This window comes from Salvia splendens, chromosome 8 (genome assembly GCF_004379255.2).
Source record: "Salvia splendens isolate huo1 chromosome 8, SspV2, whole genome shotgun sequence".
In the NCBI taxonomy this organism is placed as follows: Eukaryota; Viridiplantae; Streptophyta; class Magnoliopsida; order Lamiales; family Lamiaceae; genus Salvia; species Salvia splendens.
Window position 1 is genome coordinate 75598 of NC_056039.1, and position 68903 is coordinate 144500.

A 68903-nucleotide genomic window follows, 5' to 3' on the forward strand; every position below is an offset into this window, starting at 1 on the left:
GCTGGCACATATCTGGAGAGAGTGAACCTTGGAGGTTGTTACCCCTCAGCCCCCTGAACCAAAAACCAAAAAGGAAATAAAACAACGAGTCTTCACCCAACCGGGAGCAACCAAAGCCAAATTTGAGAGAAATAAACTCACAGGTATTGAAGAACCTCATTCCAGTACAGCAATCTAGGTATCTCTCCACTCAACCTATTCTGAGCCAAGTCCCTAGAGCATGAAATGAAGCACTTCATCACAAATCTATCAGTATAATAGTAGAAATGAGTCAGGATATAAAATACCCACAAAATTTTCAAATTAGGAATCTGTGAGAGTGTTGAAGGGATTGGACCAATTAGCTGGTTATTTTTTAGAATCCTGTCATGTAAAACACATTATGAAGAAGATAAATTAGATGAAGCAAATCAAATAATTGCAATTCAATTCGACTTACAAAGTCTCAAGTTGCTTCAGCTTTGAAATTGAGAAGGGAATATCACCAAATAGCTCATTGAAGGATAAGTCCCTGACAGTAATGCAATCAAGATCATTCAATACTTCAGATTTTCCACAGCATTTTAGCACATACTATACCTTAAATTACATGGATAAAAATATGAACTTACAAGCTCTGTAGAGCAGAGCAATCCCCAATCTCATCCGGGATTTGACCAGAAAGACGATTCCCCCTCAAGTCACTAGTTTGAGATGCAAAATAATATAATTAGATTGCTAGAAACTTAATTCAAATTGGAAACAAAATACTACTGTAGTAAATTTACATTGAAACTAGGCTCTTTAGCTTCCCTATAGCAGGTGAAATTTCTCCATCAAGGTTCAAGTCTGAAAGATTACTGCAATACATATATAGGATGAGCTCATTAAAGGCGTAATAACAAATCATTACAAGAAATTTCAAGAATGATAAAATTGAAATCTCAAAATACTAGGAGTACTATACAACAACAAATTGCCAAACAATGGGATTTAAATTTGAAAAATAAAAGAGAGAATGTTTAGAAACTCACAGTGCAACCACATTGAAGGTGACATTATCACAGTCAATTCCTCTCCAGACGCAATAGTCTGAAGATGGAGTGTCAGTCCAGTCATACAACACATTATCAACATCTCTGAATGATTTCTTTATCTCCAGCAAAACAATACCTAAATCACAAAATTAAAAAATATTAATTAATTAAGCCACAAAATATCAAAGAGGGTGGGGAAAGAATGACACTGTGTGCTTCAACATTATAAATTTAAAAAAAAAAGTAAAAAAAAGTTCTAAAAAAAAGTGTCACACAGTCGAAGGTTAAATGATGTAACAGGAATTTGTGTAGTCATAAGTTAATAATGACAAAGAAAAACACAAGGTTTAAGGTGAGACTATGACATGATTATAAAATAAGGGTGAACATAACAATAACGAACTTTGTTACATAAAGTTAGACAGTAATAAAATGAATAAAATACTAAACCCCAATGCTCTAAAATAAACCAAAAATGATGACACAAGTTTTCAAACACTCACCGTCAGCATCACACTCCACAGAAGCAAAGCTCAGCAACATCACCACAAATCCGAGAACAAATAGTTTGCAAGAAGTAGCCATAGGGCAGTTCTCATAGATAGAAGAATTAGAGCCTATCTGAACCTCAAAGACAAGATTTTATTTGACAGAAAGTGACAAATGGTATTATTCTTAAACTTAAAGGGATAAGTTAGGAAGAAAGATGAAGTCTTGCATTCACCGACATGAATGAAAGTGAGAGAGTAAAGGAGGAAGATGATGAACAGGATATAATTACTTTGAAAAATGTGCAATGGAAAGAAAGAGCAGGCTCTGGCTTTTGTAATGTTCTATCACATCCTATTGCCAGAGAGCCCTGCAGAGAGAGAGAGTGGGGTGAGAGAGAAAGATAAATAGTGCATGTAAGTAAATGAGGAGAGAGAAAGAGTGAGCGAAAGATGCGAATGGAAAGAGGAATCGTGAATTATTTTCAAGAGAGAAAAGGTCAAAAAACCTTCTGCCAAGTTTCTGGTACTAGACCTGCTGCATCAATTCATTACACCTCTCTCTCACACCCCAATACACACACTCCCATCCATCTCTCTCTCTCCCCTTCACAATACATACAAGCAAGTAGAATCTAAAAGGTACCCACAACTCAGAATTAAATCTTTTTCAAAACACTTCAGCCTCACTCAGCTTTCACTCCACCATAGTAAAATTACATAGACCCTTTTGTATCTCTATAATAAAAAGCGAATCTTTATTTATTTTTAAAATTTTCAAATTCATATCAAGTCCCCATCTATGCAGGGAGGAGAGCTGAAGCTGGCAAAGCTTTCTTCATTGCCTCAGTTGACAATTAACTCTTTTTCTTCTCTTAAAACCATTATTTCTATATGTGTGAAAAGTATATATCAATGCACATATAGCCAGGCAGCTCCTAATAATTTCAGTCCTTTTACTTCTCCATTTTGTCCATTTCCCATTTATATATTTCTTGGTAAAAGTTTTGAATGAGTGAATTTTGTTTGCTTTTCTTGTTATGTTTGTGCAATCTTTTTCACCTCATGCCCATTTTCTCATATTGTAACTGCAGTTTTTTGGTCAATTTGAATAAAACCCCATGCCTTGAATTTGGATATTTCTATCTAATTTAAGTTCTTACTCGTTTCTCCTGAATATATTCTTCAATAATAATTGGTGATTATCGTATGTGCAAGAATAAACTAGTGCTCCTACTATAAAGATAATTTTAAAATTTTCACTATTATGCTACTTGGTTGTAATAAGAATTTATTTCATATGGCCGTGGAATGTAATTAACCATAAAAGAGTTAATTGCTTTGGAAATTTGTGTGTCACATTTTTTTAACCTGAAATTTAAACCAACTGTAGCCCGAATTCAAATTAATCTCGAATGAATTGGTTCTATTTTTGCAAACATGCTTGTTGAGTAAAAACAAATACTCCATCGAATTGATCGCTGTTTTATTGATGGAAAATTTTGGAAATAAGAATTGTAATAGAAGCTTGCCATTGGTAGTCTGAAAAATACTAACAGTGCTTTGGTATCGAAATAAAATAATCTACGCACTGTGCACATATGAGTTTTTACTGATTTGCAGTGCTGTCCCTGATGTTTGATGCATTGGCAATATTTCCACTTTAATTTTAATTCCAACAAAAGTTGCCACTTTAGTTCTAATTTGTACCAACCCCAACCCCATTATACTAGTATTTTTCTACTTGAAAATATAACAGCAAATATTAAGAAAATATGTTGAATATTAGTGATGTATTAATATGACAACATCTTTATTGTAACACTATATTACCATATGACAATCCATTTTAATTAAATTGAAACATAAAAAAACGCTGCAAAGCAAAATCAGTACTCTCTATTTTTAGTTTGTTACCATATTGTAATAGTATTTTGGGTATTTTTAATGCATTTTAATATTGTGAAAATGTTTTTAGTAATTGAAGTATTTAAATTGAATAATAGAATGGTGTGACCCTTGAGCATGCTCTTGCGGAAGAGTATGAATGTTGGTGTTGTGCTCTTAAAAAAACAGAGAGTAAAAAATGAATAAATGTGGATCCAGACCCACATCCATGCTTGTGCGGAAGAGCATGGATGTGGATGCTCTTGTGACCTTATAACGGGAATGTGATTATGTGATAATAATTTATACAACATTGTATATTGAGAGAGAGAGGTTTTATTTGTTATTTTGCATGATCTAGATAAAAATATATGCATCATAACAAATTAAATATATGACATATATGAATTGTACTTTTGTACTCCTGCTTTGTTATATTCTGTGATTAATTCTTACATATTTAAAGATAGTAGTAAGTATAAGAACATGAGTACTGGACATACGGAGTACATAATTTAAGAAAAATATCGTAGTGCAATTAGTTGACTACGCACCGGATATTATATGAAATTTTAAAACTGACCACATATTTGAAAAAACAAAAAATAACAGCATGCAAGTGTAATATTATGAAAGTTTAGTTCAATTTATAACTGGATATTATGAGCCTGAATTTTATGATACTATTTTTTACAACATACTAACAGGTTATTTGAAGCTATTCTATTTCATGGATGAATGATTTTTTTTCATGGACGAATGATATACTCCCTTTATCTCACATTACTTGAGGTGTTTCTTTTTCGCAGTCGTTTTTATTAAATGATAATAAATAATTAGAGTGGAGAAAAAAATTAAAGTGAGAGAGAATAATGTAGAGAGGAGTATTGTCTTTTATTATTCTCTCTCTTACATTATTCCCTATGTTGTGACAATAGAGCAATTGTGTAATCTAGACAAACAGAACATAAAAAGGACACATATTTACGTGGTTCACCAACGTTGTTGGCTACGTCAACAGGCAGAAAACGAAGAAGAGATTTTATTCAGAGTGTTTTCATATTATGGCTACATATTTCAAATTACAGAATTATGTGTTCTACTCCCATATAAATAGGCACACATGAGATCATATTCCAATTAGGAAACATAATCAAATCCTAATTAGGAAACAAATTCAAGGCATACTAACACCCTCTTCACTTTAACTATTTATTATCATTTTTATAAAACGAGTGCACAAAAGTGACCGGGACTCCTAAAGTGGGACGGAAGGAGTAATAATGTTACTTAGAATAAGAAACAAATTCTTAATTAATTCGTTTTTGTAATCCATCAAATATATAGATCAGTGGAAGTATAATCAAAACGACCGCTCAAACTATACATAGAAAATATCGGCAATATGATATTGGATTTGTATGCTAGCATTTTTAATCAATAACAGTAATATTTATATATTATAAAAAACTTATCTTTTAAGAACACAAACAATTGAGACGCAATTACGCGTTGAATTTTTTTAAAAAAAAACAACAATTTAGGACACAAAATAAAGAAAAATTAACTTTATTTTATTTTATTTTATTTTTTAGGAGGTTTCTATTTGTGTCCTCTAATTTTAGTTGAGACACTAATAATAAGTACACTTTTTGGTATTGGTGGTATATTTAAAATAGTTGATGTAGATACAATATGCATCAGATCTATTATCTTTGATATGGCAACTTTAATTATAGCATTGAAAATTATGGACTAGAACGCATGGATGGGATCCTCTGCCTGTGACATTTTGCAAAGTAGAGCATCCCAAACCCTAGATAGGCAAACCTTAAATAGTAGGCATCAAATATGGCATTAATTTGTATGTATAGAAATGTTGCATGGAAAAATGAATATACATAGTCTGAGATTATGGTTTTACAAAATCAACAAAAGAGAGACTTTTGTATTAAATATTGCAACAGTCCAATTATTGTTACATATATACCTACCTTATACAGTACTCAGTATATATTTACAAGCAAACTTAAGAAGAAGATAATATGAAAGTAGTTGTTATGACTTGAAATTAGTTATCTGTACAAATTAATTCCACACTAAATGTAAAGGATTTGATGATGCCATATAGTTATTTTTTGAAACCGTATGTAAGTAGTAATTGAGGACTCGAATTCTTTAATGGAAAATGAATTTTGACATTATGGCATTACCATAATAGGATTTAAGTAGAAGTAGTAGTAGTATTATATTTTAATTTTTTGAAAATAATGTTGTTTCCAATATTCAATTCCGAAACCCACTGCAAATTACTGTAATGCATGCATCGTCCATAAATATACTCCATATATATTAATTACCTGGACAACTAATATCAAGCAGTCAATTATATGGATAAAAATCGTTCTATCATCTTGCCCATTATAAAGTTGTCGGGTCCGGAAAATTGTAGGGAGGATCTCCAAGAATGGAGAAATCTCTCTAAGGCCCCAAAACTTTAATATATTTTCGCCGTCAAACTGAAAGCTACAAATGCATAACTCGGGAAGCCCACCTGTCCATTCATCACATCCCCCATTCAGACACCGTTAATAATTAATCCAAAGTTTGTGGGGCCTTCATCTCTAATAAAGTTTGTCACTACGACTATATATATATATATATTATTTCAATATTTTTTAGCTTAATTGATAATTGAGATTATTTTTAGCCACTATCCACAGCATTTTCAAAATGTCAACGACAAATAGATTATGTTAACTCGGGGTATTATCGTCAATAGCATACACATCAAATGTCAATAGCCTGCACATCAAATGTCAACAACTTATAGTTGACATTATATGTGTATAACTGACATGAATTGTATATGTAGTTGACATCATATGTGAATAGTTGACATGAATTGTATACGTAGTTGACCTAAATTATACACATAGTTAACATTATATGTGTGTAGTTGACATGAATTGTATATGTAGATGACAACAAAAAATTTAAAATTTAAAAAAATTAAATTTTAAAAAAAAAGTATTTATTGAATAAAATGTACCATGAAATTACCATTCTGCCCTTTCATAATTAATTAATCTAAAAATATTTTCATGTGGCAAATCCTAGACCACTTATTTAATAAAAATGAGTAGCTGATAATGCATTTCAATTCTCAATTAGGCTAAAAAATATAAATTGATCACAGCCCACTATATATCCCAAAACTATCTTTTTTTTTCATCTAACAAGCATTTGTTAAGTGGAAGATGACCCCTTCCTACTTGATAGGAGATTTTTATGTATCTTTATTTTGTGTGTTTAAAATAAGAGAAAGGATTAAAGTATAGATAAAAATTATTTTTAATTTTAATAATGAAGCAATTTGATTGGGACTAAACAAAAAGTCAGTGGATCATCTTCAATAGGACGGAGAGTACTACTTTAATATAGAATATATTAGTAATTTATTAGTCTCTACTAACTAGTATTAAATTATACCCCATTCGTCCTTCAAGAATATGCATTATTTCCTTTTTAGTCCGTCCCACAAAAATATGCACTTTCTACTTTTGGAAAGTCTTTTCTCTCTAATGAGGTGTGACTCATTCTCCACTAACAATATTTTATTTACTTTTTCTCTCTACCTCTCTCTTCCTTTACCAATTTTACATTAAAACTCATGTCGACCCCAAAATGCATATTATATGGAGACGGGGGGAGTATTACTAATCGAATTATGTGACTATTTGACATTGATAACCATATTTATTAGGGTGTCCACAATAGGGTGGAGCTCATGCCCAAGCCATAAAAACTTGTCCAAAGCCAAAAAACTTGGTCATGGCCACAAAAAAACTTGTCCACACTGATAGTGGACAAGCCCAAGCCACAAAATAATTATTTTTTAATTATTGATATATTTTAATTTAACTAAAAATTATCGGACTATAATAATTTAAAAAAATGCATAATTTAATCAAAATTATCCCGATTCTCCATAGCCGGGGTAATCAGCATCTCCACCTTGCATTTTGAGACTATAAAAATTGTAGAGAATGAAAATTAGGGTGTAAAATGTGTGGGATGTGAAAATGTGTGGAATGAGGTATTAATAGAAAATTTTCGAAAATATTTTAAAAAATACAAAATCGCAACTTGGGCGGAGCCGCGGCTCTCGGCCACCACAATAGGGTGCCGTGGCTCGCGCCCAAGAGCCTCGGCCAGGGCGCGCCCATGCCGCCGCCCCCCCCCCCTTGCCGCGCCCTTTCCCCAACTATAGGGAGCCGCGACTCCCTTATTGTGGATACTCTTATTCCCTCGTCCATCTCATAATAAGAGTTCTATTTAGTTTAGGTGTGATTTTCAAAAATTCTAAAAAAATAAGTTGAATAAGTTAGCATAATATAAGTCATACTTATATAATATTATTAGTTTTATAATAGAATGTGCGTGACATGGACGAATCCAATTCATAATGAGAAGATGCAAATGTCCAACCTCAATTTGTCACATACATATAGATTTGTATAGCAAATTATATTAATTTATTAATTAAGTACTAAATTGCCCCTCCATATTTTATAATATAAAAAATATAATTGCCCCATTTAATAAGATACCATACAGTCAGAATCCTAGAAAATAGAAAAGATGGAAAAAATGTTTTCCTTTTCCTTAGATAATAGAACATCCAGAAAAAAAAAACTAAGGGTTTATAGCTGTCGACAAACAAAAATTAGAGCTTCTTTAAAGAAAATTTTGAATGTTTATATTTTTGCCCCTTCGACAATAATTTCCTGACTCTGTCCTTGGTGTGTGGCATAAATTGATGAAATATGTAACTTACAATCAAAGTGAAATATGACTCATATATGAACGGCAAATTTTTTTAATAAAAATAGGACTCTTATTATAATTAAAAGTAGTAATTAAAGTGTCAATTAGGTCATCTCCAACCATTTACGTCAAACTCAAACTCATTTTTGAGTATATGTTACACCCAAAAGTAGTTTTACTCCAATCATTTACACCATATTTAAAATTTATACCATTTTTGGGTATTTGTCTCACAAAAATTTTGCAGTAACACCAAATATGATGTTATTCCATTGAAAAACCCAAATATGAGTTTGGGTTTAGTGTATGGTTGGAGAAATTGTCTACACAAAAAATGAGTTTTGGTGTATGATTGGAGATGGTCTTATGAGTGATGACGACCAATTATTTACAAAATACTGTATTCTTTTTATTTAATGCATCATGTATAAACCATTTTAACTCATGACGTTTAAAAAATTGTTTGATTATGTAATAGAAAAACCATTTTAACTCGTAATATTTAAAAAATTATTTGATTTTATACTAAAATATAATGAAATGTAATTTTCATTTTTGATACTCCTTTTATAATAAATTATGAGTAAAAAAGCTAGTAATATTGAGCTTTTTATAATAAAAGTGGAAAAAAAAGTAAATTAGTTTTTAAATGCGGTTTCAAAATAACAAAATGAATTTTTAAATTGTAAATAAAGGGAGTAGTAAATTGTTTATTATGAGTATATTATATTTATAATTTTCCGAGGTATGCTTTTTAGTTTTTACATTTATCTAAATGAGAATATACTAATTTATAGTATATTTTCAATTACTATACGTACACTTAAACTATCCAATGAATGAAAAAGGCAATATATGTAAAAGAATAATAAACTCAATCTTTAATCCAGGCTAACTACCCTTTTTCGATTTGTGTGGAAATAATTATCAGTTATAACTATAAGCTTTTTTAATGTGAAACGTGGGAGTAATGGACATTTCCAGAAAGATGGGCTAGGTTGTCGTTGGTGATATAATTGGCAATATTTTTGGAATCAATTGATAAAGTAAAAAATGCCTGAGAATACTAGATTTGTTGTAATCTTTGCAGAGATCGTCTCTAAATTTGAGTGAATGACGAAATCTAATGTATAAAGTACTCATGTTAGATTTGGTGTGGTTCTTTCAACTACACATCTTAACACAACAAATCAAGATAAAAAGGGAATGAATACAAAAAATCTTGTAAACAACAAACGGAAGTTGTCACTATTATTCATAATCAAGGTCAGTGAGAGATTAAGAACCTAATTAATACTATTTTACTTAATTCATGTAGGTCTAAAAATCATGCATGTTGAAATGAATGTATACATTTTTTGGGATAAGACCACTTGACCCATTTTTTACTTTGTTAGAAAGTAAATTGTCGTTTTGCTTTTTTTTCCAAGAAAATAATTACACCCTACATTTTGCGATAAGAGATTACTATTTAGTTATTACATTATTTTTAAGAAATGTAAAAAAATGGTTGAATAATCTAGTAGAATATGAATCCCATTATATACATCAGTTTCATAATAAAATGTGAGTGAAATAAATTGGTGGAATGTGTGACCTACTTATTATTTATAGTAAAAGTGAAATAAGATTTTTATTGTGGGACAGACCGAAATAACAAAACGAGATTCTTATTGTGGGACAGAGGAAGCAGTGCTTAGTAAATGCTAGTAGAAGCTATTACATGTATAATATCAACTCACTTTAAAAATCAAATACAACTAGGATTATTGATCTCTTATACTTATAAAAAATACAAGTGAAAATACACACTTGTGTGGTGATATTCTTTAAGTTTTTATTACTCCATTTTTTATTATTTTTATATTTTTAATCATCGTAGTAGTTTATATACACATTGGTTTTGTTTTTTATTTCAAATTTATATTTATACACATAGTACTGTAGTTGAATTCTATAATAAATTACGAAGTGTGATATTATAATAGTATAATTCATCAAATATTTTAGTTTTACTATTGAATCATACGGAGTAACAAACAAATATGTTCTGGAGTAATTTAATAATTATGTCATGCAGTACTATAAATTACTCCTATTTGACAATGAATTAGTTCAATTTAATTTGTTTTACTTGAGCAGTTGTAGTAATTTGAATTTTAATCACTAGCACTACTACTAATTAATATCTGGAGTAAGGGTCAAAATTGATCCTGAACATATGTCAATTTTATGATTTTTATCTTATACTTTATCTTTTGAATTTTTTTATCATAAACATTTCAACTCGGATCACAATTGGTCCAAGACTGACAATTCCGTCACTTTTTAAACGGTTTTAACCCGAATGGGACTGTTAAAGCCATCAAAATCGGGTTAAAACCGTTTAAAAATTGACGGAATTGTTAGTGTAGGACCAATTATGATCCGAGTTGAAATGTTCAGGACGCAAAAATTCAAAAGGCAGTATAAAACCAAAATCATAAATGAGCATATGTTTAAGATCAGTTTTGCCATTACTCTAGTATCGGATAATAATTGAAATGTCAAATCGAAGGTCAATTTCAGCCTTGTTCCCTTGCTCCAAGAAACACTCAAAATCTCGAAACACAGCACTTCCTCTTCATTTCAACTTGCTCAGATAAAGTGAGTGGACTTACCAATTATTTCTTCTTATTTTTCATTTTTTATACATTTTACTCCACTTTTTTTTTATTTATATTTTAATTTATATTAGTGAGTAGTAATAGTATTAATGTTTTGATAATTGATATTGAGAAAACGACATTTGTATGATAATGGGCTTGGGTAGAGCCCAATCTACTTAGCCAAATCCGGAAATAGTCCAATTCCTAGAGTGGCCCACCACGTGCCCAACTTTGGCATTATCAATTTTATTTAGCAAATGTGCTTAAATTCTTAATATTAATACATACATATGATAAAAAATCTTGTATCCGACCCATCATTACATACTACTCCTATATGGTATGAATGTGTAGTATTGTGTAAAAATAAATCATAAATTTGGAGCATCCTTCGTCATATGGTTGTCACACGCCTTTCAATTCCATTGCTTGAGAATACAGATTAATGTTAGAGTTGAAGTAGTATACTCCCTCCGTCCTTGAAAATTCATCACATTTCATTTTTTGCATTTATTTTAAAAAATGATAATAAAAAACTAAGTGTAGAGAGAGTAAAGTAAGAGAGAATAATGTCAAACCCTAGTATCTTCTATTCATGGAATATAATAATAATATATCAATTAGTAGGAATTACACAAATTAGGGGTATTACCTTGGGTAGATTGATTTCATTACCAAAAATACATGTATCTCTCTCCTATAAAAGGAGTCATTGTACAACGTTGAAATACACACAAATACTCAGAAATAAGAGAGCTTATAAATTGTTCTCTGCAAATATCTCTCATGTTTAACCCTTTGGCCTTTATCTCTCTCGATTACCATCTTCAAGATGGTATCAGAGCAGGTTATTAGGGTGGGGACTCAGAGAGAGTTCATCACCGTCCCAAACGATCCCTTTCCCGACCTTCTGTCCTTATCCCATAAGCAAACAAGATGTCAGACGATGAGAGTTCAAACTCAGATTCACCAAAAAATAACCCACCAAACTTTACAGCAGAATTCGCGGCACAGTTTGCCGAGTTCATGAGATTCACCCTCAATGCATCAGGGCAGAATTCGAAACCCCCTTCAAACCAGCCGGAGTCCTTGGGCGATGTCACCGTTAAGACAAAGCTTAACGGGGAAAACTACCCTCTTTGGGCGAAATTGATGAGGAAGGCCATCGGTAGTAAGGGTCTCACTTCTCACATAATAGGAGTTTCAGATCCCCCACCGACCGGCGATCCAAATTATCCGAGATGGGAACAGAGAGATCACTCTGTTTTCAATTGGATTATAAATAACATCGAGATCGACCTCGTAAACGAAGTCTCTCAATACGAAACTGCCCATGACCTTTGGGAAGGATTGGCAATTACGTATGGAAGCGGCAGAGACCCGTTTCAAGTATATGACCTGCACAGGCAATGTATGACAATCAAACAAGGCGGAATGACTTTAGAGGCACTATGGAACAAGTTTCAGGATCTATGGATCTCCATAGACGCCCGGGATCCAAGTACAATCGACCACCCTCCATCAATCGAGAAGGATAATCGGAAAACCCAGAGGATGAGAGTATACCAATTTCTTACCGCACTCGATGAAAGATTTGAAACCATCAAGAAAGAAATCATCAACAAAGACCCCTTACCAACCCCTCGCGAGATGTACGCGATGGTGAGACGTGAAGCCGGCAACGAACGCATACTGAAGCCGCCGGAAAACAGAGAGCAGTCAGGCTCTGGAATCGGAGCTGGACTGGTCGTCTTCGACCGAAATAGGGCCAGCCAACCTCCACCTCCGTCCTCGTCCAGATATCCGGCTACCTCCGCCAACCGCAAAGGTGAAGAAGACAAAAATCGATTGGTGTGTAACCACTGTGGAGGAAGAAAACATACCAAAGACAATTGTTTTCTTCTCCACGGCTATCCGGAGTGGTGGGAGGAGATGAAGAAAGCCCGACAACAGAGAGCGGCGAGTCGTGGCGGAGGAAGGGCATCGGCAGCGGCAGCTCTAGGGGACCGAGCCGCCTACACCGGAGGTACGGCGGGTGGCATCGGAACCTCGGCTACTGGAAATCGCAGTAGTGAACGAAGGGAGGAGGAGAAGGCGGCGGTGGCAACAATTTCTGCGGCTAGGGTTCACCAGGAAAGGGAGACGACGAGTTGGAGTGAAGGTAAAGGGGGGGCTTTGCAAAAAGACCCCCCAAGTCCTATTAAACCTCCCACCTTACCCCATTTTTCAAAAAATATTACCAGCCTCCCCAGCAGTTCACAAATTTTTCAAAGTGACCCTGACAGTTCCAAAAATTATCCACAAATCCCCAAAATTTTTGAGATACACCCCACAGTGATTTGTCATAATTCTTTTCGAGCCTTGGCTAATTCCTCTATATCAAAATTTGGGGAAAAGGATTATAATTGGATTTTTGATTGTGGTGCAACAGATACAATGTCCTTTGATATTTCAGATTTTTTGAATATTTCCCCGTCAAGGAAAACCTTTGTGCAAACAGCCAGTGGGGATTTAGCACCAGTTCAAGGGGCGGGCACTATAAATATTTCTTCAACCCTTCGCCTTTCGAATTGTCTATTTGTCCCAACGCTATCTCATAAATTGTTGTCAGTAAGTCATACGACTAAGGAACTCAACTGCAAATTGCTAATGCAACCTCGTTTTTGCTTATTACAGGATACCCAAACGGGGATGACAGTTGGGCGTGGCACTGAACGACACGGACTGTACTATGTGGATGAGGCAGCCCAACAGAGTACTGCGTTGCTGTCTCACGGACTGACTGATAAACAGGCATGGCTTTGGCATCGCCGGTTAGGGCACCCATCTATCGGATACCTTCGCTTACTTTATCCTCAAATAAGTCCATCTTTTTCATTTAATTGTGAGACATTTTTTTTGGCCAAAAGCCACAGAGATTCATTTAAGTTGAATAATACTCGTGTTAAAACTCCTTTCTCATTAATTCATTCCGATGTGTGGGGTCCTGCACCTATTACTGGGGGTTTGGGTCTCCGTTATTTCTTGTTGTTTGTCGATGATTATACACGTATGACTTGGTTTTATTTTTTAAAAGCTAAATCTGAAGTTTTTGATAAGTTTACTCAATTCTATGCCTTAGTACAAACGCAGTACAAACACAATATCCAAATCCTTCGGTCTGATAATGGGGGGGAGTTTGTCAATACCAAAATGCAAACCTTCTTTACTGAAAGGGGCTTAGTCCACCAAACCACATGTCCACACACTCCAGAACAAAATGGGGTGGCCGAACGCAAAATCAGATACATACTTGAGGTTACCCGAGCTTTTCTGATTGAATCCAAAGTCCCACATTCCTTCTGGCCAGAAGCAATCGCTACAGCCGTCTATCTTCTAAACCGCTTACCCACTAAAATCTTAAACTTTAAAACCCCTCTTGATATCTTATCAGAACAAACCACTATTCCATCATCCCTTAACCTTGAACCACGAGTCTTTGGGTGTTCGGTTTTTGTCCATATTCCGAAGCACGATAGATCCAAATTCTCTCCTTGTGCCGTCAAATGTGTTTTTTTGGGATATGGGCGAAACCAGAAAGGTTATAGGTGTTATGACCCTAAAACACGAACCATGTACACTACCATGAATTGTGATTTTGTTGAGGAGGACTTCTTTTATAGCCAACCTAGTGTTCAGGAGGAGAGTCAGTCGGAAACGCCGAGTCGTGAAACACTAAGTTGGCTACTACCCATACCTACTCAGCCTACACCTACACCTACACATCCTTCTCCATCCATACCTACACCTATCTCTATTTCTACCCATCCGAGTCAGAGGGATCCCCAAACACCTGTCTTTGATGTCGGTCCAACAGAGACAGTTAGCGGTACCACCGGGCAGTCAAACTCCAGTATGCAGGACGAAGAGTTAAGTGACATCTCACCGTCTACCTCATTTGGGAATCCTGAGGTAAATATCCCTGATAGACTATTTACAGAAAATGATACTAATCATGTCTTGGAGAATGCAGCTGAGGGGGAGCAATGTGATATTGGAGTAGATGGCGATACTGGACAATACAAGCTGCCAATACGGAGTACAAGAGGTATTCCTCCCCGAAGGTACTCCCCAGAATGGAAGGAACGAAAGTCAAGATATTCTATGACTAATCTGGCACAAGGACAACTTACTGAAATGGCCCGTGCTTTCGAGTTAGCCTTATATGAAGAAGAGGAAATCCCACAATCATTTGCAGAGGCAATGAAGCATAAGCACTGGAGAGAGGCAATGAAGAAGGAGATAGATGCCCTGATCAAGAATGAAACATGGGAAAAATGCAGCTTACCTGAAGGGAAGAAACCAGTGGGGTGTCACTGGGTCTTCACAATCAAAAGACGAGCAGATGGTTCAATCGAGAGATATAAAGCAAGGCTGGTGGCAAAAGGATATACGCAGGTGTATGGAATTGACTACTCAGAAACTTTCTCTCCGGTAGCTAAGTTGAACACTGTAAGAACACTATTATCTGTAGCTGCATGCAAAGACTGGCCACTGCATCAGCTTGATGTCACTAACGCCTTTCTACACGGGGAGCTAGAAAAAGATAAGGAAGTCTACATGGAAGTTCCTCCAGGGTGTATGGATGATTTTGAGAAAGGACAAGTGTGTAGACTAAGGAAGACTTTGTATGGCCTCAAACAGTCTCCTCGGATTTGGTTTGGAAGATTCTGTCTAGCAATGTCTAAGCATGGATATAAACAGAGTCATTCTGACCACACTTTGTTCATCAAGCAAAGAGATGATAAGGTAACATGCTTGATCATCTATGTCGACGATATGATCATTACAGGAGATGACAAGGAAGAAATCAGGAATCTGAAAGAGAACCTGTCAAGGGAGTTTGAAATGAAAGATCTTGGAGTACTTAAATATTTCTTGGGAATTGAGGTGTTGAGATCTAAGCAAGGAATCTTCTTGAGGCAGAAGAAATATGTACTAGATCTATTGGCAGAAACTGGCTTACTAGAGTGCAAACCCTCGGACATTCCTATGATTCCCAACCATGGTTTGAAGATCGATGAAGAAGCAAAGCTGGCAGATCGAGAAAAGTATCAACGCTTGGTGGGAAGGTTGATTTATCTGTCACATACCAGACCAGATATTACTTATGCGGTAGGCATAGTAAGTCAATTTATGCACAGGCCACAAGAGGATCATATGGAAGCTGCCCTAAGAATTGTACGGTATCTGAAGGGGACAGTAGGATATGGGGTACTCTTGGAGAAGAAGGATGATCTTGAAGTTAGTGGATACACTGATGCAGATTGGGCAAGCAATCCAGTCGACCGAAAATCAACTGGTGGATACTTCACGTTTGTAGGAGGAAATCTAGTGACTTGGAGAAGCAAAAAACAAAAGGTAGTGGCCTTATCAAGTGCAGAAGCTGAGTTCCGAGGAATCAGGAGTGGTCTGATGGAGATCATGTGGTTGCGAAGGCTACTCACCGAAATTGGTTTTCCTCCTCAACAGAAGAGTCAGTTATTTTGTGATAACAAGGCAGCCATTAGCATCTCAGAAAATCCAGTGCAACATTACAGGACTAAGCATGTAGAAGTGGACCGTCATTTCATCAAAGAAAAATTGGAAGGGGGAATTATTGAGTTCCCGTTTGTCAAGTCCGAGGATCAACTTGCAGACATCCTGACAAAGGCGGTGAATGCTAAGATGTTCAAAGAAGCTCTGGGCAAGTTGAGCATCGGAGATGCCGTAGCTCAACTTGAGGGGGAGTGTCAAACCCTAGTATCTTCTATTCATGGAATGTAATAATAATATATCAATTAGTAGGAATTACACAAATTAGGGGTATTACCTTGGGTAGATTGATTTCATTACCAAAAATACATGTATCTCTCTCCTATAAAAGGAGTCATTGTACAACGTTGAAATACACACAAATACACAGAAATAAGAGAGCTTATAAATTGTTCTCTGCAAATATCCCTCATGTTTAACCCTTTGGCCTTTATCTCTCTCGATTACCATCTTCAAGAAATAATGTAGATAAGAATCTTCTCTATATTATTCTCTCTCTTACTTTATCATTTTTCCAAAATGAGTGTAGAAAATGAAATGTGACCAATTTTCAGGGACGGGTGAAGTATAATCTAAATATAAAATGTACTTAAAGACTTAGTAAACTCTTATTAACATAAAATTTTGGTCGCTTTATATATCGGGCACCATCTAAATTGTTTATGATAGAATTTGCATATATTAAAAAGTAGGAATGGTTTATTTATTGATGTATTAGTACTATGTATACGATGATGATGATGATGATGATGATGATGATGATTATTGATGTTGTTATATTACTATTTACTACTATTATTCTTTTTATTTGTCATAAATAGGGGAATGTCGATACTCTAGAGAGGTATACGATGGGTCCTATATCACGTGCAAATCATTTTGAAGATGAAAATGGTTCCAACAATGTATGATCATAATCACGTGTTCATTTAATGAATGAATTAAATATATTTCCCCAAATGTGTTTGCATTATTACTTTTTCAATCAATGTATTAAACTGAGATAAATTATTAAAGAATAAACGAACAAGACAAAATATCAATTATGTTCCATAAAACGCCACAAAGTCCATAGCATATAACAACTTGGTGGGAAAGGTAAGTGTAAAGCGACAATCATTCAAGATTTCCAATTTAACTACAAAATACTACGATTTTTTAAATAAAATAGTACTAAAATATAATATAGGATGGAATTGTGAGATTACTTTAGTTATAGTGAGTTAGCTATAACTATTATCCCATGATTATCCATATAAGATTGAGTTGTGGTATTGAATCTTATGAACCAAACAACACTACATATTTAATCACAGGATACAATCTTGCAGACCGAACACCCCTATTAGTACTCACTTTATCACTAGTTACTTGGATCGTTTCTTTTGAGTATTAAAATTACTAATAAATAGTACTACGTGTTTGATGTTTTAAAATGGAGATAGAATAAATTAAAAGGTACAATAAAATAGATAATTTTTTTAAAAAAATTACTAAAAAATAAATAACTCAATTACTTAAATAATAGTAATGTGAGATGTGGGTATAAATACCCATTTATTAGGAGTCACATAGCCCACGTTACAAAGCCACACAAACAAGAATAAAGTTGGGCCAATTTCATGGTTGAAGCATATGATTGTAGCCCAGTTACACGTAATTTATATTCGTAAAATCGAAGAAGTTGAGGGGGTAATATGAAACTAATTTTATATGGAGTAGTCTTAACTTATCCAATTGTAAGCCTCTCCTAAATTGTAAGCCTACGTCAATGGAGGAAGAGCGGAATTTGGGCGCTCCAAATTTGCAGATATTTCCAATTTCTTCAACCCCTTTTGCGCATCGATTTTTGGTGGGAGGTATTCGCGAAATCCAGAAAACATTTGCTTCAAATGTGGAAAATTGCGTGAAAATGGTGGATGGTATGAGGTCCCAAAATGAGATTGTTGATAAAGTGTTATCATTTCCTGCTTATCTTCATAGCTGCTTCCAGCTGCAGGTTCTCTCTAACACTGTAACACACAACACAATTTTACTACAGTACTACTATATATTTGAATTGATTTGTGATTTTGTGGTGCATAGTCGATTATGTCAGATTTGGAGTTTAGGAATTTGAACTTAGTTTTGGAGAGTTAGTTTAGTGATTACTCATTAGTGGGGTTCCTATAGTTGGAATTTCCATGTATGCGTATGTTTTATGTTAGCTGTAGAAGGAGATGGAATATTGTTTCAAGTTATTCCATTGTAATGTGACCAATCTAGTAGGAGTACTTTATATTAATGTGACACAGGTAGTGATTATTCACATATATCTAGTCTTATGGAGTAACTCAACCTAAAACACACATGCATTTGTTTCAAGATTCCCCGCAGGAACTTGTCTTCTCATAACTTTGCAGCCATTTTGCCCGGTGATTCTGTGGCAGGAGTGGTGGTTGCTAGTGGCCTTTCCAATTTCTTGAACATCTACAACACTTTGCTCATTGTCAGATTGGTTTTGACTTGGTTTCCTAATGCTCCTCCCGCCGTTGTTAGCCCCCTCAGGTATGGATTGGATCATACTCCTACTAAGCTTCTGCATCTTATATTATTAGTATTACAATGGGAGTTTGTTTTTGCAGCACACTGTGTGACCCATATTTGAACATATTCCGAGGGTTAATTCCACCACTGGGTGGCTTGGATCTTTCACCAGTGTTAGCATTTCTTGTACTAAATGCCTTCACAAGCACAGCTGCTGCATTGCCTGCTGAACTCCCACCTCCCACGACGTTGCAGGAGAAGTGGATGGCAAGGCTTGCTAAAATGTCCAACACTCATAAAAAGTAGTACTCCACTAAAATGTTTTCTACAGTATTTTCTGTTTCCTCTTACACAGAATGAAGTTTTGAGTTGATGTAACCATGTTTTTTATAAGTTGGAGCAAAATTTGCAGATTCACTCATTTCATTGTTATTCTTACCCTTCTCGTTCATAGAACACTGATCAAGATTAGAAATAAATTAAACTGAACATCAAGACTGTTACATTGCCTTATTCCTGCCTCAACTGCTAGCTCATTGATACCACAAGACTGGTAAGTCACATGAAGGCAAAAATGTCGAGTCATAAACCAGCGTTAGTAAGAACCAAACAAATGTAAATAACATAAAGAATAAAGGATGTCTAGTAATGATAGATGGACAACCAACACAATTTAAGCTCTGTAGCAATCGTTCACCTTGATTTGAAAGCTCCAATCCAAGTCATGCATGACATGAGTTAGGGATGTCGACAACAAGCAAGCAACTCCTGTATTGCTCACCAAAAAATCTACTTTAAGCTTTATCTGCCCAAAAACAAACTCACTACCAACAAGTGAGTAAAAGAAGAAAGAAAGAGACCAAACATGATAGTTACTAACTACCTACAGGACAGATCAAGGACGAAAGTGTAAAGACGAGAGTCCATCAGGGCCAACGACAAGATGAAGCAGTAGCAGATAAACAATCATCCTTAACTTGGCTGCATTCATCAAGTCTGAAGTAATTAGCATAAAATGGATAATAAATTAGTGAAAAATGTGACAACAGAGTCTTGGGGAGACAAAAAAACAGACCCTAATAAAAGGATAAAGATGGTAACTTGATACAGGTGCAAATTTTGCACTCTCAAGATGATCACAACCATCTAATGAGAAGATCAAAGGAAGTTATAGCACGGCAGCCACCGAGTGAAAGATTAACTAATGATGTAGTTACTGCTGACAACAGAAGAAATGTCCTAAAATGGTTTCCATAGTAGACCGTATATATCATGATGAAACCATCGTAACCTCATTATTTGTATTAGTATTATATAGCCTAATTTGGGATTTAATATTTATTGCGTTTAATGACATGAATATAATTTATTACTACTCTTTTCTTATTTAAAGAATTTGCTATCAACTTTGTAAGCAGGCGTCCAAAATTACAAATTTTGAATTTTGATGTAGAAGAGTATCCGATTTGTGCAAAAAATAGTTTATAAGTACTAATTTTCCACAAATCGAAAGGTTATGGGTCAACGGACGGTTTTATAAGTGTGATAATAAATTAATGCAAAATTCACATATTAACCATGTAAAATTAATGTAGTAACCAAGTTTAGGAATTAATTATATGAATCCGATTTGTGGGAAGTTAGATGCATATACATCTTACTAAGTAGGAGTACAATTTAGTCATAAATGATGGTTTTGGAAACAAGAAGCAAATTTTGATTACTCCAACAAGCATATACTTAGATAACAACACCATAGAGTAGTAAAAAAAGTAGAAAGTGTAGGTAGGTAAATGGAGTAGGAGTATGAAATTAGAAAGGTCCCCCAAGGAGACGACCTCTTCCACTAAATGGTTTAAACTCCTGATCATCATCTTTGTCCTCCTTCTTCTTCTTCTTCACCGCCACCGCGCACCTCCCCCCATCCAGTCGCCTCGCCACTCCCGAGAACGCCCTAAACACCCCTCCTTCCCTCTCCTTCTCCTCCTCCTCCTCCTCCTCCTCCTTGTTGAGGTAGTAGTCCAAGGGCGTAGCAAACTCGGCGGCGCAATCTGTGTCAATAAGAGAGATAACATCTCCGCCGGGGCCCACATCGAGCACATCCACCAAAAACTCCCTCTCCCCACACCTCACCCCAATCGTATCCCCCTTACTCAAACACGAGAACCCCCTCAGCGCCCCCTCCAGCGCCCCCCTCACATCCCCCACCTCCAGGAATGCGCCCTCGTGAGGCTGCAGCTTCATCCGCGTCCCCATCATCGCCCATGCGTCCCGCAGGATCACATCCTCCCCCTCTCCGATCCCCAAGTTGTCCATCATCCACCGCGGCACGTACACAAACCCCTCGTCCGCACAGAACTCCAGCACACCGCAGTGGGAGCTTTTCTCCGACTTGAACGACTCAATCTTGAACAACCAAGGGAACCGGACGCCCATGTCTTTCAGCCGGGACAGACACGATGGTGGAAGCACCACCTTGTTGCCCGATTCCAGCTCCGGATTGCGGTACGTGTCGAAGGGGAGGCACATCAGAACTTCTTCCAACAAACTCGGCTCATCGCTCGATTCCCACCCAGACATGTTTCACCAAACTTAATTTTATTTTAAGGAATACTTCGATTAGATTTTTAGACTTGTGAATTTCATCATGCTTTACTGTGTTTTTATAGGAGGGACCTAGTTTGAGTTTGAGTAGGAAAAGAAAAACTCAAATATTTGTTCTTGCCTTTTTTAAATAACGGAAATTCATTCAATTACCTAATATCCATATTTCCATAATTACATATTATTATTACCTTAATTATAAGGATCTCTAATTAAACTCAGATCGATACAAGTTTGTCTCAACTTAATTACGTAAATATAACCAATCTTGAACCCTTGACTACTTCAGAATTCGATTGCAAACTGGATAAATAAAAATGAGCCCATGCAACCAGAATTTGCTCAACACTAGTTATGGTCTTAAATACTAAAAAATTTCAATTCAGACCCTCAAAAAATGTTGTAGAACCTACTTGACCCCCTCAGTCTCAATTGTATCCATACCATTCATATATAGTGGTTTACCTGATTTAAAAAATACTATTAAGTATTCGGCCCTGCATGCCCAACTCAAGGGTTTACAACCCGACATATATGGCAAAATTGGTGCTTCTTGCTCTCCTCCAATTCAACCTTGCTGTATGACCTTCAATCTTGCAGCAATCACATCATCATAATCTGATAAGAGCAGACTCAGTTCTTTCATCAGCATTTGTAGAACAAACTAATAGTAAAATTACTACTATATGCCATGGGAAGCTATGACATACTACTATTAAGGAGAGAGGAAACTTACTTAGAGAGGACACCTATTGGTTTCTTGAGTTCGAGGAGGAGCTCATTTGCTGGTTTCCGTTGGTGTTCTAGAATCATTGAGATGGACATCTTGAGGAAGGAGATCATATCTGATATGCAGCTCTTCAAAAATCCTTTTCATTTCAAGAACAAGCTCGGTTCTGCGCCTGCTCTTCTCTGGAAAGTTTTGGAAGTTCATGGTGCGGTTGAAAAAGAGGGCCATCTTTATCTTGTTCACATTTTCAATCTCCTTAACGACGAGGTTGTGATTTTCATGCCATAGCTGAGGGTTTTTCTCCAAGTATCTGATGTTTCAAAGTAGGACATGAACACAATCTTAAGTACTACTGTATTAGATATCTAACTGAATTTGCACTAAATAAAGAAACATCTTTTAAAACATAACTTACTTCTTGATTTTTTCTCTCAAAGAGCCTATTTTCTCCATTGATGTCTTGAAATCAATGCTGAACTCAAGCGAATCTCCCATATCTGGACTTCTGTAGAAATTGCTTATGGGTTTCATAGACAGAACAGAATTTGGGTAATACACTTTCTCATTATCGGCCTTCAGAAAGACAGCTGTAAAGATATTAATCTCTTCCACGATCATCTTCAGTTTTCCCCAGATGGAAGAATGAAAGAGAGCAGCATGATTAATGAAAAGAAGTTAGCAAATAGCGAAGCATGTGCAGATTTAGAAAAGTCACCTGAACACCATCAATAACACAGCGATCACCCACATCGAAGGGATGCATCACAAATACGAAGATAATAGCTTCAAATATAGTCTTGCAAGTATTTCCGAACATAAAAACAGCCACAACAAGCTGAGATGACATAACAACTAGCACTTTGGTGGTCGCTATCCCCGTCAAGAGAAGCCATATAATCACAATGATGATCATTAAAAGCGCTGTAATAAGCTTGTTCAGTTGCTTTACAGCAGTTTTTGTGTCTGTAAGAGCATGGGCAAGTGCTCTGCGATCTTCGTAAACCTTCACCTGCATAAACATGAAAAATGGATTAGCAGAGATCTTGTGTCTAGTCATTTGCAGTTAAACTACGTCATTTCAGAATTCAGATTGACATCTATGAACGACTTTGCAAAGAATGATATTAAGGCATAGCCATATAATAAGTGGGGGGGGGGTGCCCCAAAACAACGTAGGAGTACCAAATATAAACACTATATACTGCCAAAATATGTATATGTATACACATGCAGAGTGTGTTAAGATCTATATAGAAATAAAATAAGTTGTATGGTGCCATCAATATGTTAGATAAACTCATTTACCCTCATCAGTATATTGCAATCGCAATTATGCTTTCTCAGATTTTGGTTTGCAATGAATTATGAATCTTAACCTCTGAATTCATTTTGTTTTAGTAGGTTACTGATTATAATAATGCAACACTCTCTTAAACTTAATGAGAAAATAGGACATACCACCCATTCGGTCAAAGCTTTTCTGTCAATCTTCCCAGTCTCACCCACATCAATCATCGGAAATACAATGTCAACCTCTTCCTTAATCATAAATCTCCTCATATCATATTCGTCAATGTACCTGTATTATAATGAAAACGTGAAGATATATAAACACTGATGGTGCAGGCACAATTCTAAAGCATGAATTTCTTACGTGCAACCAGGCTGAGCAACATTTCTGAAAATGTGATATGCAGCAGCAATTGCCTCCTCCTCGTTTGTTATTTCCTTGTCGGTTTGTTCATTGCCCTCATTATAGACACTTTCATCTAGAGTATTAGAAATTGTGGCGAGCCCTGAATTAGATATAACATCAACTAACATCTTCATGGTCCAGGCAGAGACCTTTTCCTGCTTCATCTGATGCAGCTTATTGATATCAATCACCTCTTTCTCCTTCTTTTCCCTGCCTTCCTTATCTTTCTTCGTGACACGGAAACTAAAATGACTTACATTACTGCTTGATCTCCCCAACATTTGTTCCGCCTCCATGACTGGCTTGCCAGAAAGTGAAAATAGTATGTACTGGTGAAAGATTGATTCCTGAATCCTGTTGAAGAATGTGTTCACATGGAACGAAGACGCCAAGATCTTTAGCAACAAATTCTTCAATGGCCACAAGAACAAACCAATAAGCAACGAAGCAATAGTCCAAGTTATAAGATCCAGAATCTTGGCAGTAGCATGTGATGACTTATCCACCCCTTCCCGGAACAGCAGAGCCCAAGTGATAAGCACCAAAGCCAACCATAGGCAAACTTGAACAATCTTCTTCAGGCCAAAAACGAAATACAATACCTTTTTCAGCAAATAATTTAGCTCAATCAACAAAACAACAAAATTCATCAGCCATTCAGTAAACAACATGCCACTAAAGGTTACCATAACAAGCGCAAACCACTTCCAAAGACATAATCTCCAGAGCATCATGTTTCGAAACCTATGAACAGTCAAACTTGTAATCAAACAGCCAAGAATAAAAAGAAATATCAACCACTCAACCAAAACCTTGGCTTTCACTTTCCTATACTTTAGCTTCTTCCTGCTGCTAACCCTCTTATATATTTCCTCATCCTCATCGAGTCCCCTAAAGGAATTCATAAGTGGGGTTTTGGGAGTTACTGGCACGGTCCTATCCCTTACGCTAGCACTACCAGCATCCGCCTTCACATGATTAGGCGAAGCACCCCCCCCCCCCCCCCGACTGTGAACCACATTCACTTCCGGCCCACTCTCATCAAACATCTTACCATCAAGAGACACGGATTGGTCACCAAATCGAGCTTTTGGCTTAGAATAAACAGACCTGGATAAAGATCTTCGGCTAGTGAGACCCTCAGCTGTGGGGATCTTGGGAGGCTTACTAGCACTAATCCTCACAGCTTCAGGTGAGGCGTAACTCATCGGTGGTGACTTTTGAGCACTAAGTGCCGAAGCATTGGGTTCTCTAAGAGGTGATGCTCCGGAAAAGTTAGGTTTTGCATCTTCAGAAACGTCAATTATCATATCACCCGTCATATTCTGATTCCCAATCATGCTAATTTCTACGGTACCTTTTCGAGCCCTATCATTTCCATCCATAGTTTGAAAACCTGCCAGTAAAAACAGGGGAAAACATACGACAGAGCAGAATGAGAATGAGAAGACAATAAGCCATTTTCCACTAGTAAATTCTAGCTACCATAATACTTAGAAGAGAAACCCTACGTCTAAGCTGCCAAAACCTAATTAATTTAAAAACTAGAAAGCACTTCATACTAAAAAGTAGCAGGATCTGTTACCAGAGAAATAATTTGTCGGCGGCAGTATTTCGCAAACGAGATCAACTACAAATTTCATCTTCACATGCCTCTGAGTATGTGTTTGCGGGAGGGAGAGAGTTCAGCAAACAGATAGATAGTAAGTCCAAGTGTGTGTGTGAAAGAGACAGCGAGCAGTTGAAGAAAGATGCAGAAAGCTGACGGAGAAGAAGAAATATTTGAATAACAAATTCTATGCTAACATTGGAATTCAAATTCCTTACTTTCACTAGCTTACTTCGTCTATCAACACAAGTGCTAGAGCATCCACGCCGCTCGTCCACTATTACAACCGGCGAGCGGTCGAAGGACGAGCCAAAGACGAGAGGTCGTCCGTCGGATAAGGCGTTCGTCCGCTATTGTGGGTTCCCGACGGATGATACCTTTTTTCGCTTTTTTTATTTATAAAAACTCTATATATACGACTTGTTGCACTTCATTTTCATTTGCACCACGGACGAGCGACAAGCTAATGCATGTATTATCATGCACAACATGATTGTCGAAAATAAAGGCTTAAAACAAAAAACATAGACCCCCGTTCGGCTATCGGCAAACTATACAGATTCAAGGCATACTAACATGTACTTTGTTTAAATCGTTTTTTTTAATTGTACTATGTTAATTTTTTTTATTTAATAAAATTATTATTGCACTTTCCCCTTCCGTATTCGTGTCAAAGTTTTAATTCCGTAATCGCGTATTTGTGAATTTTATTATTGTGCTTGTCCGCCGGGTTGTCCGCTATTGTGCAGTGACATGTCCTTATAACGTGGCAGAAGATATTTTTGGGATATCCTAGTGCTTGTCCGTCAGGATATCCGCCCTGCTGTGGATGCTATTAACTAAAGTTCATATTTTTTATAATACTATAATACTTGTGATATTTCTAAGTACACAAAAAAGTGAAGCCGACTATAGTATTATTCCTCTATAATTACAAAAGTGATAAAGTTACTCTTACTATTCAAGACAAAAACATGAAGAAGTAATCATTATTCGTGTACAAAAGAATTTATTCAGTACTAACTTTAATTAAGATGGGCGTTGCACTTATTTAATACTAGGAGTAATCCTTACTCCATTTTAGTTGGAATTTAAATATTTTAGCATGATTTTGACATCCTAACCTTTTTAGTGTGTGTGTGTGATTTGATGGTGGGAATTTTGTTACTATATTGGAGTATTTACTTATCTAATAAGATATCCTGATATTACTGTTGTGAGTTGGCAACTACTGTATTAGATAAACTTTTAAGAGTAATTTAATTAATCAAATACTATACAAATTCTTGGCCGGCACTTTTGGATTTCCGCAAGAGATGATGATGTATGGCTAATTGGCTATACTTTTTTATTTTATTTTTATTACACCATCTAATATGCTTTTTCCCATACAAAGATGCCCATGTATGTCTACCTCACAACTTTTCAACATGTATTTTTATTTTCTGGCCACCAATAATTAGTGAGCAAAAATACAGAGAAAAAGCGATTGTAATAACGCCAATTTCTCATAAAGGAAGGCATTTCCATTATAAAGTGGGATATACCATCCACTATTCTATAAAGCAAAAAAATAAAATCAAAAGTTGTTATAATTTGATATTGACTTGATTTCAAGGATATTATATTATAGAGGGATGGAAATAATGTTTTTGTTTTTCCTTTTTTGAAAAAAATAAATCATTTTTTTTCAAATTTATACATATTGATGACATTTGTTCTTTTTTTTTCTCTTCATTTTGTTATTTATGTGGGCTTGATTCTGTCGGATTTACTTAATTGACTAAAAGCCTAACAATTTTTTTCTTAATGGGCTAAAATCTGAGTATTGCAAAGATAAATTATTTTTTGACCCAATAACAAAATAATCTCAGGAGAATTGGAGTAGTATATCAATAACTATATAAAAGTAATTCCTTATCACAATATTAGTATTATCCTAATTAAAGAGAACATTTATATTAAGAGAACTTTATTTATTTGGTATATTTTCATTTTTTCCAAAATCAAACTGAACGAACCAAGTACTTCTTCGTAAGCAAATTAATTAATGTAATATAGATTTATTTTTATTGAGAGATGCATCCCTCGTTGAATAATGATGAAGCTCAATGAATTGATTATAATTAAGGATGCCCCAAATAATTATCATGTTATTAATTAATTCGGTTCGAAGGCAGGCAGAACCTTCACACAAATATTTTTAAATTCGCCAAATTGAATTAAATTAATCTCTTTGGCCATCCACGTACATGGGGACAGGATCAGTTACAAATCCACCACTAACAATCAATAATAAGTACTACATTGCATTGATAATTTATTTTGCTAATCATTTGATCATGTTTTCTTTTTTACTAAAAAGATTCCTTTTCCCTGCTTACCCTTTCAAAGTAGTATAGTACTACTATTAATTAAAAATATTATTACTAGTATTTTTCTAATTAATAAGTAGTGTACTATTATATTCAAGCTATTTATAAATCATAATCACAAACATTTATGAGATTCATATAATTACACCTTAAAAGTGGGTTTACCGCGATGGTACCACAAAGATATTTAATTCATTTTATAATTTCATATCTCAATCTTTTTTTTTTAATTATAAAATAAATATTTAATTTTTTGTATGACATGGTCCTATTTCTCATTACAGCATCTATGTTTGTACTTTCACATTTATTCAATTAGGTATAGCAATTATATCCGCTGTAATTGTTCGGACTTTAATTTATATGGAGTATTGATTTTCATTCTCGCCCATGTTTCTGATTCTGACGAGTCTCATTCAATGAAATTGTGTTACGACTACTATTATTTATGGATATCCTTTTTTGAGTTGATGGATATCTAATATTTTAAATGCTAGTCCATATTTCGAAAAATTAAATTAAGTTTTTTTTGTATTTATTGTAATAATTGAGACAATATAAGTGATCGATGAACAATTCGTACATTAAATTGAATCTTTTGCAATATCTGAATATAGTAGTACTACATTTTGAAATTGAACCTTGGAAATTGTAAACATAATTATTTATGTAATGCAAATCACGACCCAAAAAAGAGAGCATTTACTTTAAAATTAAAGCAACGACAAACAAATCATCATATAACAATTTCATATGTACATAATATGTATTAATGTATATATGATTAAAATCATGAATTTGAGTTTTGCCAAAAAACTTGAAGTCCAACTTTAATGGTTATATGAATTATGAGCACATATTTGAGTAATTCAATCATGAATTTGCACAAACTGAAAAGCTACAAAAAGAAGCGCTAAAAAAAGCACTACAATTACATTAATTTCGCAATATATTCATTCATATACATAAATCCTACGCAAGAAAAACCAAACAAAATAAGGTTAAAAAGACATAAAATCGATTTGGATTATCGAAATAATCGGCGATTTTGATGGAAAAAAGTAGTTTCATACACCGGTAGCTCTTCACAAAGCCTATTCCTAATTCCAAACAAAGACGAGTGGTCGAGCTCGAACAAATCGGAGCTCGACTCACTAATGGCATCACCGTCACTCTCCTCCTCCTCGTAACGCGATTTATGAAAAGTGTAGTTTGTATTTTGAAATGCATTTGGCGGCAAGGGGGGCCTTCGGTGGGTCGCACGTGGCAAAGCGTCCCCATAATTGACGGTCGCACGTGTAAGGTCATTATTTACTATTTGAATCCCAGCGGTAAACTTGCTCGGCGATTTCGTCGTGTTCACCGGATGGCTCCGATCGCCGCGTTTGGACTTGTTCCGATTGAAGATGGAGGTGAGGAAGGTGGTGAGGCGCGCTCCGGGAGAGACGGGCTGCTTCATCTTCTTCAGATTGGAGTAGATTCTCATCGCCGTGGATTTGGATTTGGATTTGGATTTGAGCAGATTGTGTGTGGATGCTGCTATGTTCCTCTCCTGCTCTTCGTACTCGTCGAAGAGATAGCGATCCTTTTCCCCATCGCCGGTGCGGATCGGTCTAGGGCAGTTGTCGCATCGGGGACGGCGACGGCGACGGAATAGTGTTCTGTCGTTTTCGATCCATTTCTCGACGTTAGAAAGCGACGCCGTTTGGGGCTCTGGCTTGTCGTCGATGGAGCGGCAGATTTCGTCGAGGAGAGATGAGGAGAATGAAGGAGTGTTGCGATGGGATTTCCGAATTTCTTGTTTCTCTCTTGAATACATTTTGATTTTGTCGTCGGAAACTATTACAGACAGAAATGAGGCGATTGAAATGATATAAAAGGGAGCCAAAACTAAATTCATTAATAAATGTATAAAATTTAAGCCAGCATTAATTTTGTTCAATACATAATGTCTGATTAATCATTCTAACTTATTTATTGCTAGGTTACAATTTCCAATTTTTGTGATATGGAAAACACATTTCAAATACTAATAAAGTTCCAATACATTTTGATTGATTTTAAGTTTAATCTTGGATGAATATTTTAATTATTTTAGCTCGAGTATTATGCAAATAAATTTAGACTCAAATGTAGTAAAACAAAAATTAAAATATTAAAACATTTAAAAAATTGGGTTTAATTTGCTATCACAGCTGAAGCCTGGGATTTAAATTGGGTCAAAATATAATGAACTTTCTTTAGTGAAACTAGAAACACTTAAATAATCTTTATTATTATTATTATTATTTATTTTATTAAGTCAAGCATTAAATAAGAAACTTGACTTTTTATTGGCCTTTAACTATTGATTATGATTTTGGAAGTAGCAATTTTAGTGGCAGGCAATTACGGCTTAATAATTGTTTTCAGGGCTAATGTTAAAAATTTCTTTTGAAACTTATTAATGACTATATATATAGGAAACCAAGAAATGAAATAAGTAATTATTAAAATAAAATAATTAAATAGTATTTGAGTATTAATCAAAATTCTTAATTATTAATTTATGTTATGTGTATCTATTATTTTTTTTATGCGCAGTGATAATGTGACTGCAAACTTTTAATAATACTTAAATTAATATATTTTGAAACACTCAATATTTAAAGGCATGTGAAACGAATGTACGTGTTGTAGTCGGTTCCTCAGAAATTTAATATTTCATTGTTTGGTGAATCAAATAATAAAGTTTTTTATCTAACAATTAATGTATTATTTGAATTCTTCAAATTTGAGTAATAATTTATTTTAACGTTGAATTGTTCACCGCCAAAGTACTAATAACTACTAACTTAAGAGCTGCGCACATGCACGTAACTACCACATCAAATTGAATAATAATATGCTACAAATTTATTTTATTATTTTTAAAGAGATAAAAATAGTTTATCATTAATATTGGTTGATTTAAACTTTTAGGATTACGTTGAGATAAGTATAATTAATAGGGAAAAATATAATATTCATTTTCAATTTTTTAAATTAGGTTCGTTCCCTTCTGATTGAATAGTATGAATATCTATACTGAAATCTCTATAGTCTTTAATTGGAGGCAGACACCTCTATCATCATTAAATAAATTGTATAATTTTGAAAAAATGTTTCTTTACTTGTATGAGCTAGAAGCAAAATCCTAAGATAAATTAATGTCTAGAAGCTAAACGTCACATAAATTTATCTTTCGAGCTGATCAGACGCACAAGAACCTAATTTTAACACGAAAGTAAAGAATAAATGAACTAATTAAAAGTAGATACAAGTATAAATGCATATTAATTAGAGACAAGAACCTACTTTTAACACAATTAAAAGCACAATTGGAGCAGACACAAAATATTTATTTGTTTTGAACATCTCCAACCGTGTATGTTTTCAATTTCATTTTGTTTTTGGTTTTGGTTTTTCTTGTCACTTTTTTCAACTATATATAAATAAATAAATTTTGTTTTTTGACAGTTACAATTTGAACTAAAAAAAACAAGGTTTGACATAATCCAAGTACAATAAGTATATTCAAATAAAAGATAATAATAATCAGATAAATTCAATAAACGAGAGTGAGACGTTTAAGCCTACTTAAAAAAAGTTTGATTGAAGAAATTAGTTGAGATTTGGTAACGAATATAGTAACACATTGATCTTAGCTGAAATCGTAAAGCTGAACCACCACAAGATTCTATTTATCCACAAAATCTTGCAACAACAACTTCCTTGACAGCATTGGCCCATGAAAACAAGAAACAGGCAACATAGCATTTCAACATTTCATCCCAACCTCCCCACATCCACCAGCTGGTAGAGCTTCAAAATCACACATAAAAACTACTAATGCAGATGCTTGATTTTATAAGAGAATTCTTGTCTCACCTCTGAAGATCAACTTGTGAATAGTCGATTTCTGAGACGATTATCGCCTCATCATGTTCACAACTTCACCAAACTGTCGAAACCAGACAAACACCGTACAGAAAAAATGGTGACTTGTTCTGTATAATGCAGACATATATCTCCTGAGTTGTAACCAAATATTTTCTTGCCATTACTGTCTCTCCACCCACAAACTTACCGGCCCGATGAGTGTAGAATGGCCCCACCCAGCAGCATGTCGAGCAGGTGAACAAGTTGCTATGTATAACTATCAAATTTTGTCGTTAGTAAACAAAAGCTATACTTGATAACATAAAAAAGATACTACTCCATTATTTGTATTTTTTTAGCTGCCCTTCTATTATTGCACAACCAACCCAACCCAACCATCATCACTAGATGGTTTTTTGTCTTTGGTTCAACCATAATAGATGAGAACGGAGTAATTAATTATTATCCGGAAGCAACTCGTCTCGTCTGATTAGAGTAATGATCCGTAGGGTCAACGGCCATAATATACATGAATACAAGACATTTAATGTACAACGACCAAAACATATTCGGGATGTGAAGTGGTCCCTCTGACAGTGCTAGGATTAAATGAATCACTTTCAGATCATGTTAGACATCATTGATAAAATGATGGAACAGTCTTGTAGCATTGACACACAAAAACAGGAAAAGGAGAGTCAAGTGGCTGGGGTTGGCTGGTTGTCGACTGCCCTGCATAAGGGTAACGCGATAGTGAGTAGTAACATCAAGAGCTAATTCCAACAAATGCAGATTTGCCTTATTATTTGATACTACTACTACTACTACTATTTTTCAATAATAGAGCAACGTCAATCTCACCTTGCTCTTTGCAATAGCAGAGGACCTGTGGTCATGTTGAATGCTCCCGGATAGCAAATCAACTAGGCTACCCGATAAGAATATAAGCAATAGTCAAGAATGAAATAGCCCATGTATATGTCAGAATCATTGAAAGATATTCCTAGATAATGAAGAAATTAGAAGAGGAGAGTTAATATAGATGGAATAAAAGCCACTTTTTGTGACCAACACAAAATATACATTTGCCTGACTCCTATACAAATCGAGATGGTAAGACTCACAAAAGCAGTAGTTACAAATATCGAGTCAATCAGCAATGTATACTTGTATACCCGTGTCCACTATGGCGGGAGTCTCCCCAGCAGTAAGAGTGTTCCATTCCTTGAAGGTAATCTTTCCAGGAATGTCAATATCGAAAAGCTGTATCAACTAGTTAACAGAAATTAGTCTGTTGTCTTATTTCAATTTATTACAAAACATGACAAATATTGCGAAATGGCATGACATCCTCATACAGTTGATACTTGGATTATGGATGAAAGATTATAATTTCTACAAAAACAATAGCAACAAACTAAGCTTTTATCCGACCAATCCGAGAAATCACCTTACGGTGCTTAGCTTTCAGCTTTCCGCCACGGCCATAGACACAACAGGTGTTGTACAACTTATCTCCGCACAAGAGTTTGCCTCGCAGGAGGTTGAGGGCATGGCAGACAATGCCGGGGTCCTCCCGTGGGCGCCGTCGGCCGCAAGGGAGAAATGCGGCGAATGAGGCTAGAGGGAGGAGGGGCCGAGCCGAATCAAGCCAGGCGGGCTCGAGCTCGGGGGCACCCTCGAACTCCCTAATGTCCATGTACATGACCGCCACAATGGCGGACACTTCCCGCATGACGCCTCCCCAATACCAAGCCTACCTTACCGGAATTGAGTTTATGGCAAGACAACTTGGTATTCCGCCTCCAGGTGGCTTCAGTGCACCTCCGCCGCCGTCGGGGGATGATTCACCTGCGGAGTAGTTTTTTTATTTTCTATAAAATTATATTTTAAATTATGTAATTTTTATTTTTTTAGGATTTTAATTATGTGTGTTTTTTGTTTGGAATTCTAAGTTGTATTTTTATTTTATGTTGTAATTTTATTTTATTTTTTAGTGAAGTGTGTTTTTATTAATTGAATTTGTTGGAAATAAAAATAAAAAATAAAATTGAATGAATAGTAATTTAAGAGACGGTTAAGGGACAGATAAGAGATGGAGGGTTGCAGGTTCCGTCAAGAGATGTGATAAAAAAATACAGTGGGGCCCATGAATAATAATTTAAGGGACGGATAAGTGCCAGCGTTGCGGATGACCTTATATACCAAAATTTATGGAACATATTATAAATACTGAAATTGTAAATATTCCCTTACTTTTTTCAGAATTGGGATACAATCGAAAATATAATACTAGCATAATGGAAGATTTGAGTATTCATAAGAAAATGGAATATTTTATTATAGAGGAAAAATGGGCCACATAATTTATACTACTACTTGCTGAAAAATATAAGTAATCTATTTTATAATTTAAAAATACAAAGTGGAAGTATAAACCAACCACTCTTTTATAGTACTACTACTACTACTCTACTAATCTAAGCAATAAATTTCATAACCATGCACTTGAGACTTAACATGTCCTATTAAATCTCAAACGTAAAATCTAATTTTATTCATAGGTGTCTTCGTATGCATATTGATGGAGTACGGACTAAACAAGCCCAATAGCAGTGACAGCCCATCAGCCTAAAGCCCAAGGAAGAGTATCAGTTCGGCATTACCAAAGAGTTCGGCCCCAGCCTACAGCTCGGTAAAAGCCGACCAATCAGTTCGGCATTACCAAAGAGTTCGGCCCCAGCCTACAGCTCGGTAAAAGCCGACCAGTCAAGCTCCACTCTCAGATCGGCTAAAGCTGCTCGGCAATAGTTCAGCAGTTCGGTCTCAGTATTCGACCGAACTGGAAGATAGTCAACTCATGCAGGATCACATGCAGGATAGTGGACCAAGTACAGAGATAGTGGACTCATGCAGGATCTCATGCAGGATAGTGGACTCATGCAGGATCTCCATGACCTCCACGACATCCACAACCATCATTAGTGGTGATGCAAGCCACGATCTTAGTTCAATGTATAAATAGAACTTAGATCAGATAGAAAAGGGTTAAATTCTAAAGAAGCTCTCTAGAGATAAAATATCAAATAGCAAGTCTGTATTGTAAGCTGTAGAAAACAGATCAAGCAATACAACTCTGCCCTCTTTTCTTCCCGTGGACGTAGATTTACCTCAGTAAATCGAACCACGTAAATCTCTGTGTCTTGATCTGCATTTTCCTGCATTCATCACCATCAAAAATTCGCCAAACCATCACTGGCGCCGTCTGTGGGAAACAGAGAACCAAATTTGTGATAAAGCGAATTTTTGACCCTTTTTCCACCCCAAAAAAATGCATACCAGATCACACACTACCCGTAATACCGTTCGTGAAAACCATGAGGAAGCTAGTCCAGCCCGCAGGTCCGGAAAACAGCCTCGGGAGACAGCTACTTCCAGTTTTCACGATGAAGGAACAAGCCGCTCAAAAGGTCCACACACCGAGTCTTCCCAGCAGCCTGATTTGAATGAGGCTGTCAAGCTGTTCTTGGCTGAGAAGCAGGATGAGTTCTTAGCCTTCCTGCAAAAGAGCCAACAGCCGAAGACGAAAACGGTGGATTCTCCCTCCTCCTCCAGACATGAAAGTCACTACCGCAGTAGTGCCGTGTCTTCCAGGAAGAAGAATCCTCAACCCCGACATGTTCCTGTTCCTCCTCGGTACCGGAATCACAGGAGATCTCCATCTCCTCCATACCGAAGAGATGTCGGGTTCGCCATGTACGGAGCATTGAAGACTCCGTTCTCGGACGATATCACCCGAACTCCCCTTCCACAGAACTACCGAACTCCGTCGATGACTTATGACGGGTTGGTGGATCCTCATGACTTCCTGGGACGCTATCAGTATAATATGGCGAACCAGGGTCTCAATGAGGTCCATATGTGCAAGCTGTTCCCCGAGCTGCTTATCGGGAACGCGAGAAGGTGGTTCGATAGCCTCCCCCAAGGCAGCATTAGATCTTACCGAGATCTAATGGATGCTTTCCACAGGAGGTTCTTTCAGAAAGCGGAAGCCCGGATCACTTCGGCTCAGCTGCTTTCTATACGTCAAGGTCGCGACGAAAAGATCAGCGACTTCATGACGAGATTCCACAAGGAATGCCTACAAGTAGATGATCTCAACGATCTACTTGTCATTTCGGCATTCCAAAATGGAATCCTGCCCGGAGCTCTCTACAGAAAGCTCGTGGAATGCAGTCCGCAAACAGCTCAAGAGATGTGGGACATTGCGGACCAGTTCTCCCGTGCCGATGAGGCAGACCGTCGCAAACGGTCTTTAGACAGCTCATCCCGAGGAGACAGGAGGAAGCCCGATCATAGCGATCAGGGACATCCTCGCCGAACTCCTTTTGGCGATCAGGGACATCCTCGCCGAACTCCTTTTGAAAGGATTCAAAGGACTCCGGTGCAAGACCGATTGGGGCCACGTCTCAATCCTGAGAAGCCGCCCGCTCAGTTCGTACCATTGAACAAGTCAAGAGCGGAAATTTTCGAACTGCATTCCGATATGTTCGAAAAGCCAAGGCGGATGACGAAATCGGCCGCGCGCCGACCTCAGGATCAATATTGCTCCTTCCATCAAGACTACGGTCACGATACCGAGGAGTGCCGACATTTGGCTGCAGGTATTGATGCCCTTGTGAAAGCAGGGACGTTAAAAAAATACCAAAGCAAGCAGCCGAAAAAGAACAAAAAGCAGGGAGGTGCGAACTGCGCTCCTCAGGATCCGAAAAGGCAACAGGATCCCGAAGACGATAACGAGCCGCAATATGATGGAGTAATCCTAACTATTGACGCTCTCCCTGCCGGGAAGACTAAATCGTCTCTGAAGTCATAGAGCAGAGGTTTAAAAGCTCGGTCTCCCACCCACAAGCAAACGGACTGAAGCCGTGATTCCGGTTGAGATCGGCATACCCAGTCCCCGAACTCTAAATTTCTCCTCAGAAATGAATGATGACGGACTGAGAGCCGAACTAGATCTGGCCGAAGAAAGAAGAGAATTGGCCTGCATAAAAGCAGCCAAGTACAAGGAGCAAGTAGCCCGGTATTATAACCAAAGGGTGAAAAAGCTGCAATTTCAAGTGGGAGATCTCGTCTTGAGAAACAACGAAGTAAGCCGAGCAGAAAAGCTGGGCGAACTCGAACCCACATGGGAAGGTCCATATCGGGTGTCAGAAGTCCTCGGCAAAGGGTCTTACAAATTGACTCACGTGTCAGGAGCACAAGTACCCCGAACATGGTACGTTTCCAACCTCAAAAAGTTCCATTTGTAAGAGACAGTCCGGTCTGTCAGTCTTGTGTCTAGTTCGGTCCTAAGGCTATGTGAGTTTTTCTCTATGTGCTTTTTATTTGTCTAGGTGTGTTTTGTCTATGTGCGTGTCGTCTCTTACAAATGTTGCTGAGGTATCTTGTTCTTCGAAGGCTGATCCCCTTTTTAGAACATATATAAGCCTACGATTGTGAGTCCAAGCTTCTAAAGAGGATACAAGACCACAATTCGGCTTAAGAAACAAGCAGTTCGTCTGAAACGAACTGCAACAATAAGCCAACGATTGTGAGTCCAAGCTTCTGAAGAAGATACAAGACCACAATTCGGCTTAAAAAACAAGCAATTCGTCTGAAACGAACTGCAACAAATGGATAGTCCGATCCACGCGATAAAACTCGCCGAATTAGGACAAGGGAAAGTCCGATCCAAGCGATAAAACTCGCCAAATTAAGACACAAGCTTAGTCCGGTCAAAGAAATTTATTTCATCAGACCAAAGACGAGTCCGGTCAAAGATGTTTATTTCATCAGACCAAAGACGAGTCCGGTCAAAGATGTTTATTTCATCAGACCAAAGACGAGTCCGGTCAAAGATGTTTATTTCATCAGACCAAAGACGAGTCCGGTCAAAGATGTTTATTTCATCAGACCAAGGACCAAGTCCGGTCAAAGAAGTTTACTTCATAAGACCGAGGACAAGTACGATGAAATTTTTTCGCTAAGCTGTAAATACAGTGTTAGAAGCGAAAACAAAATTTTATTTTTCAAATCTTGTTCGGCACACAACTCCGCTACCCTACGAGATGGCGTTACGCTATTACAAAGGACTATTCTACTGTCCAGGGTTGCTAAAGTTGAGCCATCTATTCACAAAATCCTCGTGAAGCTGAGTTCGGGCGTTCCAGGCAGCTGCAGAATAAGCAGGTCGACGAGATGCTCTAATCGACCTGCCACCTCTTCTCTGAGCCCGGGAAGCCCTAGCACCTCGGCGGCGAAGAGTCTCTTCACGAAGCATTTGCCGATCTTGCTCACTCATAACCACAGCTCCTCTGCGAACTTCAGTCCGTCCTCGACTTGACGTCTCTGGTTGTCCCTGAGTTCGTTGCTGACTTGGAGTAGGGTTTTGAGCAAGTGAATCAGAGGTTTGAGCTGGAGTACTAGCATCTATTGACGGGAAATGCCTGAGGAATCTCTCAATTGAGGGACGCCGGGAAAGAACTATGTCGTACCGAGAAGCCCAGCGCCGCAATGATTTCACGACTTGTTGGCAAGCCGAGCTCTCCAGCGCATTGTTCCTCCGGAGTACATGATATTCCTCCCACAGTTCGTCAACTCGTTCCTGAACTTCAGAGATGGTCATTCCCCCACGCCTGCAGATGAAATCCTCATACGCAGTCCTCTCAGCGACGGCAGTGTTCAGCTCGGCCTCCAGATCCTTCTTTTCGGACTCTAAGTCCTTATTATCGGCCTCCAGCTTCATTGAACGAGCCAAGAGTTCGTCATTCTTCATCTGGTCAGCTATAGCTCTTTTCTCAGCTTCGTCTAAAGCCGAAGAGTACAGCCGCTTCCAGTGAAGTACCTCCAGCTCCTTGAGAGTTAAGAATACAAAGCAGCTACGTCAGTTCGGCATTTCAGCTTACCGAGCAGGTAGTAAACCACAACAGGAGTAAGAGAGTACGAAAAGCTATACGAAGACACAAGGGTAGACAGAAGAATTTTTTCATACATAAGGAAAAATTTTTTTACACAAGGAGGGCTTCAAGGCCATCTTACAAGAAGGAAGAAACTAAACTAGGAGAAGGGAGACGAAATCATACTCCGCCAGCTTCGTCTCCGGCTCCTCGGTGAGGTTCAGCTTCCTTTTCCTTGTCTGCCTCAGCTTCAGCCTCGGCCTCCTTGCTCCCCCCAGCCTGCTCGGCGCCCCCATAGCCGATCTGCTGCGCCTCCTGCTCGGCCTGCTCATCACCGACCAGCTGCTCAAGCTGCTCGGTCTCACCCTCTCCGTGGAAAATTGGAGCGGGTGAAACTGACCCTATGGAGGCAAAGATAGCCTCCATATTCTCATCGCGGTCAGCTCGGCAACTACGAACTTGGTCCGCAGAAAGCAGGACCGAGGACGAAGCAAGCTCCTCAAGCACCGGCAGACTCTGGAGCCGAGCTGCTATCTCCCGGCCGTACAGCGGCAGGACGACTTCAGGCCCCTGCTCGGCTTTATCGGTCATCAGTTTCAGCAGATCACCGACAAAGGCCGAAAATTGGTTGCTCAGAAAGAGTTTCTCCGCGAAAGCACGGAGAACCTCTCCTTGGGCAACCACGGCGGCAGCATCCCTCCGTTTCGTCTGCTCTCGCTGGATGACGAGCTGGTTTTTGGCAAACTGAGCTTCATCCTGGGCCGAAATCCTAGCAGCTCTGGCCTTCTCAAAGTTGGCCTCAGCCTGTTCGGCCCGATGACAAGCAGCCGCCAACTTCCTCTGCATCTCAGCATAGTCATTGGACGCTTTGGAGAGTTCGACGGCGACGAGCTTGGAGAGCATATCGTTCCTCTGAAAATGGATAAAGAAAAAAGTCAACAGAGGGCACCAAAAATACAGGAAAGAAGCAAAGCCAAAGAATCAAGAAGACAATTCACCTCGGCGAAGTCCGTGGGCCATAAAAATGGCTCACAGATATGCTCCGAAGGAGGCGCCAAGACCACGTCTTTCTCCGGCGCTCTTGGGGGCTTCTGGGTCTTCCCCTTCCTACTTGCCGAAGTCGACTCCGGCTTCTTTGGATCCGAAGAGGTCTTTTGCCTCTTCGGATTCTTCTCGGCATCAGACGCCGAGCTGGTAGCCTTCTCTTTCTCCGGCTCCTTAAGCTCGGAGGATTTGCGGCTAATCTTATTCAGCATGTACACTGCCAAAAAGCAAGGAAACAAGGTTAGTTTTCGCTGCTAAAGCAGTAAAGCATAAAAAAGAAATCCTCACCCTCAGTTTCTTCGTCCGAAGACGAGATATTGAACACGAGGTCGCCCTTGACGAGCTCAGTTTCCGAGTACTGTTTCCTAATCATAGGAATCTTATTGAGCTCGCCCTCGAGCTCGGCCAACGGTTCTAACCGAGGATGAGGAATCACGGACTTCGGCCCTCTCCAGGGAAAGCCCGGAGCCGCTGTCCTATTATAAAAAAAGAAGCGGTTTTGCCATTTCGGCCATTTGGTTTTGCAGAAGGCCCTAAAAGGCTGTAAAGGGATCAAGTAAAACCAAGATCCCTTCCTTTTAAACTGGAAAAAATTAAGGATTGCCCTCAGAGACAGATCCTTGTCTAGCCTACGCAGTTCGGCAACAAAGGCCGATAAGTGCCTCCAAGAGTTCGGAGTCACCTGACCTAGAGGGAGTTGAAAAAAATCTAGCAGCTCTACAAAGGCAGGGGGAAGAGGGAAACGAAGCCCGCATTCTAAGCAGGCTTCGTAAACGGTGGCATAACCCTCCGGCGGGTCGTTAGCCCTATGATCATCGTCGGGAACCACCGCCTTCCCCCCGGGAAGAAGATATTTTTCGTGTAGAGATATCACGGTGTCCTTACTCAAGACGCTGTGAAAGTATTCTACAGTCTTCTCCCCGGACTCTTTCCGGCTAGAAGACCCCTTGCCCCCTTTCCTACCGCTACCTGACTCAGAAGAAGAAGAAGAAGACATAGTTCTTACTCTTCGAAAGTCTGAAGAAATTCTGAAAAAATTCTTGAAAGCGGAAGGAAATTTTTTCGCAAAAGAGAGATAATGCAGAAGAAGCAATAGCAAAAGTGTTCAACTGATGAAGAAAAGACGTATTTATCAGATTCGGAGAAGATTTCAAAATCATCGCACCGTTTCGAATCCCACCTTTTCAGGATTCAACGGCCGGATTTTACTGTCGCATTTAATGCAGTCACGCGCAAGGCACGTCCTCTAACGTCAGCCTCCCCCGTACCTTTATCCAGAATGCCGAAGTGACTCGCTTCGCCGAAGTGATTCACTTCGCTTTTCGGGGGGGGTAGTGATGGAGTACGGACTAAACAAGCCCAATAGCAGTGACAGCCCATCAGCCTAAAGCCCAAGGAAGAGTATCAGTTCGGCATTACCAAAGAGTTCGGCCCCAGCCTACAGCTCGGTAAAAGCCGACCAATCAGTTCGACATTACCAAAGAGTTCGGCCCCAGCCTACAGCTCGGTAAAAGCCGACCAGTCAAGCTCCACTCTCAGATCGGCTAAAGCTGCTCGGCAATAGTTCAGCAGTTCGGTCTCAGTATTCGACCGAACTGGAAGATAGTCAACTCATGCAGGATCACATGCAGGATAGTGGACCAAGTACAGAGATAGTGGACTCATGCAGGATCTCATGCAGGATAGTGGACCCATGCAGGATCTCCATGACCTCCACGACATCCACAACCATCATTAGTGGTGATGCAAGCCACGATCTTAGTTCAATGTATAAATAGAACTTAGATCAGATAGAAAAGGGTTAAATTCTAAAGAAGCTCTCTAGAGATAAAATATCAAATAGCAAGTCTGTATTGTAAGCTGTAGAAAACAGATCAAGCAATACAACTCTGCCCTCTTTTCTTCCCGTGGACGTAGATTTACCTCAGTAAATCGAACCACGTAAATCTCTGTGTCTTGATCTGCATTTTCCTGCATTCATCACCATCAAAAATTCGTCAAACCATCACATATCCACATGTGTCACAATGTGAACTGAATAATTATACACCATAAACAAATAGGTTTAAGCCATTCTTATTTTAAACTCAAAGTATGACATTTAAACCCTACTTTGTCTTTAATCGCACGTCAGGCAGCAATAATTAGAGCATCTTCTTATTAAAAAACTGCCTCCACAGTTATCAATTAAGCCCACTAATGACTTTATATTAATTAATTAATGAACTAATCAACCTTAGTTTATCTCTTTTCAATAGACAATAGGTGAATGCCAGTCATTATTTACCCGGTTTGATCCGGCAACTGCAGTGAATGAGAATCCACAAGTAATGGAAGACATTTCAATAAACATAAATTTCAGTTAGGATATGAAATCGGGAAAAGTTGATCCATGTGTCGCAGAGTGTCGATGTCAACTAGTTTTCAAAATATAATATGGAGGCAACTTTTGTATTAAAACAAAAAGTTTGTAGCTTTAGCCTTTAGGCATATGATCTGTCCCAAAAGAAATAGTTTTATGACAATAATAGGAGTCGGAATCTTATTAAATATAAAGATTGCCCATTTCAAGAATCTTAGAGTGAAAAAAGAATGTGGTGGAGGTGATGAGGTGTTGCATATGTCGATTAAACAAACTTAAAAAATGAATCTTTTTTTGGGGGAGTTAAAGATTGAATCTTGTAAGGTGGCTGATTTTTTTTTGTGGGCTACTATTTGAAATAATCAGTGGGGTCTTTTTTTGTGTATATTTTTTCAGTTTGTTTGCATCAGAACTAAATATGGGCTTTTGTCAATGACAAACGAGGATGTTTCTATGTTCTTCGCGACCATAACCTCTCCCTGCAGGTCTCTCTCTCTGTGAGATGTGTGCGTTGCTTTCCTTCTATTTTCTTTGTTTCTTTCATTGTAATTGTAAAAGATCAATTGCCTAGTTTTGGGAAATACGCTTTTGTTTTGTTGAGTTGAGGTTTCTACGTCTGGCCTTGGTATGTTTGTGTAAAGTTCTGATTTTTTTCCATCAAGTTGAAGTTTTGTTAAGAAACAATGAGATTTTTTTCCTTTTTCATGGTGAATTTTCTTGACTTTTGACTTTTGAGCTGCTGAAGTTCAAAATTTTTTGGATTTCTCGAGTTGATTAAGTGCTAAAAGAGTAAATACTGTCAAATAAACTGAAATCTCAAGCCCTTCTGTATAAAATCTACCTCAAATTTGTGAAATTAGCCTAAATTTTATCAAGGTTTGTTTCGGAGCTACAAAAATTCTTGAACAACAGTTAGTTAATCACTAAATTACTGTGTTTTTGAGCCAATCCACATTCGTGTTTTCTAATGGCCTCTATTAGGAATTAACCTTGAATTTCTATATTTCTATTTCATACCTTCTGATAGAATTAATGGCTTCTTCTATACAATACAGGTAGTAAAAGATTTAACCAGTGTGTATAATTGTTGATCTTGTCTTCAACTAGGCATAAAAAAGGAGCATAAGAGGTTTGTAGGATGCAAACCTTATCCATCGAAGATTCTGATCGAACCACCACTGCTGACTCGTTCCCAACGTTGTTCGCTACCCATACACCTATGTGGTTCTCCAACAAGCAGCCCGTCTCCAAGAGCGTAGAAACCACAAAAGACCGCAGTTTTTACCATCTCAAGCTGTCCGAGCCACAGTGCCAAGACCAAGATTCTTCCTCAACTCTGTCCACGGATCAGTCTCATCATGAAGGGTCTACTTCATCTGGAAGCGATGTGCAGATGCCATCTCAGCTCGGTAACAATAGCCCCATAGCTTGATATCCCATTGGTGGTGTTGATAATTGCAACAATTTGTGAACTCTAAGTGCATTTCTATTCATTTTATTGCCTAAATAAGTTGTTGCCTTCCTTGCTAAATGTGGCATTGCTGTTTCTGCATAATTCTTTATGTATCTACGAGATCGAGTGTGGAAAATATAGCTTTGTGGTAGAAATTTTTGTTAGACGACCTCATAAAGCTTGATATCCAGTTGTTACACAACCTGATAAAGCACTGCTGAAGAACTAGAGCAATATTGTCTTGTAGAAATATATATGAACGCGACGCCTTGAAGCTTACCCATTGTTCTGTTGTATCAGTTGCAACTTCTTGCGGAAACGTAGAGTATTTCAGGCATCAAGTTCAGATGGAACACAATCAATCATTGGTTGGTTTGAAATCATTTTATGATAAAAAGAGATGTTATATACTAGCATGATTTAGATGCATCAGAACTTTGTTGGTCTTTGTCAGGATTGGGCGGCTACACCTTATTTTGGCAGAATAGCAACTGCATATGATCCGAATTCTGTTGTAAGTGATATGTGTTGGAATGAGTAAAGATGAAAGCAGTAGTCACCTACCAAAATTATCCTATTTTGAACTCTCTCTCTGCAGATTTATCCTCACATGATGGGAGAAAGGGCCGTGCTGCCTCTGGATCGTGATCAAGGCGTTCCCATGCTTGTCAACGTGAAACAGTACAATGCCATTCTCAGGCGCCGTCAAACCAGAGCTAAACTCATGGCTCAGAACAAGGTGGCAAGGACAAGAAAGGTATGTACTACTTAAAAACACAGATTTATTTTCAAACTCAACTATTGATCACTTCAATGTGCAGCCATATCTCCACGAGTCTCGCCACCACCATGCTCTCAGGAGAGCACGGGGATCCGGGGGGCGCTTCTTGAACACGAAGAAGTCCGGCCCCACTGCTCAAGAATCCAAGATCCAGCACCCCTGGGGCACATCCACTGCCCCTGGCTCTGATGGCTCGTGCATATTCAACAAAGACGAGTTCTTTCAACAGCCGCGCATGGGGACAAAACTGCATATGATGGCACTCAGAGACATGCTACTGTGAACGCAAATCCACAGCACAACCTGATTGTGTGGTTAACCGGCAGTTCTTCCTTGGCTATGCTTTTGTCTCATACTTGTTTTTTTAGCTTTGCTATGGAGCTTGCAAATGAACTCATCAGATTTTGAAAATATGGTTTGCTTGATTTAGTTGCATAAGTTGAACAATGTGTGTGGAAATTAACTCCCAACTTTTTAGCATTAGCTAAATTATTTATACATACATGTGGAACATTGAGCATAAGAAAGTCATAAATGGTCAACGATTGGGTAGCGGATCGGTTGTAAGATCTTGTTGACCTCCTCGTATATTTCCCTGCCAGCTGATGAAGTACATCATTGCTATATGAATGAAGAGTAATGCAAGTAGAAAGGAGATAAGGGATATAAGGCTGATTGTGACAACAATAAGGTCCACTGGTATTGGGAGTGATCACCATTGTAGATGCTCCCTAGCTAACTGCGATAGCTATCAGCGATATTCAACAGAAAAATGTTTCTCAGTCCACTGGCGATGGTGAGGATGGATGAAACGAATGCTACAATGTTAGCACGTACCAAATGTTTGTATATACCTGCCATATGCCGCCAGGTGGATTGAGAGCGTTCTGGAATGCCATCGTAGTCACCCACCATTGTTGTCGAGTTGGTCATCTCGGGCATGGCACTCTCAAGTGATGGCTGTAACAGTTTTAACAAGCTTCTTCTAATTTCCGAATACCGGGGGCTCTCATTTAAGATTTGCAGTGGTGTTTTGCCCGTGGAATTACGTGCTCGCCTCTTTATTTTCTTGCTTTCCACCAAGTATTGTATAGTCTGAGTGAGTTTTTTTTTTTTAATACAGTATTATGTAAGAAAAAAGATGGAATATGTGGTTACCTGAAGTTGATTGGCCTGGGCCTGACAGCCAAATGCAATATTGTCTCATCAAATGCATCAACAAGATCCTCTCCTCTCCTAAGTTGACCGTGTTTTACACACGACTGCAATAGAAAGCAAATGGCTCTCTTGAAGGAGATGATGTTCCACGATGAAGCGGGTTCATATCATGGCTACTGATAACAACCAGCTTTGGCAGATCTCCACGTGCCCTTCTTCTGCTGCAATGTGAAGAGGGCACCATTTTTGAGAGTCTCAGATCCGAGCACCTCTTCAACAATGGATGCTTGTCCATGCATTGCTGCCAAGATTTCTTTAAAATGGAAACGATACTCCATCAACAAGATATGGATCTTCTTCGACTAGTCGTACAAGTATTGTGACATCTCCTTTTGATGGGTTTCTTTCCTACTACTTCACTCACCATTCTTTCCCAATTGCTTCTCCTTTTCTTATCATCTTATGATCCACACACACACTCATCTTAATTATAAGCTTGGGTAACACGCCTAATTTCCCCACTACAGTACACAACAATACGTTCCACAAGAAAATTCTACCCAGCTAACTTTCTCACTACTTGGAAATTTCTGAAGAAATTAAAGACCTAATATAAAGCTTGACTCAAGTTAAAGGTCTGTAAATAAACATCGTTCAAATATACTTTGATTGTTGCATCGATCCCCTGACCATTTTGGTCAAGGAGGGAGTGCGACTCGACTACACATTCACTTTTATTGTTCTATTTAATTACAAAAATAACGCTTGTACATTAGTTGGAATTCTAACCCAAATAAAAGCGATAGTATACTTTGCTTGTTTCAGTTACATAAGTTGAACAATGTCTATGGAAATTAATACTACCCAAACTTTTTAGCATTTTCATAAAATTTGAGCCCAATTTTTGAAACGTTGTAATAATGTCACGACCTTTGTTGGTGGATAATGTCTCAATCCATTCAGCTCATAGTTAGAAAAAAACAAGATTTCATCAATACTACCAGTCCAATCAAGATTTTCAGACACGCAGAAAAAAAGATTTCAAGAAAGCCATTGAAATTTTCTCAAATTTCACACAAATCTAAGCATCACTAACAAGATAATGTAGGAACTCTGAGCCAAAGATTGCTTCCATGGAGATTCATGACCTCAGAACAAGAAACTGCAACTGTCTAGGCAGCAGCAGCAGCATGATGTGAGTGGAAAAGGCTAAAACTTGCATTTCTAAATATTTACAATATTTACAAAGGTATGATAATAGGCCAGACAAAAAGGGGCTGACAACACAGAAAACTAGTACTTGTTTTACCCCTTGGATTTGGATTCACAAAGCAAAGCTCTCTTGATTCTTAGTCGAGAGCCGTTTGAGAAACTCATAGGTAGTGATCATGGTTGTTGCAGATATCGACATTGAAGCCCATCTAGGCCCCAATCCTCGATAGCAAGCACCCAATCCACCCTCCTTCACCAAGTTCCTCACGGTTTGCACGGCCGTGAGAGTCCTGCCACAACCACCGTCCAAAACCTGCAGCCTCGTCTTAATAGTGTCGAGTGGCATTGTCACCAGTGCAGATGCTCCACTAGCCATTGCAGCACTGAATGCCTGAACCGCCATCACAGACTTCCCATCCGGTCTATAAACATTCTCACTCTTATTGCACAAGTAGCATCCAATGCAGCTCCAAATCCCTCTATGCGCCATCGAGTAAGAAGCCCACCACACAGCATTCGAAGGAGCATAAGTCAGTATAGATATCCCAAACCCTCTGTACAACCCCCTCACCCCATCTGCCCGAACAATCTTCCTAAACGCGTCTATCCCACCACTATACTTGTTACAATCAGTAACACCTCCCTGTACCATTAACCTCTGGCTCACCACATCAATTGGAGTCCAAACCAACTGAGCAGCCATGGCAGCACTCAGTCCAGCAGCAGCATTCGCTATGGCAGAAGCTGAGGCCTCGGATAAACCTAGACGGACGCTAGAAACATTGCCTACATTACTCTTGGTAACCTCAAGAGCACCCATGTAAAGAGAACGTGCCGGTATGGTTCCCATGAGGGAAGTCCCAAAACCGCGGTAGAAACCCCTCCAGCCCTCGCTCCTGAAGATCGAGGCCGCCATTTTGAAGCATGGGCAGTTGTCCAACATTACTTGCTGCCGCGTTTTGAGCACAACAATCGGGTAAAGAGTGCCCGAAACACTTGAAAACAGAGCAGCACCGAGGAAGAAAAACTTGGATTTATCAAGCATCTCCCAATCTATATCAGCTGGCAGATGGATTTCAGTTGCTGGATCATCCTCCGCGGTGCTCAAACTCATCTTCGCCACTTTCGATTTCTATTTTTTCTATCCAGCAAAACCTTAAGCCCCCTTTTCAGCTACGTGTAACAAAATCCCCAAATCCAGAAAAATAGAACACTGCGAACTACAGTATGTAGAAAGTTAGACCTAAAATCGGACGGCACAAACAGTTCAAGCTCAAACTACTGGAAAACCAAAATCCTCACGATTTCTAATATTGATTTTTTTCCGCTTGCGCAAACAAATTAAAGAGCGGAAATGAGTGAGCAGGAAAAGATCCAGCATTTCCTCACCAAAAACTGTGCGCCGATCATTTCGAGATAATTTCCATTTCAGATTAGGATGAGGCGAAGGATTTCAACCAACTTTGGTGAAAAATGCAATAACAAAAAGCAGAAAAAAGTTACTAGTAATTTAGAATATAGGAGAAAGGGACACGTGTCGGTTATTGTTTCGAGAAGATGGTCTTGGGATTTCCCGCAAAACGGTAGGTAGGTTGCGACTTGCTTGTTAATTTATATGCATTTATTAAATATAGGTTGGTGTAATCCATAATCCATATGCGAGCGAGCGAGTAGACATAGATAAAACTTGAAAATAAAAAGATGTTGTAATTACTAGTATAATTATATACCTGAAGTTATTTGGTAGTATTATTATTTAATGGAGTATAATTTTGGAAATGCGTAGTATTAGTATTTATTGTTTTGGCAGGAATGGAAGATGTAAGGGGCATGCATCCATACACATATGTTAGATGTTTTAGTTGGCTTGCCAACAGGCGTATCCATATGGGAGGACTGGAATCAGCGAGCAAATAATAACCCATCTTGGCCGCCTGTGTGAACTTCAAAGTCTTGACTTATTATGATAGATGTGGATGGGGCAACACACGATGAAGACAACTCACTTCCATCTCTTTATCTTGTGCAGCATAGGAATGTGCGATGGACAGTTGGATGATGATCCAGATTCAACACAAGACTCATGATGCAATTTCCTAATGAGAAATTAATGTATTCCTATCCTGCACAAGACAAGATATGAGATGAAGTCAGTTCGCTTCATACGTACGCCCGGCTGCATCCTATGCCGATAACAAAGAACACCAATGGCAATCCAGTGACCATGAGGAAAATAGTGATGAGGGATGCTGTGGTGTTAGATCTTTGAATATAGTATGGCATCTCCGGCCTTGTGTAGTAACTTGTCATCCTGATACACGCCGCCAGGTGGTTTGGAATGCCACCGTTGCTATTTATGCGTCGGTACAACAACTTCATAGGCATAGGCATAGGCATAGGCATAGGCATAGGCATAGGCGCTAACATCACACCTTTCATTTCATCTCTCATCACAATATTCTTGGGAACAAATTTATATTGCTCTTCTCCTCGCTTGCACTCAGCTTTGCAGGCTCGCTCTTGGTCATTATATGCCAACCCAATCGCTTACCAAAATCATCTACCACCTCCTTATTGTCTCATTCAGCTTCTTCGGACTTACCGTCTTACTGCATTAACTCAGAGATGTGTTAAATTAATTACTAATAACCTTCATCTTTAATTAATTAATCAAGATAAGCTCATCACTTAATGTACTTCCACAAATAACTGTTTCTTACTTCCTCCATCCATGAATAAATGTCTCATATTTGAAAAAATTGTTTTACTTTATAAGAAAAAGGTGAATATAAAAAGTTAGTGGAATATGAATCATACTTTTATATATTAGTTTTATAATAAAATGTGATTGGAACTTATTTAATATAGTAAAAGTAAAATGAGATATTCATTGGTATACGGACGAAAAAAGAAAATAAGACATTTAAACACAAAGAGATAGAGTATTACTGTGTATCAGAATAAGAATTTGACTTTCCTTTTGGCCTTGTTTATCCAAATAAATTTATGCATCTGCTGCTTTTCACAACTCTTCCTATGAATAACAAACATCCCTATTGCTATATAGTCTAAGGTCTAAGGACATGTGTCAATCTTTAAGACTCAAGATTGTATATATTTCTCTTATATATGGCCTCAATTTTATTTATTTTAAAATAGTTTATTTAACTAAGCTAATCTATATTCTAACTCATAGTTTAGTAAACCAAAAGGGTCCAAATATTAGTCCAAATTCTAACCCAAAAAATGTTACAAATGGCTTTACCGTATGGGTCGGGCTCAAACTACATTCTGCTTCAATTCTTCTCAAGGCCCAGAAAAATAGATAAAATTTTTGTCGAGTGTTTAATATTTTTAAAGAATATCTAACTTGTTTGATTTATACCTAAAATAAGACTCTTCATATAGGGTCACATTTTATTTTAATATAATATTTGACATTTTTATAAGTACATATACTTACAAGTTCTTTAAAAGAGATTGAAATTATATTGTATTAATAAAAAAATATGTCTAGCTTGCCTTATTTTCTCTATTTGAGCTCTTATAAAATTGTAATGGTCGAAGACTTTTAAAAGAACCAAACATTAATCAGATTAAATGTGCATGTGCGTGTTAGCGTGGGGTGGGATCCATTGTTAATTTTCTTAAGTTGTTAATTCTGCTAACTCATCAATACATACAGTGTATTAAAAATATCAACACAATAACATTGAAATGTCAATATAAACTTAGTTGATATTTTAATACACCGTGTTTACATTTATATTTAAAATGTCAACACAGTGTATTAAAATGTCAACACAAATTTGTGTTGATATTTTAATGTGATTGTGTTGACATTTTTAAACACTGCGTTAATGAGTTAGCAAGTTATCAATTTAGGAAAAGTTAGCATTATAATCCACCCCTATCAGCGTGTGTGATAATTAATTTATTTATTCCCAATTTCTGAAGAAGAAAAATGATACTCCCTCCGTCCCCGATTAAGAGTCACTCTTTTCCATTTCGGTTCGTCCCCGATTAAGAGTCACTCTTTCTACTTACTATATTTAGACATCAAAAATACCCTAAAAGTCAAAGAGGTCCCACATTCCACTACCTAACTCCATTTATTACACCACACATTCAAATACTTCCTTAAAACCCGTGTCCGGTCAAAGAGTGACTCCTAATTGGGGACGGAGGGGAGTATGAAACACAATACCAATTTGACCAAATATTGACCGATTGACTAGACTTTTGATTTAATATATCATTTCAGACCAAGACCAAAAAAACTCTAGAACTAGGAAAATTAAATGGTTTCATATCTTATCATAAATATATCAACCAATCTAACATCAAATTGGGCAGGTCATTACATGATTAATTTTTAGTGACCCGACTTTTTTATTGACTGAATTTATTTTTCCTGTCGTGCAATTTTTGATTTGGAGTCAAACCACTTATTAAAGAGTATATTATTGAATTAAATTGCCAAATTTAAATCTAGCTATTGACTTTGCTGACCAAGACCAAAAAGTTCTTTATAAAGAATTGGCATCTTCTTTAAATTTTGTTGAATTTAAGTTATTTATTTATTTCCAGATTGTCTATAGGCCATGTTTGGTTGCCAGGATTCTGTCTGGGAAAGTATTCTGATTCCTTAAATTTTAAATTCCTGTGTTTGTTTCGGTTTTTAATTAAACTGGGAAAGTAATCAAAATCCTGAAACAAGGAAAGTTAGTACAACTTTCCAAGATTCTGAATCCTAACATTTCTTAGGTATTCTTGTTCCCAGTTTTAGGATTCTTACATATTTAATGCAATATAGTATAGTTTTATTATTATTATTATTATTATTATTATTATTATTATTATTATTATTATTACAATGTTTTAAAAATAATTTAAAAGTATAAACCATGCCTAATTTCAGGATAATAAATAACTATAATTCAAATTATCATAATTATAACTATATTATTAATATTTATATTTAATTTTTATTATCATAATAATAATAATTTATTAAATAATTAAAAATAATTATAATTATATAATAATTATTACTTTATAAATTAGTAATTAACAATAAAATTGTAGTAAATTAAAAAATTTATTCAATTAAAACTTTAGTAAATATAATAATAATAATCTTATTTACTATATTATTATTATATATTATGATGTATAATCCATATTTAAACTATCCATCATAATAATAAATATAATAATATAATTATTATCATTTATAATAAATAATTTATTAAATAATATGTATTATTATTTTTTATAAATAAAAATGATAAGTATATTTTTAGTTTAGTGTTTAAATCAAATATTAACTTTAAAATCTTGATATTTTCCAAACACGGGAAAGTAAAGTTATTAGGAATCATATTCCCGAGATTCATTTTCCCAGGAATCATTTTCCTTGTCAACTTTACTTTCCTGCCAACCAAACATGGCCATAAGGTATTTTATATCACTGAGTTAAATTCTGTGACATTAATTAATAGTGGTATCTAATTATTCATTTATAATTAATTAATATTTAAGTTGGATGTGTCTTGTTTTACGAATTTGGACTATAATTAATTAATTGCCTCTACTATTATACAAAAATTGAAAAGTCCATATATGAGAGAGAAAGAGATTCGTCCTCTTTGATTTCATGAACCTACAACGAGGGAGAGAACGAGTACTCCAATGACAATTTGATGGAAAAAAAGTTAAAATATAAGAATTGTGTGATAATATGAGAGAGAGAAAGAGAGACCTTCAGATTCTCGTCCTCTTTGATTTCACCCCTCCACGTCCTTGTCGTCGTGGGTAAAGCAACGGTTGCACTAGAGATGGGTCGATATGGTATATCTTATCGAAACCACCGGTGACAATTTGATGAAAAAAAAGTTAAAATATAAGAATCGTAATATGAAAGAGAGAAAGAGAGACCTGATTCTCGTCCTCTTTGATTTCATCCCTCCACGTCCTTGTCGTCGTGGGGAAAGCAGCGGTTGAACTAGAGATGGGTTGGTATGGTATATTTTACCGAAACCAACGGTGTCAATTTGATGGAAAAAAAAGTTAAAATATAAGAATTGTAATATGAGAGAGAGAAAGAGAGACATTCAGGTTCTCATCCTCTTTGATTTCAGGAAGCTACAATGAGAGAGAGAACGAATACTCCGGTGACAATTTGATGGGAAAAAAGATAAAATATTAGAATCGTGCGATAATATGAGAGAGAGAAAGAGAGACCTTTAGATTCTCGTCCTCTTTGATTCAGGAAGCTACAATGAGAGAGAGAGAGAGAGAGAGAGAGAACGAGAACTCCGGTGTAGGGGTAGGTAGGCACGGTATACCTTACCGAAACCACCATACCGTATACCTTACCGTAAATTCGGTATGCGAAAAAATCATACCATTACCTTACCAAAATTCCGGTATATCAAACTTCGGTATAATTTATTTTCGCTATGACGAATTTTCATACCCATACCGTATCTCATTTTCGGTATACTTTAATGAAGTTCGATATACCGTACTTTTGCGGTATACCTGACTTTCAACATCAATGAAAATAAAATATTTGAGTTTTAGAATATTATTTATATTTTATAATTTTAAAAATATATTAAATATATTTTGTTCATAATTAAATTTATATTTCATAACAGATTTTATAATTTAAAAATATATAAAATATATTTTATATGTAATTATATTTATATTTTACAGTATATACCTTGATTTGCGCTATATACCGAATTTCGGTATGCCGCGTTATACCGCGGTATATGAAAATTCATATCGTTACCTTACCGAAAGATTTCTGTAAGGTATCATACCGTACCGAAAATCACGGTATACCGAAAAGTCGGTATTTTAGATATTTTTCCGGTATGATAAAACCGACGGTATTTCGGTATTTTTCTCCAACCCTACCAAAGAGTACAGTCTCATTGTTTATTACTTGAATTAAATTGCCAAATTTAAATATAGCTATTGACTTTGCTGACCAAGAGTCCAAGACCAGACAAGTCTTTATAAAGAATAGGCCTCTTCTTTAAATTTTGATGAATTTAAATTATTTATTTATTTCCAGATTGTGTATAAGAACAAGTTAAATTTTGTAATATTCTCTAATTATGCTTTTATAAATGAATTGATATTTAAATCATATTTGTCTTGTTTTACGAATCTGGACTAGAATTGATTAATTGCTTCTCATATTATAGAAAAATTGAAAAAGTTCATATATAAGTATGCAGTATACCAACGTTCCGGCAAAATCAATGGAGGCGAAATTAATAAGAAAACAATACTCTAATATTTTAAGGGTCAATTGTGAAACACGTACGTATTATAATGAATTCCAAAGAAAGATATTCTTACACGAATAAGCATCGCATTCTCAATCTTCCCTGTTAAGATATTAGGATTACCATGATTTTTGTTTTTTAAGTAGTTACATGTTTATTATTTTATCTTGCTTTTTCATTGTTTAGAGATCTACTTTGTGCGCTTTATCCAAATGTGAACTGATTTGTTTGTTCTTTAATTAATTTAGCATGAATCATGGATGCCCTTCTCGTAGCATAAAATCACGTATTTCGTCATATTTATGACGTAAGTAGACTTAACCTAAAAATAATATATATATAAATTTAGGTCACATGATTTTATAATGTGGCCGAAAGTGTGGGATGTGATAAGATAAAATTAAAGCACTAAAAAGAAATGGCATCCAATAAATATTTGTCGACCATTTTGATATTCTCTACCTTCAAATTTAATTCGAAATTATTATGGTAGACTAACTAACTAACAAAAAACCTTTTGATTTCAACAATCTTATGACTGTTGTGGACTTGTAATAGGCAAAACACAAAAGAATAGTAAAAGTCTACTCCCAAGTCTTCCATGCCCCACCCCTTCTTCTCCTTCCTCAATTTGATTTCTTAGAAATTTCCGATCGTTATTTTCGGTGTACATTCAATAAAATTATCTTTCTACATAATATTACGCAAACTCAACATACAATCACGCTTATAATAATAAAAAAATTAGTCGATATAGACCTCTAAGTTCTATAATTTTCATCTATCATGATCTCGTAATTTTGAGTCTTGAAATAACTAGACACGAATACGCCTCATGAAGTTTGCCACAACGACGCCGTGCGGGAAACGGGGTCGCTATCGACTTGTCACTTTGAATCAAGAAGCTATGATGGTTAGGCCTATGTTGGGCCCAAAACAAAATTCCTTAGCCACCACTTAATAAGCAGCAGCCATGAAGCTTCTCTCCATACAATAGGAAGCTTACCAAGTAAACCCCCTCCCACTGAGCTCTCACAATCACACACACTTATATAGCAAACATCCATGGATGCTCAATTGGTGATCATGGATGAGGATCGCAGTGACCCGAACAACACAATCAGGCCCGGTTCGTCTCCCCACGAACCGGGCTTTGAGGTTTCTGATTTCTTCGAGTTCAACGACTGGATTGAGGAGGTCCCGCCGTTCTCTTCCCCTCTCTCGGCTGTTTGTTACGATCCTCAGAATATGAGCTATTCGAGCGCCATCAGCAGCAGCAGCAGTTTTCTTGAAGGGGCTATCAATAGTAAGGCTATATATATCAGACTTTAGTTGTGGTGTAGGATAAGAGAGAGATCTAACACATTGTTTTTCATTGTTATCAGGAGACAGTGGGAGAGAGGAGAAGAGAGAGAAAGTTGCTTTCAAGACCAAATCTGAAGTTGAAGTTCTTGATGATGGTTTCAAATGGAGAAAGTATGGGAAGAAGATGGTGAAAAACAGCCCTAATCCAAGGTATGCATGCTAATGAATCAATCTATCTATATATCTATATATACACACACTTTCTTGCAAGAACCTATGCATATAGTATGTAATATTTCACGTAATAAACAGGAACTACTATAGATGTTCAGTAGAAGGATGCCCAGTGAAGAAGAGAGTCGAACGAGACAAAGAGGACCCGCTCTACGTTGTGACAACGTACGAAGGAATTCACAACCATCAAGGTCCTTATCAACTGTAGTTTAGAAACTCTTGGAGTTTACCTGAGTTTGCAGATGATGGCGATGCGCTCTGACAATGTAAGATCAACAAACATCAATATTTAGGCTGCTACAAGAAGTTCATTGTTTGCAATGAACATATTAAGGATTTTTCTTGCATTTGGTATGAATAAACTCCAATCAGTAGAGAGAGAGAGAAGCAATGCTAATCAGTAGAAAAACACACTGGATTGGTAATTCATGAAGAATTTTGTAAAGTGATGCCATGTGCAGCAAATCTAGTTACATTTTTCGTCAGAAGTTCAAGCTTCAAAACCTATCTATTAATAAATTAAAGAAGCTATTCTTCTGCTCCTTTTTCATCACTAGGCAGATTCTATGGGAAAATAATATCAGGATCTCTTACATGAACATTTAAGGCAATACTTTCATCCCATGTAGCTGCTTGGCCTTCAATTGGAAGCGAAATGCTCCACAAAACATCTCCGGATTTCGCCTTCCTCGCTAATCCCGTTGATGATCTCACAACTATGTTAGAGTTTGAGACAGTACTCTTCTTGTACTTTGCCATACCACTCGAGAGCAACCAACGCGATCCAGATTGGTGTTGCCTGCTACATCCCCAAAACTGCTTATCACCATGCCGCGCTACATTGAATCCAGCAAGATGGACTTCTGAGACTTTGAACATTGGTTGATAGATATTCTTTCTATCATGTTCAGAATTAGCTTCTTCATCTTCTCGTTTGATCACTTCTGGTTGTGGTGGCGAATAAGCCCGATTCACTTGAACCAGAGCTAGCATAGGGGAACCCACCGCCTCATAGTTGCGTAGCGGGTCTCTAAGCTGCACTTTTAAGCACATTCTGAAGTTTTCACCAAAAGCACCTCCACTCCTATCTAACAACTTCACCATTTCATCATCCATTTTCAGCTCATCACTGCCCAATTCTAGATGCTCAGCACAATGAGCTGCAAAAAGGTTCAACATATTTTCATGATCTGTTTCTTTAATATGAAGTTGACCAGAATCCAACCTCAGCCATTCCTCCAATGACAAAGAACATTTTATTAATTCATCGGCATCAAGAATTGACAAGTCAGAAGCTCTTACGTAACCAAATTTACTAGAAGGTTCTGAAGCCTTTCTTGAGGAGATTGGGGTCAAAGGATGATGGATCTTAATGCTAGAAGGTGGTTCCTGATCGGGCATGCCAGCCTGAATCTTTAGCCCTTCAACTACAAGTCCTTCAATGTTTGTTATAGCCATGGGAACAAGATCTTCTATCGACACATAATCAGAATCAGTCTGATCCGCGTTGGAGCAAGAGTATTGGGAATCATAACTCCTGCCATGTGGCTGATATTTTGCCGTTTTCTTCTCCACAACAGACGACTCATCCCATCTGTAAATGGTTCCAAAGTAAGAAGAAAAAGAATACACGTGATTTAGATTCAGAAACATAAATATAAAATGAATTGAGAACTTCATGCCAATATATCGACTCTAGAATATACAGACCTATTGGAAGCATTTGATGCTAATTCTGCTTCTGCCAGCACCTGCTGTATTGTCTTCCCCGTGACATCTTCGAGAGGCATCAATTCGTTTGCCTGTAAACACATCTTTTCAACTCCTACACATGCCCAACATCGAATTATTTCCAATGTTGTATATCCCATTGATGAGGGTAGCACAATTGGAGCAGAGACTTGCACGGTTAACCTAGCACCATTATTTGCATTTCTGAAAAGCAAGGGATTCATTGACCTCAAGAAACCACCATCCTTCATCCGAACCATTGGACCTTTGCCTTCCAAAATAGGGGGTAACTGTATGGGTTCTTCCGCAGGGAGATAGACTGGACTTCCAAATCCACCAGAGGTAGCACGTGGCGAATACTGAAAAGCTTTCTCTGTCAGACCCCACTGATGCATTAAAGCTTCTGTTTCCAAGTTCTCTAACATTTCAGCATTTCTTTTGTCCCTTAAAGATTGGTCAAAACTTCGGTGATTCTTTTCAACAGATGGAATGGGAAATGATAAATCAAAATCAACTGAAAATGCCACTTTCTCATAGCCGGTAGGAGTAAAGCTACATGATTCCTCCTCTGCCATCAGATCAGCATTGAGAACGGAAACTCCCCAAGCTACGGGATCCTCTTCACACAGTCCGAGGATATCTCTTGGTGAGTCATGGCCACTACCAGAAACTACACCTTCTATATCCTGGTCAATGCTCAACATGTTGAGAAAATCATTTTCTATTGATTCTGCAAGCACAAGGTCATCCAAGCTATGTGATCTCCTCAATCTTTGAGCTCTGTTTCTAGACTCGGATCTCATGCACATCCGAAGCTCATTGTATGTGCTGCTATCTAGCAGAGAATCTAAGTCTGATGGTTTAGTCATTAGCAGATCAAGGAAATCTAAATCAAGTTCTTCAAAGGCTGGTTCACTAATATATGCACTATTATCTCTGTGTCCAGGACCATCAGTTGCACACTCAGGCTCATCATCATGATTATCCACATCAAGCTTCGAGTTCCATTCAATATACTCAACAAAACTGGCCTCCTCTCCCTTGAAAATTTCAGCAACATCAATTGTTTCAATTACAGAAGAGTCAAACCTCTGACTACTACTTTCTGGTTTTATTTTATCCCTCAATGATACCTCTATACCCTGCTCAATTACACCAATTTCAGTGACATCAAACTCGTGTGTAGTCTGGTCACTCACATATTCAGGCTCAGGTGAGGGGTTAGAGTCAACATGACTGTAGAAGTCAAACTCTGAGTGATCACCCATCTTTTTCTCATCAAGTTTCTGATGCAACAAAGAGACAGATTGAGAAAGTTCTGTCCCTTGCCTTAGGAACATTTCATCAAGTAATTTTAATTTTGCCGACTGGGAGTGTTGATAGGACCCTTCAAGTGACATCATTGGAACAGTACCAAGATTGTTAAATTGGTTCTTTCTACTAATATCACAGTCAGATAGATAATCTAGTCCACCTTCCTTAGTAATATCAGGAACTTTGGCAAGATAGCCAGGCTCCAATGAGCTACCATCAAATATGGAAAAGCCAAAGCTAACATTTAAAACTGCACCTTTAGCCGGGCCTGTGAGCTGAATGCTGGTAGTCCACTTTCCTGAGCTACTTTTATCCCCTGCTAACTCCTCCAGAGTAAGGGGAAGTAACCTCGTTAGATCAACCCAGCGGCTTCCTATATCAAGTGACGGTGCATCTATAACATAAGCGTGAAGCAAGAAGAGCTTGGGGTCGTATTTTGCTGTACCATGGGGCCCATTTCTACCTACATAAATAGTGCATTGGTGCAAGAGAGTCTCTTCGAACTCAGCCATTCCTGAACAGACCTGAGCAGGTTGAGTTTGCAACATATTAGCCTTCTGTTTCCAAGTCACGCACAACTTAAGGTTGTTGAAGTATGTTGGAAGTCCTTCAATAGCATGGATATGCAAAAAGAAACAACAATTGAACCGCTGATTCCGGGTGTGGGTCAATGCCTTTATAGGGTTCCATTTCCATATTGATGATTTCTTGTCCTTATGTAATGAATCTCGAATAATGACATCAGATTTGGACTCTGAGATGCCAGTTTTAGCAGCCACGTCTCGGTGGTAGTCATACGTAGAATTAAATGAATCTTGCGGGCTTTTATGCAAGTAAAGAGCTTTGCTAATTTCTTCAATGTCGCGCAATAAAAGCCCGCAGCTAATATCTTCATCATCACTTTTCACGGATTCCATTTTGGAGGACATGCCCTTCCCTTCTTCTTAAGCAAAATCCCCCTAAGAGCATAAACACAACCCCTCTATATTTAAAAAAAATCAAAATGAGCTCTTACATTTGATCTTGAACTAAATAAAGCATTAATAACAAAAAATAAATAAATAAAAATATCCAGCTGATTTGCCATTAGAAATCAAGATTGCAGCTATAAATCAATTTTAGTATATTCCTTGCTAATCAAGGTTAGCCTTCATTATTTTCTTAAAGATAATTCATCAACTCCTTATGTGAAACGATCCATAAAATTCCACAAAAATCAACAATCCTGAGATAAAACCCTCATTTGAATTTGAAAAATTAGCCTAATTACAAAACGAAGAAACACATTAACAACACAAACCTCCGATTCAATCCGAACTATAACAATTCAATTGCTATCAAAGTTTAAAATCTTCAACCATGATCTTGGACACAGAGCTGCAACAACAAATACCTATTTGAAGACAATAGGATTCCACAAATCATGCATAAAAAACAATTCTTTGAAACTTACAGAAACTCAATGGAGAGAGAAACTGCTGAGCTGAATAAATTCTCCGTTTTTACCTAAATTGAAGAGGCGATTTCAAAATTCTATGAACTGTAGCTGATTTGGAGCTGGCCGCAGTTTATACCCTTTTCCTCTTTAGCAGCAGTGATAAGATGAATTTTTTGACTTGGTTGTCGGATATTACCTAATTCAGCCATTTTCTATGTTTATATATTACTCCTACTAAGTAAATTTAATAGTGCTCTATTAACTAAAATCTCCACACACATATTTCCACGTAATTATACAGTAAAGCATTAAATAATTACTTTTACGGTTTTTTTTTGTATAGTGATTTTTCTTGTTAATTGGAGTGGTTAGAAATGTTAATTTGTGATCGCCTTAGTGTTTTAGTGTGCTATAAATTTGTACACCGAGGATTCTATGAGGTTGATTGTTTTGGTCAAATTGTAATATTTCAATTTCAATTTCAATTTCAATTTCAATTTCAATTAATGAGGTTTGGTTATTGTTCGCACGTCTTGATTACTGGCACACCCTCAACAACCAATTAGGCCACTCGTAATGGGGCGTCCGATGGCGTCCATCGTCCTCAGGCGCGGACGATGCCCACATTGTGGGTGGCCGCCTACGTCCGCGGCCGATGCATAGGGCGCACCCTACGTCGCGGACGATGGCCTATCGGCTGCACCATCGTCCGCGCAATTGTGGGCTCGGCGGACGATGGCGCAGACGATAGGCCATCGTCCGCGCCATCGGACACCCCATTACGGGATCGGCGGACGGTGGTCGCAGACGATGGCACGCTTTTTCGATGGCTATTTAAACCTCGTTTCTCATTCACTTGTTCGTACGAACATCGCACCTCTCTCATTTCGCTCATCTGTCACATTTCTACTTCTCTCAAATACCAAAATGAACCACGACGATGACACCACTAGTTCTAGCTCCTCGGAGTCGGGTAGTTCGACCTCGGCCACCTCGGAAGCCTTAGATGCAGCCATTGAAGAGGCCATGGCGGAATGCTTAGCCCAACTGCAGCGCGAGGCAGCGGCAGCGGAGCAGATCCACAGGCCTATTCGTTGTCGGAGGTCTGTCCGACGCGACCACGCGGCAGCTCACGAACGTCTGATTGCAGACTACTTTGCCGATCAACCACGGTGGGGACAGACTGTTTTCCGCCGTCGGTTTAGAATGTTGCGTTACCTTTTTCTCAACATTGTCCGGACGTTGTCATCACGTGATGAATACTTCACGTATCGGGAAGACGACGTCGGCAGACCCGACCTTACACCGTTGCAAAAGTACACGGCTGCACTCCGTCAGTTGGCCTACGGCACCACGACGGACATTTTCGACGAGTACCTCCACGCCAGGGAGACAACAGGCCGGGAGTGTCTGAAGAGATTTTATAGGGGAGTTGTGGAGGCCTACGACGACATATATTTGCGCAAGCCGACTGCCGCTGATTGCCAGGGCATGATGAAGATGCACGAGACGACGCACGACTTTCCTGGGATGCTAGGGAGCATCGACTGTATGCACTGGCAGTGGAAGAATTGTCCGACGGCGTGAAGATGTCAATTCACAAGTGGATACAAGGGCAGCCACCCGACGATGATCCTTGAAGCCATCGCTGACCATCAGCTCTGGATCTGACATGCTTACTTCGGCGTAGCCGGGTCAAACAACGACATTAACTTCCTCAACTCATCCACCCTCTTCACCGAGCAATGCAATGGCAACAGCCCGGCCATCGAGTTCACTGCCAACAGCCGCTGATACCACATGGGGTATTACTTGGCCGATGGCATATACCACGGTGGCCTGTTTTTGTGAAGACGATCAGTTGCCCAATTGGTGAGAAGAGGGCTTTATTTGCGCAAAAGCAGGAGTCGACGCGGAAAGATGTCGAGCGGGCATTTGGTGTGCTCCAAGCACGGTGGGCAATTGTGAAGGGGCCGGCTCGTCTCTGGTTCAAGGAAGTCATCACCGATGTCATGTATGCGTGCATAATCATGCACAACATGATAGTCGAGCATGAGGGTGGGAGCATCACCGACTGGAACGATGATGACGGTGCATCTAGCTCGTCCAGCACGGCGATCGAGCCCCCCGCTAGAGGATTACCGCCAGACTTCAATGAGGTTCTAGCTAGACAGGCCTCAATGCGCAACCAACAAGTCCATGTTCAGCTCATGAACGACATGATTGAAGAAGTGTGGGCCCGTAACTGTCGTCGCTGAGTTTGCGTATTTTTTTATTCGTATTGTAATGTATTAATTTCTATAAATGAAATAAAGTTTTTTCCTAATTTTTGTTGTTATTTAAATATTTAAATAAAATGAAAATTTATAGTGCGCATCATAGGCACGCCTTAGAGCGCCACATTGCAGATAGGGTAAGAAGATAAAAGTGATGATGTAACGCGCCATGCGGCGCTCCATAGCTAATGGCCTTAAAGGAGGTAAGAAGGCTTCTTATTGGTTGCACGATGGATGACCGATCGTTTCAATTCCCTTGTATTATGTGACTGTCTAGCAACAACTTCAGACCATTTATACGGACAAATGATGAATGCAGATATCATTCCGTCTATTATCTGTATTATTACTTTTTGTTTATTGAATTACTTGAATGTTGTTATATGTCCTTAATTTTCAAAGCAGCTTGCATATGATCATCACAGTTACTATGATTTGTTAATTACTATTACTTTTTAATTATTATCGTTATTAAAGACATTTCGTGCTAATTTTGAGATTGGTCACATTATATTTTTACTATGACTTACTTGATCTCGTATGCACTATCACTGAATATCTGGAATTGGAATTGAGACCATCTCTGTAATTGCGGTATAGTACAAAAGATATCTTGGTAAGTAGTGAGCGTTGATGGTCTAATCCCTACAAATATAATACTTCCTTCGTCTCACAAGAATAAGTACTCTTTTCTTTTTAGTCAGTCCCATAAAAATATACACTTTTTAATTTTGAAAACCCTTTTCTTAGGGTGTGACTCATTCTCACTTAACAATACTATATTTACTTTTTCTCTATACTTCTTTCTTATTTACTTTACCAATTTTGCATTAAAACTCGGGTCCATGGTTCTTCCAGTAGATCTCAAAATCTATCTAAATTTACTACGGTTATGGCTACAGTAACTGAGCCCACAGTTCTCAGGAGAGAGGAGGAAGAAGATGACAATTCGAAGCCGGCGGCCGATGACGAGGACCCCGGCGCTCAGATTGCTCCTATCGTTCAGCTGCAGGAAGTCGCTGTCAGCACCGGCGAAGAGAACGAAGATGTTCTTCTTGAATTGTGAGTCATTTTAGGTTCGTTTCGCTTATTGATGTGAGAATCGGAGCTTAGTTGTTTGACTTTTACTATTTTGTGTGGATCGGTGCTGTAGATTAGATCGATGTTGGCTAGGTTTGGTGCTGTATATTAGATCTATGTGGTTTAACTTTGCACCGATGGTGGTTGGTGTTACGAAAGAGTCGGCGCTGTTGGCTGTTCGATTTTGAATTTGAGCTGAATAGATGTTGATGGTGATCTCGAAGCTCGTTTTTGCTTCGTTTGTTTTTTTATTCGGTGGATGAAGGCTGCTTATTCTGGTGATCATATTTGAGTGTCGTTGTTGATGGAACTGTCTAAATCATCAATATAGATTGTCATTTTGCTCCAGGAATTCAGTTCACTTGATCCGGTAGATTAAATTTGGTGGTTGTGTGTGGGCAGTATCACGATCATGTCTAAATGTTGGAATTATTTTCCAGTGTAGTCTCGTATACCTGCTTGTATGACACATTGGCACTTCAGATCTGCTTATAAGAGTTATATACTGAGTTTTTTTTGGTTTCCTTCCCCTCTTCTTTTCTTCTCTTGTTTACTTTGAATGGTTGTAACATGTATGTTGAACCACACAGAGTCAAGTGGCTTCTGACATGTTCATGGCTTTGGATCATATGTTGATTGAATGATGTTGTGTGAGTAATGGCCGTTATAAAATTTTGAATTACTTGTTATTTCTAGGAAGTCGAAGTTGTACAGATTTGATAAGGACGGTAATCAATGGAAGGAGTGGGGAGTGGGGATTGTGAAACTACTGAAGCACAAGGAAACAAGGAAAGTTAGGCTTGTCATGAGGCAGAACAAGACCCTTAAGATCTGCGCCAATCACCTTGGTTAGTATACAAACAGATGTATAGTACTCCCTCCGCCCGTGAAATGTTGTCTAGTTTTTCCATTTCGGTCCGTCCGTGAAATGTTGTCCACTTTACTTTTATTCAATTTTTGGTAAATGGCCTCACTTTCCACTAACTCATTACCCTCACATTCTATTATAAAACTATATATAAATATGCGGCCTACATTCCACTAACTTTTTCAATTAACTTTTCTTCACATTTCTTAAAACCCGTGCCGAATCAAACATGGACAAACATTTTGCGGACGGAGGGAGTACAACTCAATTTGTCTACGTGAAAAGTTTCAGTTGATATTATTGTGTGAATACCGTGTTTTTATATTTGGAAAAATGTTATTATATCTGTTAACAGATGTTTATATGTTTTGCTAAAAATTGACATTTTGTTTACTGTAAATATAGTCCTATCCACAATGACTGTGCAAGAGCATCAAGGGAATGATAAGTCATGTGTGTGGCATGCTGCTGATTTCCCCGATGGAGAGCTTAAGGATGAAACCTTCTGCATCCGGTTTGCATCTGTGGAGAGTAAGTTCATTCTCTCTAAATACTTGTAATATTTTCAGTTTAAAGATTGCCCTCTCTTTGAATATGAACTTTTTGCCTTTATAATTGTTTGGTTGCTTAGTGTAGTAGATGTGTGTTTATTTTCAGATTACAAAATGTTCTAGGGTGTGCTGCAATAAATGTAATGCAATCATATATTTAGTACGGTGTGAAGTGTTTTCTTATCCTAATTGTACAATGTTTCAACATATCACTATACCATACCCATTTTGTTTACTTTAATCCGATTCTGATTTCTGATCATAATTCCTGGTTGGGTAGAACAGCTGCTGCCTTTAAGTTGAAACTATCTTGTAATACATGCACGTTCAGTTGGTTCAAATAATCATATCTACTTTATTATTTCAGATTGCAAAACTTTTAAGGATAAGATTGCAGAAATAGCTGAAGGACAGACAAGAGATAGTGGAGAGAGTGAAGAAGGCAAAACTGCAGCCAGTCTTATCGAAAAGTTGAGCGTTGAGGCTAAAGATGAGGAAGAGAAACCTGAGCCCAAAGCTGAAGTTTTTTCATCCTCTGCAGAGAAAAAGGGGGAAGATGAGAAAGCAGAAGCTGCCACAGAGAAGTGAGCTCCAGAGAGCCGAGAGCCTTTGGAAGAGTCTTGTCTTGGTTTTTTGCTGACAAGGTTTGACGAATGAGTTATATATTCAGGTGAATTAACCTGGCACCACATTATAGTTGTGAAATATGGTCTTTCGTCAGTCATTGGTTGGTTGGTCAGTCAGTCATTTGGTTTGTTCACTGGTCCTTGTCAGTCTTTGGTTGGTCGGGCTCAATTGGTGCTGCTTTTGGAGCCTCTGACGTACGAGTTGTTTGTTGTTTTTTTGACCTGGGTCGAAATTTTACTTGCAAAAAATATTGCACAGGGGTGCGTTACCCTCGGCATCATTTATTATATATTTTTTCATGATACCGGTCTATTCGTTTTCTTATGCATTATTTCTATTTTTCTTGTGGTTTTTAACTTTTGCGTAAATGTCAGCAATTAACAGATTGAAAGCTATAATAAATGTAGGAAAAAAAAAACCCTTCAAGTTTATTATCCATTGCGAAAAACATCATTAATAATCTCCGAATAATTAGAGATGCAATAAATCGTCTAAAACCAGAAGCTGCCACAAGAGGAAGCAGGTCCCCCTACCAACCTGGGCAGCCAGGCGACCAAGTCCTAAATTTTCTATTACAAGCATCTCTAGAGGTTTGAGGTTCCCAACAATACTGTACAACCACACCGCGGAGCATTAGGTAGCCGAACTGCAACGACCGGATATGGGCGATAATGACGACAAGCCTACAAATAGTGATAATGATGACGAACCTACAAATATACAGGCGTGCGTCCCACCATCCTTGCAATGTCTCCATTCTTGTATATGCAGGCAACTATGGAGACATTACATCATCCATTGATGAGTTCATCCGCACATCTCTTCCCTCTGTCATCTCCTTGAATTCGCCTAACATATAAAATACAGTGCTTGAGTCATAAACCCAAGTAATACATCATCTCGAAATGTAGCATACCATATCTTGAATCAACTGATGTCGGGGATGTACTCCTTGTGTCTTCTGCAGTGCCTGCAATTACCAATGAAAATTTACATCAATGTTCAGTAACATGAATCAAAAGATGTTGGTATGGTATATCTTAGTACCTGTTTTATTACGCAGCGCCTCCTTGATAGCATCGAAGTTCTTGTAAGTATAGCCCACGAAACTCAAATCTTCTGGAGTAAGGTGCATCTGTTTGAAGAAAATTATATCAAGATGAGAACTACATTTTGGCAAATTCTGAAGAAATTGATTTTTTTTTTATATTTGCAAAGAGCAGTGCAATATACAGACCTTTCTTGAGGGTCCTGAGCCAGCCTTTGATGATGTTGGAGGATCCAGCTGTTCAAATAACAGCATAATTGCATTATATAGTCTTATCCAAAGAAGCGACATCAAAGGCAACCATAAATGAAAACGTCAGACACTAGAAGATGAGAATCGTTCAACAACACGAGGAACGAGTACAATGAAACAGTAATAGACAACTTTAAGATATATTATCATGAAAACGTCACGGCATTTAATGTCTTGGCATGAGATTGGTCAAGTGTATCACAGAGATTGGCGCTATAAAACAGTATGCAACTAATGACTGTCTGTGGAGTAGAATAATAGAAGGCGTGAAACATAATAAAAGCAAAGAGAGGCTTTTACTTCATCAAACTTCATGAAATTCTGGGTGTCCAGCTCCCCAGTGACCTCTGGTTTAAATGCTGCTTCCATATCATATAATTTATCCCAGTCAACACCGACGAACCAAGGGTGAGCCTGTATTAACTCACGTGTGAATGGAGAGAGAAATAAGAGCACAAGAAACTCATGTTGACCAAGTAATACCTTTATCTGTGCTGCACCTCCTGTTCCAAGTCTATGCTCTACATCACAGAGTAACCTACATATGAGATCTTTTGCCTCAGCGCTGATTTTGGTATCTTCAGGAAATCTCAGGTGATTTTTCCAATGAACAATCTAGCGAACATAAGAAAACTCCATCACGAAACAAAACAGTAAAATAGATGGACGAATAAAAGGGTAACAACTATAAATGAACAATACATGCACAGAATTGCCTGGATAGTGCAGAGATATGCAAAGAATAAAAGCTATTGAAATGGGGGGGTTGCATATGTATGTTGCTCTCTGTTTCACAAAGATAACACAGTTGACTGGACGGCGGACCGGATCACAATAAGCCCAAGAGATTTTTATTTTTATGATGCTATGAAGGGTGCCGATAGGACAATGTAAACTTTTGAATGCATGTATGCTAATAATCTTCTCTTTACCCTTTAAGTCAGCGAAAAATGAAAGAAGAAAGTAAATCTATAGGCATGGAGTACCTTCCTACAAGTGGTCATAGGATCATCCGCATAAAATGGAGGATAGCCAACAAGCATTTCGTACATGATTGCACCCAGTGACCACCTGCAAATATATGTGGTAATTCAGTTGAAAGGCCTTGTATTATGCCACTTGAGCTTCAAAAATGACACACCACGATATCAACATAAACAACTTTCACGAACGATAAAGTGTAAAGATAACAGGAATAGGAGACGGGGTGGGTGTTAATGGGAGGAAATTGAACTGACCAGTCACACTCCATGCTATATCCTTTCTTCAACAGCACCTCCGGAGCAATATAATCAGGTGTACCAACAGTAGAGAATGCCTTCAAAAGACAAAGTGAAGATGATTAAGTTAGTAGAAATTAAATAGAGAGCTGATTATCTGATGCCGGTGTTTTGCTCCTCTTTGTAATAAATCACCATTCCCCCAAAGAACAAGTTTCTGGAAAAGGAAAAAATACGCATCACATCACAATTGCTTACCAATTTTCTCCTGTTCATCTGCCAGTGTTGAAGTTGTTCACGGGGACTTCTCCAACTACTAACATTGGCAGCATCAGGAAAACGGCAGTCAATGTCCATTGGTTCCCTTATGTTTTCATCATCCAATTCTTCGTTTTCGTTCACCGTGGATAAAGTCCTACAGTCAAGGGGCTTGCATAGACCAAAATCTGAGAGCTTCATGTGACCGTTCTTATCAAGAAGAAGATTGTCCGGTTTGATATCCCTAAGGAGAAAAGGAAAGGGGGTCAGAAAGCTAAATCTTAAAGCAAAATAAATGCATCAATGTAACAATTATTTGTAGGATATATACATCAAATCACACAAACCTGTGAATATAATTATGCTTGTGAATCGATTCAATAGCCAGCACACTCTGAGCGATGTAAAATTTAGCCACATTTTCAGACAACGTGTCTTCTCTCATCAACAGAGTCATCATGTCACCTCCAGGGAGGTATTCCATGATAAGATATAAATACTCGGGATCTTGAAAAGAGTAGTAGAGTTTAACTATACAATGGCTTCCCACTTCTGCCAAT

The 68903-nt window shown here is 37.8% G+C and overlaps 11 protein-coding genes across 28 annotated transcripts in view; 4 read left to right on the forward strand and 7 right to left on the reverse strand.

Moving 5' to 3' along the window:
• LOC121745018 (LRR receptor-like serine/threonine-protein kinase ERECTA) overlaps positions 1 to 2322 on the reverse strand; it is a 6364-nt gene extending 4042 nt beyond the window's left edge. The window contains exons 1-9 of the mRNA XM_042138766.1: positions 2014 to 2322; positions 1520 to 1875; positions 1014 to 1152; positions 768 to 839; positions 612 to 683; positions 440 to 511; positions 292 to 363; positions 142 to 213; positions 1 to 53 (exon numbers count right to left, since the gene is read on the reverse strand). The exon at positions 1 to 53 is cut by the window's left edge and continues 19 nt beyond it. Coding sequence (XP_041994700.1) covers positions 1 to 53; positions 142 to 213; positions 292 to 363; positions 440 to 511; positions 612 to 683; positions 768 to 839; positions 1014 to 1152; positions 1520 to 1601 — 634 coding nt within the window. The 5' untranslated portion in view covers positions 1602 to 1875; positions 2014 to 2322. The remainder of the gene's footprint in view (positions 54 to 141; positions 214 to 291; positions 364 to 439; positions 512 to 611; positions 684 to 767; positions 840 to 1013; positions 1153 to 1519; positions 1876 to 2013) is intronic.
• A 15838-nt stretch (positions 2323 to 18160) lies between these two features.
• On the forward strand, positions 18161 to 19390 carry LOC121744146 (ylmG homolog protein 2, chloroplastic-like). The gene is made up of 3 exons (XM_042137592.1): positions 18161 to 18442; positions 18809 to 18990; positions 19068 to 19390. The coding sequence occupies exons 1-3, from the start codon at positions 18215 to 18217 to the stop codon at positions 19273 to 19275; spliced, it is 618 nt and encodes a 205-aa protein (XP_041993526.1). The 5' UTR covers positions 18161 to 18214; the 3' UTR covers positions 19276 to 19390.
• Positions 19391 to 20663: 1273 nt separating this feature from the next.
• Positions 20664 to 25974, reverse strand: LOC121744145 (mechanosensitive ion channel protein 10-like). Of its 9 annotated transcripts, none has more exons than XR_006038496.1 (8): positions 25585 to 25818; positions 23958 to 25395; positions 23762 to 23882; positions 23019 to 23312; positions 22719 to 22921; positions 22310 to 22613; positions 22039 to 22191; positions 20664 to 21529 (listed from the first exon to the last, which is right to left on the reverse strand). XR_006038496.1 is itself a non-coding variant. In XM_042137586.1 (8 exons), exons 2-7 carry the CDS (start codon positions 25640 to 25642, stop codon positions 22352 to 22354), a joined length of 2376 nt encoding a protein of 791 aa, XP_041993520.1. In that variant the 5' UTR covers positions 25643 to 25760; positions 25841 to 25974; the 3' UTR covers positions 21855 to 22191; positions 22310 to 22351. The 9 variants fall into 9 exon arrangements, 7 of the variants coding, with proteins under 7 accessions (XP_041993520.1, XP_041993521.1, XP_041993522.1 ...); XR_006038495.1 differs by having other exon boundaries at positions 20664 to 21560; XM_042137586.1 differs by lacking the exon at positions 20664 to 21529 and adding an exon at positions 25841 to 25974 and having other exon boundaries at positions 21855 to 22191; positions 25585 to 25760.
• On the reverse strand, positions 20782 to 21549 carry LOC121744575 (ubiquitin fusion degradation protein 1 homolog). Its single transcript, XM_042138164.1, has one exon. The coding sequence runs from the start codon at positions 21547 to 21549 to the stop codon at positions 20782 to 20784; it is 768 nt and encodes a 255-aa protein (XP_041994098.1).
• A 2959-nt stretch (positions 25975 to 28933) lies between the features above and the next one.
• On the reverse strand, positions 28934 to 29821 carry LOC121744133 (protein BIG GRAIN 1-like A). Its single transcript, XM_042137573.1, has one exon. The coding sequence runs from the start codon at positions 29800 to 29802 to the stop codon at positions 29011 to 29013; it is 792 nt and encodes a 263-aa protein (XP_041993507.1). The 5' UTR covers positions 29803 to 29821; the 3' UTR covers positions 28934 to 29010.
• Positions 29822 to 42448: 12627 nt separating this feature from the next.
• LOC121746212 (nuclear transcription factor Y subunit A-3-like) lies at positions 42449 to 44959 on the forward strand. Of its 4 annotated transcripts, none has more exons than XM_042140143.1 (6): positions 42449 to 42733; positions 43283 to 43636; positions 43981 to 44048; positions 44135 to 44194; positions 44279 to 44437; positions 44502 to 44959. In XM_042140143.1, the coding sequence occupies exons 2-6, from the start codon at positions 43366 to 43368 to the stop codon at positions 44742 to 44744; spliced, it is 801 nt and encodes a 266-aa protein (XP_041996077.1). In that variant the 5' UTR covers positions 42449 to 42733; positions 43283 to 43365; the 3' UTR covers positions 44745 to 44959. The 4 variants fall into 4 exon arrangements, with proteins under 4 accessions (XP_041996077.1, XP_041996076.1, XP_041996075.1 ...); XM_042140142.1 differs by having other exon boundaries at positions 42450 to 42733; positions 43335 to 43636; XM_042140141.1 differs by having other exon boundaries at positions 42450 to 42712; positions 43335 to 43636.
• Positions 44960 to 46688: 1729 nt separating this feature from the next.
• LOC121743032 (solute carrier family 25 member 44-like) lies at positions 46689 to 48371 on the reverse strand. Its single transcript, XM_042136211.1, has one exon. It carries the CDS (start codon positions 47943 to 47945, stop codon positions 46944 to 46946), a length of 1002 nt encoding a protein of 333 aa, XP_041992145.1. The 5' UTR covers positions 47946 to 48371; the 3' UTR covers positions 46689 to 46943.
• A 6724-nt stretch (positions 48372 to 55095) lies between these two features.
• Positions 55096 to 56221, forward strand: LOC121743988 (probable WRKY transcription factor 43). The gene is made up of 3 exons (XM_042137420.1): positions 55096 to 55447; positions 55527 to 55656; positions 55759 to 56221. Exons 1-3 carry the CDS (start codon positions 55207 to 55209, stop codon positions 55886 to 55888), a joined length of 501 nt encoding a protein of 166 aa, XP_041993354.1. The 5' UTR covers positions 55096 to 55206; the 3' UTR covers positions 55889 to 56221.
• On the reverse strand, positions 56075 to 60566 carry LOC121743982 (protein PLASTID MOVEMENT IMPAIRED 1-RELATED 1-like). 6 transcript variants are annotated; one of them, XM_042137407.1, is made up of 4 exons: positions 60232 to 60566; positions 60026 to 60118; positions 57391 to 59707; positions 56075 to 57274 (listed from the first exon to the last, which is right to left on the reverse strand). In XM_042137407.1, the coding sequence occupies exons 3-4, from the start codon at positions 59652 to 59654 to the stop codon at positions 56245 to 56247; spliced, it is 3294 nt and encodes a 1097-aa protein (XP_041993341.1). In that variant the 5' UTR covers positions 59655 to 59707; positions 60026 to 60118; positions 60232 to 60566; the 3' UTR covers positions 56075 to 56244. The 6 variants fall into 6 exon arrangements, with proteins under 6 accessions (XP_041993341.1, XP_041993337.1, XP_041993338.1 ...); XM_042137403.1 differs by having other exon boundaries at positions 57391 to 59684; positions 60026 to 60102; positions 60179 to 60566; XM_042137404.1 differs by having other exon boundaries at positions 60026 to 60102; positions 60179 to 60566.
• A 2492-nt stretch (positions 60567 to 63058) lies between these two features.
• LOC121743987 (ran-binding protein 1 homolog c-like) lies at positions 63059 to 65869 on the forward strand. The gene is made up of 4 exons (XM_042137419.1): positions 63059 to 63501; positions 64216 to 64367; positions 64793 to 64918; positions 65306 to 65869. Exons 1-4 carry the CDS (start codon positions 63332 to 63334, stop codon positions 65524 to 65526), a joined length of 669 nt encoding a protein of 222 aa, XP_041993353.1. The 5' UTR covers positions 63059 to 63331; the 3' UTR covers positions 65527 to 65869.
• Positions 65870 to 65967: 98 nt separating this feature from the next.
• LOC121743984 (serine/threonine-protein kinase 38-like) overlaps positions 65968 to 68903 on the reverse strand; it is a 5699-nt gene continuing 2763 nt past the window's right edge. The window contains exons 4-13 of one of the 2 annotated variants that reach the window (XM_042137410.1): positions 68691 to 68903; positions 68344 to 68587; positions 68104 to 68183; positions 67852 to 67936; positions 67349 to 67480; positions 67166 to 67279; positions 66803 to 66850; positions 66613 to 66700; positions 66482 to 66535; positions 65968 to 66414 (exon numbers count right to left, since the gene is read on the reverse strand). The exon at positions 68691 to 68903 is cut by the window's right edge and continues 29 nt beyond it. In XM_042137410.1, the coding sequence (XP_041993344.1) occupies positions 66341 to 66414; positions 66482 to 66535; positions 66613 to 66700; positions 66803 to 66850; positions 67166 to 67279; positions 67349 to 67480; positions 67852 to 67936; positions 68104 to 68183; positions 68344 to 68587; positions 68691 to 68903 (1132 nt within the window). In that variant the 3' untranslated portion in view covers positions 65968 to 66340. Of the gene's footprint in view, positions 66415 to 66481; positions 66536 to 66612; positions 66701 to 66802; positions 66885 to 67165; positions 67280 to 67348; positions 67481 to 67851; positions 67937 to 68103; positions 68184 to 68343; positions 68588 to 68690 lie in introns of those variants that run through there. The other variant, XR_006038355.1, reaches the window with a different exon arrangement.

Excerpts from the sequence above, each read along its gene's own strand:
- LOC121744146 (XM_042137592.1), top strand. The coding sequence starts at position 18,215 with ATGGAGGAAGAGCGGAATTTGGGCGCTCCAAATTTGCAGATATTTCCA. Across the intron at positions 18,443-18,808 it reads ATAGCTGCTTCCAGCTGCAG|ATTCCCCGCAGGAACTTGTC; the intron begins GTTCTCTCTAAC and ends ATTTGTTTCAAG. Across the intron at positions 18,991-19,067 it reads GCCGTTGTTAGCCCCCTCAG|CACACTGTGTGACCCATATT; the intron begins GTATGGATTGGA and ends TTGTTTTTGCAG.
- LOC121744575 (XM_042138164.1), bottom strand. The coding sequence starts at position 21,549 with ATGTCTGGGTGGGAATCGAGCGATGAGCCGAGTTTGTTGGAAGAAGTT.
- LOC121744145 (XM_042137586.1), bottom strand. The coding sequence starts at position 25,642 with ATGAAATTTGTAGTTGATCTCGTTTGCGAAATACTGCCGCCGACAAAT. Across the intron at positions 23,883-23,957 it reads GTTGCTCAGCCTGGTTGCAC|GTACATTGACGAATATGATA; the intron begins GTAAGAAATTCA and ends ATTATAATACAG. Across the intron at positions 23,313-23,761 it reads AAGCTTTGACCGAATGGGTG|GTGAAGGTTTACGAAGATCG; the intron begins GTATGTCCTATT and ends ATGTTTATGCAG.
- LOC121744133 (XM_042137573.1), bottom strand. The coding sequence starts at position 29,802 with ATGTATTCAAGAGAGAAACAAGAAATTCGGAAATCCCATCGCAACACT.
- LOC121746212 (XM_042140143.1), top strand. The coding sequence starts at position 43,366 with ATGCAAACCTTATCCATCGAAGATTCTGATCGAACCACCACTGCTGAC. Across the intron at positions 43,637-43,980 it reads GCAGATGCCATCTCAGCTCG|TTGCAACTTCTTGCGGAAAC; the intron begins GTAACAATAGCC and ends CTGTTGTATCAG. Across the intron at positions 44,195-44,278 it reads CATATGATCCGAATTCTGTT|ATTTATCCTCACATGATGGG; the intron begins GTAAGTGATATG and ends CTCTCTCTGCAG.
- LOC121743032 (XM_042136211.1), bottom strand. The coding sequence starts at position 47,945 with ATGAGTTTGAGCACCGCGGAGGATGATCCAGCAACTGAAATCCATCTG.
- LOC121743988 (XM_042137420.1), top strand. The coding sequence starts at position 55,207 with ATGGATGCTCAATTGGTGATCATGGATGAGGATCGCAGTGACCCGAAC. Across the intron at positions 55,448-55,526 it reads TCTTGAAGGGGCTATCAATA|GAGACAGTGGGAGAGAGGAG; the intron begins GTAAGGCTATAT and ends CATTGTTATCAG. Across the intron at positions 55,657-55,758 it reads AAAAACAGCCCTAATCCAAG|GAACTACTATAGATGTTCAG; the intron begins GTATGCATGCTA and ends CGTAATAAACAG.
- LOC121743982 (XM_042137408.1), bottom strand. The coding sequence starts at position 59,654 with ATGTCCTCCAAAATGGAATCCGTGAAAAGTGATGATGAAGATATTAGC. Across the intron at positions 57,275-57,390 it reads GCATCAAATGCTTCCAATAG|ATGGGATGAGTCGTCTGTTG; the intron begins GTCTGTATATTC and ends AACCATTTACAG.
- LOC121743987 (XM_042137419.1), top strand. The coding sequence starts at position 63,332 with ATGGCTACAGTAACTGAGCCCACAGTTCTCAGGAGAGAGGAGGAAGAA. Across the intron at positions 63,502-64,215 it reads GAAGATGTTCTTCTTGAATT|GAAGTCGAAGTTGTACAGAT; the intron begins GTGAGTCATTTT and ends TGTTATTTCTAG. Across the intron at positions 64,368-64,792 it reads GATCTGCGCCAATCACCTTG|TCCTATCCACAATGACTGTG; the intron begins GTTAGTATACAA and ends CTGTAAATATAG.